Source organism: Arachis ipaensis, chromosome B5 (assembly GCF_059453495.1).
Source record: "Arachis ipaensis isolate K30076 ecotype BB chromosome B5, ASM5945349v1, whole genome shotgun sequence".
In the NCBI taxonomy this organism is placed as follows: Eukaryota; Viridiplantae; Streptophyta; class Magnoliopsida; order Fabales; family Fabaceae; genus Arachis; species Arachis ipaensis.
The window spans coordinates 152,811,773-152,883,861 of record NC_142440.1 but is presented as its reverse complement, the minus strand read 5'-3'; the positions used below and the strand labels follow the sequence as shown (position 1 = coordinate 152,883,861).

The following is a 72,089-nucleotide window of genomic DNA, read 5'->3' as shown; positions in this document are numbered from 1 at the left end:
AGATACTGATGCATTACTCAACTTACTTCACCGTGTCATATGTTGCTTTTGTTAATCTCGTTTAATGATGTGTATAGCCTCATAGGGCATAGGCTTTGTTATATGTTATTGTGTTTGTTTATGATTATTGAGTGAGAATTCATTGCTGCATTTCTTTATTTCTCTTTCAACCCTTCTATGGTTGTGTTTCTTTTTTTTCTTTTTTTTTCTAGTTTTTTTTCCCCCTCTCGGATGTGAATTCCCTCTCATGTATTTCTACCATTTGCTTCTAGTATCAAGTCCGAATAGTTTATTAGTTAAGATTACATCGAATTGTCCATGAAGGTTCGTGGTGCCCTGGAAACTCTAGTAAGTGCACTGACTCCCATTAATCATGGAAAAGGGTCAAGTAATGAAGTTCAGCCAGCCTTGATGAACACTGATTTACTTTCTAGAGAAGCAGACAGTATCTCTCTCCTTCTAAGTCTGTTGGTAAGAATTTCCTTCTAATCATAGGATGCATTTTCAATTATGTCGCAAGAATTTTGCTTGACTTCTAGGCTTATATTGCATATAGATAATCATTATATCGTTTTCGTCATTTTTCCTTTGGGGTACTTTGACAGGAAGAAGATGATTTCTATGTGCGGTACTATACTTTGCAACTGCTGACTGCCCTTCTCACTAATTCTCCACAGAGGTATTAGTATCATAGATTCTATTTGGATTAGTTCCTGAAATTGTTAAATCATTTTTCTCAGTAAAGACACTTGCTGGATTCCTCTTCAGGTTGCAGGAAGCTATATTGACCATCCCTCGTGGAATAACACGGCTAATGGATATGCTCATGGATCGCGAGGTACAAGACTTGAAAGCTCCGCAGTCTTCTCAGTAACTTTTTCAAACTTAATTGTTGTATTTTCTCATATGGCTACACAATATATACTTGTTTAACCCTTCGTATTTATGTTGGCTGGTAAAATTTCAATAACTATGTTGGTGATAATCTGGTACTCTGTAAAAGTATTTACCTATGGAAATTGGAATATTCTAATATGGGTTGCCTATTGATCCTCATTTTGAAAGAAAGCTTGAAATATAATAATGAAAGTTTACCTCCAGGTAATAAGGAACGAGGCCTTATTGCTTCTTACTCACTTGACGCGTGAAGCTGAGGTAAACTTTTTGTTCTACTAGTATTTTTTATATTTATTGTGTTGGATGATAGAGTGTTTGTCTTATTTAAATTTATTTAATGATTATAGGAGATTCAAAAGATTGTCGTCTTTGAAGGTGCATTTGAGAAGATTTTCAGTATCATAAGAGAGGAGGGAAATTCAGATGGTGGAGTTGTTGTACAGGTGATATATTAATACTGTCAGAAAGTTAAGTAAATTTGTTTTATGTGCTTCATGATGAAGCATACTAACCCATGGTTATGGTCTCTACTTGGAGCTTCCAAATTTAGATTTCCTCAAGTCTTTGTGCATACAAATATTTTTCTTTTGGGATAGATAATAGGAGTTTAGTTAAATGAGTCTTGCAGAGAGCTTACCTGTTTTGTTTTCTAATTATGATGAGCTAGTTTTGTTTACGAGTCAATATTATTATTATTATTATTATTATTATTATTATTATTTGGATAAAAAGTTATAAAACAATATGTTCCCAAGCTATTTTAAGACATTATGTCTTTCCATTACCAATTCCTTCAGATTTGTATAATTTATCACCTTTTGTTTATGCCAAGTGTTGAAAAGTGCTTTTTGTGATTTTTGGTCAAGTGAACTTCATTGGACTTTGAAGAGCTTATATCTAATAATTACAAATTCTGTGGATACGGTGCAGGACTGCCTTGAATTGTTGAACAACTTGCTTCGTAACAATGCATCCAATCAGGTTTGTTGACTCTGTTCGGTTTATTCAGTTCTAATCCTGTCCTGGTACTGACTTCAAATATGTATGGTTCAGGTACTGTTAAGAGAGACCATAGGACTTGATTCATTGATATCAATTTTGAAGCTGAGAGGAAGTGCTTTCTCTTTTACTCAACAGAAGGTTAGATTCTTTCAAATTTTTGCTTAATTTTTTTTTTAAGTGAACCCATATAGCTAACCTTTTTTATAAACACCATGCTAGTAGACAATCAATCTGCTCAGTGCATTAGAAACCATTAGACTGCTTATAAAGGGTTCTGACGCTGATACTGGGAAAGACATGAATAAACAGGCAAATAAGACAAATTTGGTTCAGGTTTGTCAAGAACTTAGTCTTGTGATGATTGCAGACAGTAGCAATCTGGTAATCTTATACATCCATTTTATGTTGACTTGATTTTGATTGTAGAAAAAGCTATTGGACCATCTGTTGATATTAAGTATTGAAAGCCAGTGGGCACCTGTTGCAGTTCGATGTGCGGTAAGATATGCTCCCTCAATTTAGCTATCAAAAACAGAAAGGTTTCTTCTTTATTTGCCTCTAGCAAAAAGTTGCTGTAATAAAGCTCTAGTTACATTTTATTGTATAGATAAAATGCAATGTCCTTTGTATCCTAAAGTGATAAAAAGAACTGGCAATCTTTGTTTGGTTGCATTGTTATATTTCATTCTGTAGAATAAACAACATCTAGATATGGTTGTTGTCAAGAACTATTGTCTCAAAATGGGGTCCTCAGGTTGATAGTGTTTTACTCTGATAGGCAATGCAATGTATTGGTGATCTGATTATTGGAGATTCAAAGAATCGTGATCTTCTTGCTAGCAAAATTCTTGGAGAGGAGCCACAAGTTGAGCCTGCTCTAAATTCTATACTTAGAATCATTTTGAGGACTTCTAGCATGCAAGAGTTCATTGCAGCGGATTATGTTTTCAAATGCTTCTGTGAGGTTGGCTATGCATATAGATTTTTAGTTAATAAAGTCTGATACACGTTTCTTTTCTTTACCTTTTTTTTAACATGTCTCATTTCTACTTCACTCTCCCCCCCCCCCCCCCTCTCTTCTATTTTGATTTACTTTATCTTTATCTAAATCAGAAAAACTCCGATGGGCAATCAATGCTGGCTTCTACTCTAATTCCACAGCCATATTCCATGAGTCATGCAACCCTTGAAGAAGATATCAATATGTCTTTTGGAAGGTTTGCTTTGTTGTTGATGCTTTAGGACCGCACTTAGTTTGTTTTTGGATTAACTTATGTTGAAAATTGCTTATAATCATTTTATCAAAATCTTACAGATAGATTCATTATATTTTGTAGATATGAAAACTAAATTTGTTTGATATAACAAAGCCTTGTTCATTTATAAATCCAGAATAGTCACAATTTGTTTGTATGCTTCTCTCAATCAGTTTAATACTGTTAATTGTTTCCATTTCAGCATGCTATTACATGGTCTCACTTTGGGTGAAAACAGTGGTGATCTTGAGGTATGTAATATTAATATTAGAAAATGATGATATTGGGTGGCAATTCAGTGAACTATAGTTTTTGGTTTTGATCTTGTACAATGGAAATTGATTTTCTTGATTTTTTTTACTTTCTGAGCAAAAACCATATGGATAACATTGTGTCAATAATGTAGATTTGTTGCAGAGCTGCAAGTGTTCTATCTCATATATTGAAGGACAATCTCCCTTGCAAGGAAAGGGTATGCAATAATTCCCTATCTCATTGTATGCTTAGCTTTATTCTAGTACTAATTGTGGTCGAGGTATGATCAGAGTCCATGTTCTCTATAAATGCTTTATTTTTAGCTCAATGACCAAAGATTTTATCATAACCAATGGTCTTGAGTCGAAATCTTGGAAGAAGAAATTTTATTTATTTATTTATTTATTATTTAAGAGAAAGGCCTCCGAGACCAAATCAAGTACCCCAATTCTCTTTATATATAGGTGTAGAAGATAACTGGATTGGTCAACTGGAAAATTAATTATACTAATAAACCAAAAGATGTATGATTTTTGAATAATCCCCTAATTGATTCCTAGTGATTTTGTATCGGACAAATTAGTCCCTTGTAAAAAAATTTGATAAATTGGTGCCGGATTTTTTAGAATATTAGCCAAATTAGTCCTTGATAAAATAATAGGACAAATTAGTCCCGAATAATTTTAAAAATAGACAAAGTCATCCTTAATTTTTCTAATTTGGGAATTAAATTGTCTGAACTTTTAAAAGACAAGGGACTAATTTGTCTATTTATTTTGTTAGGGACTAGCTAATTTGTCTATTTATTTTGTTAGGGACTAATTTGTCTAATATTAAAAAAAATCAGGGATCAATTTCTCGAATTCTTTTGTTAGGAACTAATTTATCCAATACAAAAATTGTTAGGGACCAATTTGGGTATTACTTGTAAATTTTTTTGTTTGTTATGCACGCCCTAACTTATAAAAAAGTGAGAAGTTAAAATAGTTTATTATATTACCATAGAGCTAATCATGCTGCTGCCACTAATATATCCTCTTTTATTTATTTAAGTCTTTGTCTTTTGTCTCTCTCTTTGCAGCTTCTCCTTCTAGTAGTTGAATAGAAGTTTTAATACCTTAGGCGGTAGTTTATTTTTCTTCAATGCTTTTACTATTATTTTTCTTCAATACTTTTACTATTCTGGTTGTGTAAAATTAAGAGCCAAAGACAATGCAGTTTTTTCCCTACAACGTCTTGTTGGGCTTTGTTTTTGCTGCTTATACACCTATTTCTGCTGTACCTTTTTTGGTTGTTAGATTATCCATAAAAACAGAAACTTTGGTTGTGTTTAGAGAAATCTTATGAGAAAAGTTGCAGGTTTTACGAATTGAAATAGAGCCACCCATGCAATCTTTAGGAGCTCCAGAGCCACTACTGCATCGAATGGTGAAATATTCTGCCCTTGCTTCTTCCATGAAAGGCAAAGATGGAAAGTCTAGTACATCAGAAAACTCTTATACAGAAGTCATTATCTTGAAATTACTGATTACCTGGCTAGCAGACTGTCCAAGTGCAGTACAGTGCTTCCTAGATGCTCGCCCCCACCTAACTTATCTTCTTGAGCTCGTATCAAATTTGTCAGAAACAGTGTGTATAAGGGGATTTGCAACAGTGGTCTTGGGTGAATGTGTTATCTATAATAAATCCACTGATAACGGAAAAGATGCATATGCCATTGTTGATGCAATAAGTCAGAAAGTTGGGCTCAGTTCATACTTCCTAAAATTTGACGAGATGAAGAAGAGCTTTGCTTTTGCCAGTGTGGAATCATCTATGACCCGTAAATCATTCGCTAGATCTTCAGCAGCCAGCATGGCAGATATTGAAGATGTAGATGAAAATGATTTGTCTGAAAAGAAATCTCCTGATCATCCAATTCTTTCTTCTGTCTTGGATTCTTACTTTGTGAATTTTGTCAAAAAACTGGAGGCAGATATTAGAGAGCAGATTGTGGATGTTTATAGCCAACCAAAAATCAAGGTGGCGGTAGTTCCAGCAGAATTAGAGCAGAAAAGTGGGGAAAGTGACGGCGAGTATGTAAAGAGGCTGAAAACTTTTGTTGAGAAGCAGTGCTCTGAGATACAGGTATTGTTTGTACTTATCTTTTCCTTCTATAATATCCTTAAAGTCCCGAGTTTGTTCCTTGTGTGCTAAAATCAACCGTCAAATGTAAGATAATTTTACTTGTGTGATTCTAACTGGCATTACCATTTTTCTTAAAGTGAGACTAGTGTTGGTTTAATGTTATGCATCTGATAAGATTATTTTGCAAAGTCTTTGCTAGGATGCGCTACGGTCAACTACATTACTACATGTTTAACAAGTTGTTAACTGAGATTGTTTCTGATGGTTTCGTCTCTGTAAATCCCTAATGATAAGAAATTAATACTGCAGGCTCAGAATCTTAATGTATCACTTAGTTGGATACTTGGATGAGGATTTAATGGTGGACTATTTTATTACGTGAATTTGATAGAGGGCATTACAAGAATAGGAAATACATAAACTATAGTTGCCAGTGTGGTCCAACAAACATCAATGTGAAATTCATCATTTGACTATTCTTAATATGTATCTGATGTTGTGGTTCTTTGTATGATCATTGATCATTATTCCAGGATCTCCTTGTTCGAAATGCCACTTTGGCTGAGGATCTGGCTAAGACTAGTGGAGGTAGCAGAAGTTTAGAGTCTGACCAAAGAGTAAGTGGGGCCTCAGAAAGAGTCCAAATGGAGAAACTCCGGAGAGAACTCCAAGAAGCATCTCAAAGGTTGGTGAACCTTCAGGCAGAAAAGGCTAAAGTTGAATCAGAGGCAGAAATGTACCGGAATTTAGCCGGAAAGACAGAAGCTGATCTAAGGAGTCTATCCGACGCCTACAATAGTCTTGAGCAATCCAACATTCAAATGGAGAATGAGTTGAAAGCACTTAGGAAAGGAGGGCCCTCAACATTCCCAGATGTGGAAGCAATAAAAGCCGAAGCAAGGGAAGAAGCTCAGAAGGAGAGTGAGGGAGAGCTGAATGATCTGCTTGTATGCCTTGGCCAAGAACAAAGCAAGGTGGAAAGACTTACTGCTAGATTGCTCGAGTTGGGGGAGGATGTTGATAAACTACTTGAAGGCATTGGCGACGAGGCAGGGGCCGGTGAAGAAGACGAAGATGATGATGATGATGATGATGATGCCGAATAATATATTTCAACTACGCCCTGCTAGCTTCGTGTTACACATTTCATGTTGAATTGTACAGTCTAACACAATTTGTTGAGAATGGAGCAGAAGATATATTCCATGGTTGAATCTGTTATGATTTCTTCAGGACCCTGTTTCTTGCTGGTGTTTTTGCAATATCATTCTCTTTATTTCTCCCTTTTTAGTATTGGCGAATCAAATTTGGAGAAATAATTTAAAGTTCAGTATTTGTATTCTGTTGATATTTTAGATGAGGACTCTCTTGTTATTGTATATCTATGAAAATTATGTTATTTATTATTTAGTCGTTTCTCCAGCCTTTCTTTTTCATATGGTTCAGAATGAAAAAACTTGTTAATACTTTTCCCTTTTTCCCTTTTGGGGGTTCTACTTTATTATGCAAAGAACTCCTTGTTTCTGTTTGATTTATCATTACTTGTTATGAGATTACTGTGTGTCATGATACAACTTCTTCCAAAAACTTAAGCCAATAGGAAGAGATAACATATGATTATATCTCTGACATTGTGATATTATGAGAAATAAATTCTTATAGATTGAATCAAAACAAGAAAAGATTCAAGTTCACAAATTGAATACAAAACTGACATAACAAAAATGGATAGTACTCTTAACAATTGTCAATGACATCTCTCAGTTATTACACAGTAGAACTGAATAATTATAATTAATAATGTTTAATGATGCTGATAAAACTCAGGCTCATTATTTGTTGTGGCCTCAGCATGATATAATGATATTCATGCACTTTCTAATTTATGTACACCTAATTAGGATCCTAGAGACCATGTAAATAAAAATGAGCATTTTGACTTGCATTAAAACTAGATCAGTGAAGGCCATAAAGAACCTTAAGAGGGTCTAATTGTCCACTGCAGTAGCTAGATGAAACAGTAGAGATCTCTTGATACCCTTTCCACTCTTCAGAAGGCTTCAAGACAATAGGGTTCTCAATGGCTGCAGAGTTCATACATATCATGAACTTGTAATCATCAACTCCTAAATCAGGTAGAGTCTTGCCTTTTCTGTCCCATGGATTCCATACAACTGCACCAATATAAGTATATATAACAAGGTGTTAAGTGAGCCATAACAAGATAATATGCACCAATTGATATTGTCAAATAGTTTTACACTGTCATATCGGTTCTTGTAATATGAAATTGGGTAAAGTATATTTTTTGTCTTTGAAATTTGTCAAATATTTCAAAAATACTTTCAAATTTTATTTTGTTTCAATTTGCATCAAACATATCCATGACAGCTAAATTTTCAAAAAATTTAGGACTAATCTAGTAATAATGCATGCAACTATCTCTAATTTACTTGTGTTGATGGTTGGTTCTTGTAAAATTGTTGCTGAATTGGTCCTAAGTTTTTTGAAAAATTAGCCGTCAAGGGTATATTTGATACAGATAAAAAACTTTTGGAATAAAATTGAAACAAAATAAAACTTAGGAGTATTTTTAAAACTTTTAGTAAACTTTAAGAACAAAAATATACTTTACCCTAAGAAATTTTACACAGATGGTGCATACAGATTAAATCCGTATTTAAAAATTTAAGATGACAAGTAATAAGTAGTTAAATGATGTAGAAATTTGTATGAACTTTTAACTATCAACAACCTGCATCAGGCATTGCATTCTTCTGAAGTACAAAAGTTCTCTTCTTCTCATGGTCTATGATTGCAATTTTTGAAGGGCTGCGCAAGTACACCCTGTCAATCTACAAGGTAACACAATTATTAGAAATTTATGAAATTCAAATCAATTAATTAAAAAAAAAAAAAAGAGATGTCTTTCTATACAAAAAATTTATGCTTATGATGTGAGTTGTAACCTCAAACCAATTGAATGAAAATATCAAAATTCAATTTAATATATTCATACCTCTCCATCAAATGTAATTGCATCTGCTTGTTCTGTGAACCTTGATCTGTTCATCAGATTGTCAAAGTAATCAAGTGTCTCCAATCCCTCAATTCTCACTTCACTGCAAAATTGCACCATTCATTTAACTTTTCTTAGTCACTTAATTAAGAAACATGTTACAAACTAATCAATTTGATTCATAGCAACAATCATTTCTATAAACTTTTGCATACCTGATATCTGATACTGATAAATAGTTGCATAGTGCAAATGTGAATGAGAATGCTTTGTTATCAGTGTTTCTGACTCTTGGGATCAGAATCAACTTTCCAGGACTGATACAGATGCGAAGCCGGAACTCAAAACTGCGAAAAATTTACATGTAAGCAGTCTATTTCGGCAAGCAATTCGCTACTTTTGTGATTAATTGACAAGTATTTTTTTTTAAGAGATAATTCAGTACTATGCTGTATGCAGAATTTGGATTGAATCAATGATTACCTGCGAGGCGTCTTCAAGTCAACTCCGGTTGACTTGAGTATCAAGTCAACTGATGATTGATTGTCTGATGGTGGTAAAGGTGAAGGGTCTCTATCCAATGACCACATTCTGTTTCTTGTGAATCCATATTGTTCAAGTGAACCAAGATCACCAAACTGAAAATTCGAAAACTTTAGGACTTAAAGAAGCAACTATAAAAGAAGTTAAGATTATGTTTCAAGTTTTGTATGATGAAAAAAGTGTTAAATAAACTAACCCTTAGAAAGCATGATGATATGCCTCCTCTGATTGCTTTAGGCTGTTTCCAATTTCCCTGATTAGTAGAAATAAATCCCCATAAATTACATTAAGTATGTTTATAAATTTCTCCTATTGAATGGAAAAACAAAAATTCAAACAAGCACATGGAACTTTCGAACCCTCATTTAAGAGAGTTGATCTTGGATTTGAGAAAGAACTTGAGTTTAACTTCAAGTACTAATTAATGATTGAATTTAATTTTGATGCATTGTCAGTAGAATTAACGTCACATCAATAAAAATAACTACCTTTCACACTGACTGCGTAAATAGTTATCCAAAAGAATGGATCTGATTACACGACTGTGTAAAACGCTTTACACGATCAGTACATCAAAATTAAACTCTTAATAATTATGTATTTTCAATGGAAAAATTAATGTTTATTGTTGTTAAGATTGCTGTAATGCATTGGATTTCAAAAGTGGAAAGAATCTTATTCTCAGACACACACCACTATGGTTGTTAGTAAAAGAAAGTAGGAGAATTTATTTATTTATTTATTTATTTTTCTTCTTTACCTTGCTGCTCATAAAAAGTAGCTCTTCCTTCCTTTCATTCTTCCAAGAAACAACTTGTCCTCCGTACAGAAGCACCTGAAAAACACATCAATTCACAACAATTGGTTTCTGCTGAAATTTGAAGTTGAAGCTTCTAACATCAGATCAATTTTGTTAAATCCATGGTAGCATCTTCAGAAAACAGAATAAGGAATAATAAAAAAGTAAAAAAAAAAACAATTGTTTGGATACAAAAATTCTAAAAATGATTATTAATTAAGTTCACACTTCCAAAGTATCAAAAAACTATTTCCAACTTAAAAACTTCTATATCTTATTTCAGAATTTGATAATAAAAATTGTTCCTAGAAAACTCATACAAGAGAATGTATTCAGGATTCATTTCAATATGCAGTTTACATATTTTATGATTAAATCATGAATAAGAAAACAGAAAAAGAAGAAGAAGAAAAACAACCTCAGCTGAAGAACCTTTAGGTTCAGTTAAAATAATTCTTGGCAATCCATGTTTGTCATGATATATGTTAAACGGCATCGAAGATGATGATGTTGGATGCAACAACCTTGTTCTTATTCTACTCTTCACTCTCGCTATGCTCCAATCCAGCTTCAACAAACCAAAACCATAAACATATATATATCAGAGAAACAGAAACACATGTTTATAGCTTTATACATACACATATATATATGTTACATGAAACTAGCGTAAGGTTGAACCAAGGTTTACCCTTTTGGCAACTCAAAAGGACCCTTTTAAAATTAATAAAAAAGAAACAATTTTGCTGCTGAATTCTTTGAAAAGAAAATAATGGGGTGGCTGTGTTTTAGTCAAAGACTAAGCTTGAATTGAAGTGTTCATGTCTTTGGTGCTCTAAGAGGGTGTTCAACAATGCAAGTTCATGTTGGAAAATGTGTATGGTATATATAAAGCATGTCATGGATATTAAAAAGAAAAAAGAAAATTGTGAATGGAAAAAGGGAGACCATGGTTAACGTTAGATTTGGACAATAATGCCCTACATTTATCAACCATAATTTTCATATATGATTTTTTTTTTCTTTCGGTGTCAAAATCACATGTATGGTTTATTTTTTCTTGCATGTATTTTTTTTGGTTATTTTATCGAAAATATTCCTTCTTTTTATCTTCAAGAAGCTTAATATATTTTTTTTATTAAAAATATAATTATTTATATATTTTTTTATTTGTCTAAATTTTTAGTTAAATAATTTTAATTATAATATAGTATCCAACATGATATCATAATATTAAAAAATAAAAAATATAAATTTCATATACTAAAAAAAAGATTTTTTAGATAAATATATCATGATGATATATAATTATATTATTTTTTAAAAAATTTTAATAATTAAAGGTTGTCTACATAAATAACCTTCAATAATTATACAAACAATAATCACCAAAACTAATAATTTATATTCCATTGTTTTTATCCAAGATACAAGAAAAATGGAAAACAACAATAAAGAAATGAATGCAAGGAATCTTTTTTGCCCTCATGCTCTAATAATGCCTATTATTATTATTAAGAACACATATAATATTTTAAAATTCCTTTTGTGAACTTGGATTCTTTTGTTCCTCATTATTATGTCTTTTTCAGAAGTTAACCATCAAAATGTTATCCTCTGGTTGGTCCAGCTTGTACACGTAAGCACTTCTATATGCTGTGCCATGTCACTTTACATGCAACTCTTTAGTATATTTTATTGAAAAATATTTAAGTAGATCGTTATACTAGTGTTTCAGTGATTTTTAATTGTTAATCTTAATTATAAAAAAAATATATAATATATATAATTAAAATTAATGATTTAAAATTATTAAAATATTAATATACCAGTATATTTAAAATTTTTTTATTTTATTATTATATATTAAAGTTTAATTGTGATCCAAAATGAATATATATATATAGGAATGAATGATGTTAATTACATGAAGTTTCAAAAGTTAAATTGATAGCATTATTGAAAATTGAGATCTATTGACGTGAATGGTGTAGATAAATTCTGCCTAGTGTTCGATATTTTCAAGGAATGAGTGCGGAAATTAGGCACTCTAAATAAATAAATAAAAAACATTAGTTGGTATTATTTGTTGACGTGACTAAGTTGAAAATTTCATGCACTGAGATAAAAAGTTACTTGCTAGGGTATCAAATTAAAGAAGAATTTCTTCTATAATTAAATTTATATGTTAGTTGTTTTCATTGATGTAGATGTGAAAATTTTTCTCCTTCCTTCAATTAAAGAAAAGAAAAACTAAGGATTAAAAAGGTCAATCTCGTAGGTCTATTTTTTTAATTTTATAATAGACGCTAATACTTTTTGAACAACTAATATGCATTTTTTAGATTTTTATTTTGTTAATTAAAAAATAATTTAAAATAATTAATTAATTATTAATAACTGTATTATTATATAGGTGTTAGGAATATTTGGTATATAAATGGTATTATTAAAAAAATATCAACAATCTTAAAAATATCTACAATTACTTGCAAAGCTTGATCACTCAAAGTACCATGGAACTATATATCCTTATGAACAACGTATTCTTCAATTACACTCATATATATATAAAATGATTCAACTTTGATATTTTTGAATCCTTTAATTTATTATCTTAATTATTAATTGACAAGCATTCTTCTTCTTTTGGGATATCTATTGGCGTGCATAAATTTTATTTGTTTTCATTATACCTAAGATTCTTTGTTGATAGGGTAAACTACCATTTCTATCCACAAATGTTGAAAATGCTGACATATCTACCCATAAAAAAAGGAAATTATCATTTGTACCCATGAAATATGGATTTCGCATAACAAAATTATCCAAACACTAAAAAATTACCTAAAATTCCTAAATTACCCTTATTTTCACCACCACACCACCTTCTTCACTCAATCACTTTTTTAACCCTAACCCTCTTCACCCAGCCACCACCTCTCTTTCCCTTTTTAATTTCAAATCCCACCACCACCCCCTTCACCCAGCCACTACCCCCTTTTCCTCCAAAACCCACACACAGAGACATTACACACACACCCCTACTCGAGGAAGAAGAAGAGAAGAGGAGGAAGAGGGAGACCGCACTGGCAACGTGGGGACTCGCTGCCGCTATCGCATCATCGTCGCCGTTGTTGAGGGAGCCCGAAAAGGAGATGCGAACCAAAACCAAGAAAGGGAGAGCTATCGCTGCTGTCGCGCCCTGTTGCTGCCGGCTCCGTCACGTCTGTCGCCGCCATTGATTGAGTCCATCGTTGTCGTTGTCGCTGGTCTGGAAAGAAGAGAGCGCGCAAGAGATCGGAGAAGGAGGAGAGGGCAACGGCATCGGTGGGTGTCACTGCCACCATCGTCGTCGACGCTGTTCAATGAGGGAGGAAGAACCGTTTTTTTTCTTTGCTTTTTCTATTGTTGTTGTTGTTGTTGCTGCTGCTGCTTTATGTGAAGAAGATGATGGTGGAGGTATAGTAGTGGTGGTGATGATGGTAGTGATAAAGGAGATGAGATGGTGGTGGGATTTAAGATTAGAAAGAAAAAGGAGGGTGGTGGCTGGGTGAAGAGGGTTAGGATTAGAAAGGTGATTGGGTGAAGGAGGTGGTATGGTGGTGAAGATAACGGTAATTTAAGAATTTTAGTTAATTTTTGAGTGTTTGGATAATTTTGTTATGCGAAATTCATATTTCATAGGTACAAATGGTAATTTCTTTTTTTTATGAATAGATATGTCAACATTTTCAACTTTCGTGGGTAGAATTAGTAGTTTACTCTTGTTGATATCTTCAATTTAATCTTCAGACTCATCGTTAATTAAATGTTGTTTTGTTTACTCTCCAATTTATACATTAATATTATCATTAATTAGCATATCACTACTAATAAATATTCAGTATATATGACTTATTTCAGTTATTTGTTTATATATCATACCGATAGATTAATTATTAATTCCATAAACTGGAATAATATATTTGCTTTTATAAATTTATGTTTTATTCTTCATCGTTCCTATTATGAAATTAATTTTTTTTAAATTTAAATTAATAAAAAAAAATATAATAGTTATATTCTAACACTCATTTTTAAACAAACGTCTCTTTTAGATTTATTTAATTTTTTATAATTTTCTTTTGCCTTTTATTTACTTTATATTTTTTTATTTTTAAAATTTATTAAATATCAAATTTTAAATTTTTTAAATATCAAATTTTAATATCATATCATAAAATTATTTCTTTTAAAAATTTAAACTAATAAAAAAAACAATTTCAATGATTATATCTACTCCATGTTGGTATTCTTGACCTTCGTCCGTAGACTATTTATACTTTTATTGTATTAAACAGATGATGATGATTGTCATCTTTATCTGTCTAAAATTTTGTGACCACATAAGGCATATTCCTAGCTATCTACATTTTCCGGCAAATATCATCTACAAAATTAGTCATGTATGTTTGTAAAAACAAAAAATTTATATCTATAGTCTATCATGTTTAATTAATTTTGTATATTTCTAATTGTAGTTTCTTTTAGCTTTAAATTAAAGTATGCGGATGATACATATATATTCATCATATTTTAAGCTGAAAATGAATTTTATCCGGATGAATGATATAAAAAAAAAAAAACAAATTTTACATCTTTTGATTATAAAAAAATTTATTATTTTACGTTACTAATTACCTCTTTTCTAAATATTTAAACGATTAAACTATTATATAAAAAAAGCAAATGATTTATATTTATCATTTGGCACCAAAGTGACAATTTTTTATTTTAACCCGTGAAAAAAATATATATAAATAAACAACAATACTAATAAATCAAGAAGATATCAGCTAAAAATCAGCCAAATATCTTTGGGTAAATTTAAGATCTCTACATGGATAGTGCTTATGCTAGGCATTAGAATATTTCTTCTACTAAATATTAGAATGTTTCTTTTTCATACTAAATGGATGTTCTTTTATATATTTTATAAATTTTTTTATATACTAAAAATTAAAATTGTTGGTAATTTTGTAATCCCTGTCTTTATTTTTTTAACATATCATTTAAAATTTTAATTTAGAATAAAAAATAATTAATATCAAATATTATAAATTAAAAATAAATTAAATTAATTAAATATAATTATAAATTAGTTAAATTATTTATTTTTTGACCGATCAGATTCCATATACTTTTCCATAAATGAAAGGGTGTAGAAATTAAAAGCTATAATTAAGGTAGACGTTGCTTTCTATCTACGCAGATATGGGTGGAGAGAAGAAAAATTAGAAAGGAACAAATTAAATGTGGGCCTAAAGGCTTAAGCATATCACCATCTTAAATACTCTTTCCTATTTGCTGCATAAACCCTTACATGATGGGAATAGAAAATGACATGCAACTTTATGATTATTTATTATTATTATGGACAAGTTTTTCCTACTTTATGTTTTTTGTCACATAATACTTATAATATTAGGAAGGGCGGTGGTATGAGGTCACACCAAATTAAAGCATATATATTGGAATGAATAACAGTTGCCTATGTTCCATAAAAGACCAATTTATCATGTTTCACAAAGTTTAATATAACTTGAGAAAAATTAAAAAAGGTTGATGATATGTATATCATACACTATATATATAGTCTTTTGATAACAACAATTACCTCTTCATGTTGGCAGACAAAGGGTGATTGTATCATTTATTTGGTGAGTGATTGATGAGATATTATAATTATTTTCTTAAAGTAAATTATAAGTAGTTTTGAAAAGTTAGTATGAGAATAAATGTCAATTATGTAACGTTTGAGAGGAGAAAAAACATGGGGAAAATAATGGTAAAACATTAACTTTGAGGTCAAAATCCTCTAAGAATTGGGTATATATATTTTATTTAGTGTTAGAAATATAATTATTTATGTTTTTTTATATTAGTTTAAATTTTAGAAGAAATAATTTTTTAAAATTTGATTATTTTTTAATTTAAAAGAAAAATTTTAGCAAAATTACATAAATTTTAAAAAAGACTACTCTTATACAAGAGAACGTAATAAATATATAATCATTCATATATTTTTTTTTACGAGCTTAAGCTTGCGAAAAAATTAAGCTAAATAAAAAGATATGCATGTTAAATAAATAGAGAATAACAATTTTAATTGATTCAATTTAGTTTTTTTAAATGTGACGTTAGACTATTTTTTCTTTTTGGGTGAAAGGGTAACAAAGAAAAAGAAAAGCAAAAAAATAGAAAAGACTAAACAAAATTACTATATCAATTTCTTGTCATCCTTTGGATTTGAAGAACTGGTTCTTGTATCATAGCAGAGAGTATCCGTTCAAGTTCTTTTCGGGACTTTGGTGGATATGGCGAGTAAGGAATAATGACATCTTTAATCCCATGAAACTTGGCCTCCGAAAAAAGTGATTTGTCTGGCATTAACTTCAGAAAAGGAGCTTAGGAATATTTTTAAATTACAACGTATGTCCTTTCCCTCTACTCTAAATGGTTTTTGGAATCCCCCATCTATTGGTACTTTTAAGATTAATTGTGATGCTAGTTATTTTGGTTCGGATGATAGTGTTGGTTTTGCTTGTATTATTAGAGATTGTAATGGGAGCTGGCAAAGGGAGTGTTTGGGAATGATTGAGAGTAATAGTATTCTTCAAGGAGAATTGTTTGCTATTTGGAGAGGATATCTCTTAGCTTGGGATGTGGGTCAACGAGATGTTATTTGTGAGACGGATTGTGTGGAAGCATTTAATCTTGTTACTCAAGATGGTTTTGGGTTTATTGATCAACTGGTGCTCAAAATAAGAGATATCATGCATTGGAATTGACGGGTTGACTTTCGGTTGATTATGAGAGATGCAAACACGGTGGCAGATACTATGACAAAGATGGCGATTAAGTTACAATTTTCGCATGTGGAGCTTCTTTCACCTTGGGAGGAGTTTAAGAGTAGTCTTGAACGGGACTGTCCCTCTATTTAGACAGTTCCTTATTTTGTTTGTTTTGTTTTTCTTTGTTTAATTTATTTCAGTCACCAAAAATTACTATATCAATTAAATCTCTTAAGCAAAGATCAGTATCTAAAATATGCAAAAAATCCATCTTTCCTCCAACAGAATTGGTTTTCATCCATTTAGAATACCAGAAAGAGTTTAACTTGGCCTAACATAACAAAAAAAATTTTTAACGAATACTATGTATTTAAGTTTTTTTATAAATTAAATTTAACTAAGTTAATCTAACATAACAAAAATTTTTTATAATTAGTATTATTGTAAGTTTTATTGTTTAACTTATAGAATTTAATTCATAAAAAAATTTGAATGTATAGCATTATTCTAACAAAACACTAATCTGAATTATTAGTGTATGTTCACTAAATAATTTAAATTTGTCTTATTTAACATTCATTAATTATAATAAATATTAAATAAGATAAATTTTAACTATTTTGTACTTTTTTTTTCTTTTGTTACCAAACATTTTGCTAATTAATTTGGTAGTCAATAATAAACAATAACATTTGAAAAACTAAACAAATAGTAAAACATAATCTTATTTAATATTTATTAATTATTATTAAAATTATTATATAATTTTATATATAATAAATATATAATTACAAATATTATGTATATAAAATTATAAATATATTTATGTTATATAAAATATAACTTTAGAATTCTCTTCCAGACATTATCGAACAATAAATAAATTTAGTGTCTTTCTCTATTTATAACCTAATCCTAGGAAGGCCTTAATTAATTGTTCCCTCATTAATTGGTAAAAAAACAACACATCCATTTCCCTTCTTATTATATATTATGCTCACACACACCTCTATTGAAGAGTCATGCATAATATAGCTAGCTAGGACTACTAATTTTATACATAACAACAAATTTCAATGGTTAAATTGGTCAATTAAAATTTAGAGCATCAAATTAAGTTTTACTAGACTATTTTACTATATATGCTAATTAAATTAATATATAGAGTAGTAATAATATTGTATCCTACTGATCTTCTGGATATTCTTTGAAAACCTTTCAGATAAATTACTAATTTCTCAAATATATATATATATATATATATATATATATATATATATATATATATTTGAGAAATTATATATTATTTATAAGAAAGCTCAAGGACATTTATATATTATTTAATAACTACAACTTAATTTGGCGTTTCAAACTACACCAAAACACACATACCGATTCATCTTGTTCAGAAGCTTCTGCATGGTAGTGAATAATGGAAATATTATTTGGATTATTCCAATGAGCATATTTATTATTTTTTCTACAAAACTTTATTTTTATCTTTTATAAATCATATACTTGAGGCTTTACAATTCCTTTTCAATTTCCATGGTTGGTTGGTATGTAACTATTGAATGTTTAGCCGTAAATTATTGAGTGCCTAATTAATATTTAATAGTAGTGAAATCTAAAGGAGCTCAAGATCAAGTCTTAAGCATTGAGCAATGTCGGAAATGGATCATTTCCAGTTTTTTTAACATTTGAGAGAATAAAGTATAATTTTTTACCTTTAATTCTATAAGTGAGACCAAAAATAAAGAGAAGAGAGAATAATAAAATGTGAGATTAAACACAGATAGCATCCAATTTTTTTACCACTAAAGAGGATCCACTCCCGAGCAATGTCCATACATTTGTCAAAGAGATAATATTATTGTAAAATTCAAAAATATACATATAGATATTTATTATTACTAAACTCAATATTTTGATGAATTTTGTTACAAAATAATGGATGCATTTTCATTTTTAAAGTATGAAAATTTGAATAAACTGTTAAATTCGTCTCTGAAAAGTCACTCATTCTTCAAATTGATTTTGAAAGATTTTTTTAATCAAATTTATCTTTTAAAGATTTTAAGTTAGTCACGTTAGTTTTTTCGTCACTTCTATTGTTAATAACGTTAAAAATTATTTATGTGACACGTTAAGTAACACCACATATATTACAATATATATACTTGACAGTCTTAATTAGTTACTAACATGATAAATTTATGCAATTAGATTAAATCAATCTTAAATTAATGAAATATATTTTGAGGTATTAAAATTTTTCAGTTTAAAATTGATTTGTTCTAATTTCATGAATTTATTATATTAACAGCTAATTAAAATAGTCAAGTGTATAATATGGTGTCACTTAATGTCTCATATCAACAAATTTTAATGTCATGAACAATAAAAATGACAAAGAATAATGTGATCAACTTAAATCTTTAAAGACAAAATTTAAGTAAGAAAATTTTTAGAAAACCAATATGAAAAATGAATAATTTTTTAAAAATAAATTTGTTTATTTACTCGTGAAAATTTAGATTTGTATTCGTATAAAACTTTTGTTTGTTAAATATGTAAATTAATCTGAAGTGCGTTGTTGCGTCCAATAGTGTGTTGTTTTAGACTTTTGGAGAATAGTTTGTATGTCATTATTTTATTTGTAGCTTCAGGATACTAATTGTGTCATTATCTCTCAAATCTCTCTTTCAAATATTTTAGTATAATGGAAGAACACGTGTCCTAATACTCTTTAACATCTCTTTTACTATGAGGGTTGCAAATCTAGAGTAATATAATTGAAAAATATTATATAATTTATCAATTATAAGTTAAATAAAAATTTAGTTTGTTGAGTTATTTATCTATTAAATTTTTTCTGTTAGCTTAAGTTTTAAAATAAATAAGCTTATAATATAGTATTAAAATTTTTATGATTAAAAAAAATCTAAAATTTGATTCTTGTTAAACTATAAAAAAATTTAATATAAAACAAATAAAAACTAAAGCGAGAAATAAATTTTATGCAAATTTTATTAAGAAAAATATTTCATTGTTATCATTTAAAATATATCTATGAGGAAAAGTTTGAATTTTCCCCTAAAATTATTAGTTATAAGTTTTTATTTTTTATTTTTATTTTTGTTTTTTATTTGCTATTAGTTATAAGTCTTAAGGATATATACTGCTATAAAAAGATGCATTTGATTTACTAGTCTTGTTTTTTTTCTTATTAATAATACTTTACATTCATGTAATTTTCGTAACCAAGTTAATCAAGTTATTTTTCATTCACGTGCTCCTTTCTTATTAACGTAAAGCTTCTTTCTTAACATAGAGCTTCTCTTTCTCAACATAAACTTTTTTTCATTCTTCTATCTCAACGTAAAGCTTCTCTTCCTCAACGTAAAGTTCTGGTGTTCTTTTCTACTATGATTTCTACAACATAAAACTTCGTATTCTCCTTCGATTTCTTCTTCATTTTCTTCTTTGACCTGTATTTTATTTATCTTCCTATTTTTCTTTGTTTTCTTCTTCGATTTGCATTGCATTATTTATCTTCTTCATTTTCTTCTTCGTTTTCAGATTTCAGATTTCTTCTTCGTTTTCAGATTTCAATAGCGTATCAAAACAATGAATGATTCAACTTCAAATCAATTAAATGAGAGTGATTTGGATTATTCTTCTGAATCAAGCGAACAAGATTTGATTATTCAATTTTGAATTGAATTGAATGGAATGCAATCACTAAATCCAGTTGTTTATGAACACAATTTTCTGTTCATTTGGTATTGTATATTGGTTTCGTGTTGATGGTATTTCTCGGTTCATTCTAGACACAGGTGTTCTGAATTTGAATTTATATAATGGACAATGTTCGGTTCATTTAGTATTGTACAGTAGTTTCACTTTGATAATATTTTCGGTTTATTCTGAACGCATGGTGTTTCTGAATTCGAATTTATATAATAGACAAATGTTCGGTTCATTTAGTATTACACAATAGTTTCGATTTAATAATATTTTTGGTTCATTTGCAGTTTAAGTGTGTTGTCGATGAATAATTTGTCCCAATAGTTAGAATAACTTTCAAGACAAATTGAATGGAATGGAATGAAATCTAATACAATTGAATAAAGTGATAATAAATAATTTCATTCTTTTTGGTTAAAAAAAGGCTCAATCATCAACAAAAACACATTAAATTTATTTTTAGACCCAAATGAACTTCAATTAAACTAAGGAATGAAGCGAAATTACTTAAAGAATAAAAAAATTAGTCAATATTTATTAGCAATATCAACTGAATCTCAATTAACATACAAATGAACCGAAATAAATTAAAAAGAGGAAGAAGAAGAAGACGAGGAGGAGGGAAGAAGAAGAAGAAGAAGAAAAAATAAATAAATAATTAAAAAGAGTTTTCATATTAGAGTGCAAAGAGTAACGTTGGGGATTTTGAGCGCGTGTACATACTCTTTTAACGAGAGTAATTTTTGTTGGTGTTGAACATATTTGATTAGACTTAAATGACAATAAAATTTGGATGTGTAGCTAATCCATTTCCTTATATATCAAGAGATTCAAGGCTTCATTAAACTAATTAGAAAAAGAAAAAATAAATAAATGTCAAATTATTTATAAAATATTTTTCTCTATCTTTCTTAAATTGATCTTTAAATTTTATAGTCATATTACACACACATGAAAAATCAACAATCAATAATTAATCATATATATATATATATATATATATATATATAATATATATATATATATATTATAATTAATTTAATAATTCACTCTTTGTTATGCGTAGAAAACATTTAAAAAAAAAAAAACTTCAGGGGAAGCAGACATACATCATGATGACGATGCTTTAATAGTATTTCAACATACATACATAAACATATAAACATATATATTTATTTCAAAGATGAAAGAAGAAATGTTTATATATAAATATGGGGTGGGAAAAAAATCAAAGCAAAAAGACAATAAGGATTCCTGTTTAGTGATTGAGTTATTGGGGTCTAAAAACTGTTCAAACATGGTGGCCAGAAATTAAAGCAGTGTTGCTCATTGTTTTTGATTAAACCCCACCCAAAAAAAAAAAAATGACGGAAAGTGAATAATTGACGAAGGTGATGATGCCTCTTGTTTTATACAAAAAGGATAATACATAAAATCAACAACTTTATTATGATTATAAAAGCAAAGATTCCAAATCAAAATGGAAGGTAGAGATAGCGTACAACTTAATGAAATGATGTATCTATAATATATTGTTTTTTTTTTTTTTTCATTTTCTTTTTAAAAAATCTTTTAAGGGTGTGATTAATTATGACCTTTCTCTGTTGTTATTAAGCCTTTTGAAGAATTTGAACGATAGTGCTACTTTACTTATATACTAGAGAATTTGCTTATTGTTTATTAAGATAGTTTTCATAAATTTTATATTTTTATTTTTTTTTTATATATATAGAAGATATGTATAGTATTGTGTTTAAGTTAGACTTTCATTTCTAGTGACATTAATTTAATTTGAATCATTCTAATAATTAGTTTATTCATCCATTTAAGTAAATATAAAGAGTTTAAATTTTGTTTTATATATACAATAATTATTAATTAATAATAAATTTTTTAAATAAAATTCAGATCCACATTAAATTCTTTATAATAATAATAATAATAATAATAATAATAAAAGTTTTATTTATGTTAAAGTTGTATCATTGATTTGGGACTTGATGACAACCCTTTCAAGTTTTTAGCAAGATATAAAAAATCTCCGCCTTTGAACTTGCTCAATAATAGTGTGAGTTCTTGATTAAAATACAAATATATAGAAGTTTACGTGACTCATAATATCTATCAAAATATGTGTATGATATAATATATACAAAATTCATTGCGTCTTCTCCCAAAGAAAACGTTAATTTTTGTCATGTCATTTTCTTTGGTGCATGCTTGTGCATGATCGACCATATCCTTTATATATGTCTGGGTAGGATTGGAAGAAGAAATTTGTTGTAGAATTATATGAGATTGTAAAAAATATAAATGTGATTAAAGTGATTAGTATTAAGAATTCGTATAGTGTTATATTAGAATTTTTATTCGTAATAATATTATAAAAATATAAATCTTTTAAAATTACGTCAGTTTTGACATTATAGATTATGATATAAAAAATTTATAGCATTAAATTATTTTTATAAAAAGATCGTAAGGGACAAAAGTCTCCGTCGATTAAGAAGATCAGAATTTTTGTAGATAAAATAATTAAACAATAAATTTTTTAATTATTATTTTCATATGAAAGAGTTTAATTTTTTTTACTAATAATTAATTTTAATATTCGTTATCTAAAATTTGAAATAATTTAATATATATACTTTTATATTTGATTATATAAAACCCCAAGTTTTCAAAAATTAAATAATTAACTATTTATGAGTTATTATATTTGTTGAATTTTGTTTTTAAAAAAATTATTTCTAACAAAAATAATTAAATAGAATTTTATTATTATTGAAGTTTAATTTAATTATAATTTATTCTAGTAAATTGAATTATTTATTAAAAATTATTTCGATAGATAAAATTTACATTGATTTTTATTACTATTACTATTATTATTATTAATATTAAAGTATTATCATTACTATTGTTATTATTATTATTACTACAAATAATTTTCTGGTATTTTCTTATAAACTGAAACGCGATATCGACCTAGAGGCTCAATATTAAATAGTAAATTTATAATAAAGGAAATCAGGTTCGTAACGCCTTACTTTTGGTACGATCATGACGTGCTAAAAGTTAGGGTGTTACAGATTAGGTGTTAAATCTGTTACACAAATAAAAATAATTAATTTTTATGCATGCTATTTAAAAATAATATTTTTTTCTCTCTGTTTATAAAAACATAATTAGATATTAACATAAAAAAATTATATTGATAGTTACAAAATTAATTCAAATTTATTTTTTAAAAAATAATTGAATCTTGATTCTAACTTTTAATCACAATATTAGTATTTTCTCTAAATTATATGTAATAAATATTTGAAAAAAAAATTGAAAATATAGATTAGAAAGATAAGTAATACAAATTTAAAACTAAATAAAAATATATATAATAATATTTTTTATTTAAATTATATTATATTGTTAATTTTATTTTTTGTAGAACAGAAAGGTAGAGAAAAATAGAGAATGAGAGAAAAGAGAAAGAAAGATAAAGAAAAAGAATGAGAGAAAGAGTTTGTTAATTTTAAAAGTTAAAAAAATTATTTTAATTATAATGAAAAAAATATCTAGTGACATATTTTAATTTGTCAGATTATAAATATAAAATATAAATTTTTAATTATATATAGAGTGAGAATGATAGATAGAAATAGAAAAAAGAGAGAGGTAGATAAGAGAATGTAAGAAGAACTATGAAGCACGGACACTTCGCTGAGTTGTCATGTCTGCGTGTCGGACACATTTCGAACACGACATTCATAGACACTCGTCCGACACACGTGTCTACCGTGTCCAACTGTGTCTTAATAAAAGATAAAAAATTCTTCGTCGGACACGCTTAGACACACCTAATTACCATCACGTGTCAGCGTGTCCAACTTTATTCTTAACATGTATATTGTTGAAATAAATTAAGAAATAGTATATATTATTATTTATTAAAACAAAATAATATTTTAAATACTTTATATAATTAAAATAAGATATTAAAATAATTAAAAATTTAATTTATATTTTAATATCAATAAAATATCAAAATATTATTACCATTTCTCTAAAAAATACTTCAGATTATATATATATATATATATATATATATATATATATATATATATATATATATATATATATATATATATATCCTCGTGTCCTATAAGAATTTAAAATTCGTGTGTCAGTGTATTCCGTGTCGTGTCGTGTCCTGTGTCCGTGTCAGTGTTCGTGTATTATAGAAGAAGAAGGTTTATTAATTTTATATTTTAATATCAATAAAATATCAAAATATTATTACCATTTCTCTAAAAAATACTTCAGATTATATATATATATATATATATATATATATATATATATATATATATATATATATATATATATATCCTCGTGTCCTATAAGAATTTAAAATTCGTGTGTCAGTGTATTCCGTGTCGTGTCGTGTCCTGTGTCCGTGTCAGTGTTCGTGTATTATAGAAGAAGAAGGTTTATTAATTTTAGAGAGAAATATTTTCTCTAAATTTTAATAAGAGAGTATCATGTGATACATTTTAGTTATTAAATTAATTAATAATGTATAATATAGCTATATTTAAATTTTAACATTTTAATTTTAATTTTAATTTAATTTAAATATAATTAAAATTTTTTATATTATTTATTTTAATTGTTAAATTTATAATTAATAATTGATAATGATATATAAGAAAAATAGAATGAATAAAGGAATGAGAGAAATAAAAAAAAGAGAGGATGAAAAATTTTTTTAATTTTAAAAAAAAAAATATTTTAATTATAATAAAAAAATGACATATAATATATTTTAATTATAAAATTAATAATATATAATAAATATTTGCCCTTTTATTTTATTTTTTTTGAGTATTGGATGTATAGTGTTTATTTAGTCTCCAAAGTAAAAGTCGGTTTTGAAGGCAATAGAGCTATTGGAAATCTGTTTCCAACGTTGTGGGCTATATGCTGTGAAGAAGAAAAAAACATGGCCCAAAAGGAATGACGGTATGCGAAAAAAAAAACATGTAATAAATCCATCCTGACCCAAAAAAAAAAAATCCACCAAATAACTTAAAAAATTGGGTATGTCCAAAAAAAAAAAAAAAAAAAGAGAAATTGGGATTGAGATATAGAGACTAGAAGATAAATAAGTATTTGTATTGTATTTTATGTAAAATTTATTGAAGTGAGTTATGTTTTAGTATTATGTTTAATTTAACATAAATTAATATAGAGATTAAATGGTTAATTTGAAATTTAAAAAGTTAAATGACAGTATTTTTTAAAAAAATGTTATTTAAGTTTCAGTCACCTTTTTTAAATATTTCAATTTTCTGTGTCTCTACTTTCTGAAGGTATTGAAGAGACTATAATTTTTGTGTCCCAAGACTAAAAATTTAGTTTCGGCCTCTAATAATCAAATACAATATTCAATTTCAATCTCGTAATCTTAGTCCTAATCCCAAAAAACAAACCCAACCTAAATGTCCTTAAACGCTGGTAAAAGGAATTAAATGCTTCCTCCATGCAAATTAGAATGTCAAAATACAACACATTTACAAGGAAAAAAAATAGTAATAAACCATAGTGTAGGCTAGCTAGCTAAGAAAAGCTTAAAAGTAAATTTGAGATTCTATTTTGTTGATAGCAAAAATTTACATATAATTATTTTTATATAAAATTGATAATTAAGAATTATTAGAGAATAATTTAATCAAATATATCAAATTATTTAATAATTTTTAACTATTAATTTTATATTAAGACAACTATAATTTAGTGCTTGCTGATGATTATAGAGAGACGTTATTTCTCTTTTTTTTTTGTCAGATTATTATCGCCTGTTATTTATGCTTTGTAGTATATTTTGTTTCTTTTTGGGATTTTAACCGAACTGGTTCAATTGATCTCATAAACTGTCTGATAAAAAATTAGTCAAAGAACTAGTCGAATTGATGGTTAATTGGTAAACCCTCTAAATTAGCCGGTTTATTTAAGGGTTTTCAGTTTGGTATCAACCTTTTCAAAATGGCGCCGTTTAACCTAAAAAAAAAAGCAGTAATCCCCCAAACGCAGTCCGCCAGTCCCATTCCTCTCTTTCTCTTTGAAAACTAAAATTTCATTTGGAGAACCCTACTCCCCAAAACACAGCCCCATAGCCCCGCAGTCCCGTAGCCATCGCAGCCACCGTTTCTCTTCGTAGTCATCGCCGAACTCTTCTCCTTCGAGGACAAGCGTCGCGTGTGAAAATTCTGTCGCCGTCCTCTTTATGTCTTCACCGACAGTTCTCACTCCTTTGTCGTCACCATCACACCCCTTTCTCCCTAGCTACTTAGTAAGCATTGTTCATGGTTTTTTTTTTTTTTTTTTTTTTTTTGCTGTACGAGCTAAGGGATTGCTGCATGCACAAGGTGGGATTCGAACCCCTGACACTTGCTTAAACGGAAGAGTGAATTGACCACTCGACCAACCCAAGTTGGTTAAATGATAATGATGTTGCTGATATATTGTTGGCTTGTTGCTGATTTTCTGATAATTACTGATGAGTGATGATTAGGTTAGAAATTATTGTAAAATTTTAAATTTTATTAGGTTAGAAATTATTGAATTTAAATATTTGAAATTATATATTAAATTTTTAATTAATATTTAATTAAATCGGTTGAATTTCGATTGAATTCTAATTGAATTATTAAACCAATAAATCAGTTATTTTACTGGTTAATTGATCAGTTCGGTTCTTGTAACCTTCCAACCCTAATAAATTCAGCCACCGTCCCATCGCCGAACTCTTTTCGTCTAGTAGAGGGTGCTGTTGCCGCCAACGAGAATAGACTGTAGGTGCCATTGTTGCCCGTGGAAAGTCTGTTCGCTTCTCCTCAATCCTCTTCTCGTCGACATCGCACGAAGGCTTGCTCGGAGTTGTTGGCGTCGCCGCCACGAAAGGCTGCTCCGTCGTCCCCTCTGCTTGCTTCTTCGAGTGACGTTACCGTTCTACTTGTTTCTCTACTACGATTCTATTTGCTTTACTCTGGTCTTTATCATTGTTTTTTATTTATTTATTTTTTTTATAATTTTATTTATTTTATTTTTAAAATTATAGGTTAAACTAAACTCAGATAAATTCGTAATCTTCATTAGTTCGGTTCTCGCAACCTTAATTTTTGTCTCCTTATTTATGATCTATTGTTTTTTTCTTACTAAAATTGGTTTTTGGTTAAAGCCTTTTTTCTTTATTTTTCTTCATTATAACCCGGTTGAATCTGGTTGGTCCCAAATTCAATTGGTTGGACCAAATCTCTGAACCTTTAGCTTGACTGGTTTGATGCCTGGTCCTGTTTTCAAAACCTTGTTGCTGATACAACCTCTGTGATGAAGGTCGAGGAGATCGCAGTACAAGAACAAGAAGTTGCTGCATTTCACCAAATAAACAAGAGGACGAAAAGTGTAGAGGAAAACGAAAACCCTGATATTGGTACACCTCACCACCAAACGAACCTAATTGCGTTAAATATAAATTGAAAAAGAAGAATAAGAAGACTATGGAAGTTGCAGAGAAAGAAGAAAATGCCGAGAATGAACCTAATGGCTCAGAATCAAAATTGAAAGATAAGAAGAAGAGATTGTTGAAGGAAGCAGAGAAGGCGGACAAGCGAGGTGTTTGCTATCTGAGTCGGATCCCCCCTCACATGGACCACGTCAAGCTTCGTCTCATTCTCTCTCAATTCGGAGATATACAACGCATCTTTCTTGCCCCTGAAGGTCTTCTTTAATTCATGTTTTCACTTGTTTTTCTCAATTTTTGAAATAATGAAATTAAAGCACTCTAATACTTGAAGCGTTTTTATTTTGATTTTGCAGATTCTACTGCTCCAGTCTCAACTAAACGGTCGCGGGGTGCACGAGACCAAGCCTTCTCAGAAGGGTATTTGTTTTCTTTTTGGCAAAATAGCAAAAGCCCCCTGCACTTATAGATTTTGGGAAGATATAAATAGCTCATAACATACTACGGCTCTTTGGTTTAAGAAAATGGTGAAGACCATACCAAACAGCCTTGAAAAGTAGCGTATTTTGACGAGCTTAGTTTTGTTGAGTTCAAATGTTTGTGTAGATAGTTTTCAAATTGTAGTGAGATTTTCTGTGCATCATTTGTGGTCTGAGCCTCTGGGGGAATTTCTTTTCTTTCACATGTACCTTTTTTCAGAACTGAAAATTGGTATATAAATGTTAGTTGTTTATGTTGATAGGAATTGATCATTGGTAGGAATTGATCATTGGATCTTTCTCTGTAACTGTGTAGGTGGGTTGAATTCAAGAATAAAAGTTTAGCAAAGAGGATTGCCAATATGTTGAATGGTGAACAGATAGGTACGCATGTATGAATTTGAGTTGTGCTGGCTCTTTGTTCTTGATTCTCAAATGGAAAATCATAATGACTTCTCATTGATTCTATAATATTAGATTCTTTACATCACATCCATTGCTATTATATGATATGGTGTTTAGTTTTACCTGTAATAGATAGTAGTGGAATTATTATATACTTTCTATGGAAATAGGAATTTTGTCCTATCAACCTTTTCAGTGATAAGCTTAATAAGGTGGAAAAAGAAAGGAGGTCAAGATTCAATTATACATATGCTTAGACCATGCTGAGATCAGAGTCCTTAGGTTTTTGGACTCTGTCTGGTGCTCAGTTCATGGTTTCTCAAAGGACTTTACTATTTCTAATTTATCTAGAAATTGGGCTTCTGTTATCCACTTTATGGAGGACATCTTATCCTCCTGCCTTTATAAGTCTCTTCTTCATAATTAAATTTCTTCAGTAAAAATATACAGGGAATAAATAGTATGCGATGTGTTTATTCTGGTGTTCACTTGTAGTAGCAGGACTATTCATTGAGCGGTTTGTTGCTCATAGATTTGGTTGTCAAGTTTCAATTTTCTGATTTGCATAACTTCATGTTCTTTGTCCAGGGGGAAAGAAGAGGTCATCATTCTACTATGACCTTTGGAATATTAAATACCTAAGTAAATTCAAGTGGGATGATCTCACTGAAGAACTAGGTAGGACTATACAATCCGTATCTTGTTTTCATTTTTTGGTTAACATATCTTGTTTTTATTTAGTAAAAGCTTAAACGAGTCTTGTTACAACAGCATTAAAGAAAGCTATTCGGGAGCAAAAGATAGCTTTAGAACTTTCTGCTGCCAAGAGAGAGAGGGACTTATATCTTTCCAAAGTCGATAAGTCACGTGCTTTGAATGCAATAGAGGAGAGGCTAAAGAAGGTACTCTATCCTGTCCAAAATCTATTGAATACAATTTTGAAGGTTGCATTTGGATAAAAATTTCATGTATTAATATGTCTGACAAGAAACTTATGTGCTGGTTAAAAACTGATTGGTGAACAATCTCACTAGCAAAAAAGAGGATAAAATAAAAGTAAAAAGAAATATGTTGCTGTCTCTAATTTTCCTTTAATAAAAGACTCACACCTCTGCCTTACTTAGTTTGTCCTATACATATTTCCTCTTGAATTGTTGCTATGACTGGTCAGAAAAATGAGCCAGCATAAAATATATGTTGAAATGGTTGTCCAATAGTTGGTGCTTTAAATTGAGCAAGCAATGAAGTTTACAACTGGAACTAATTTGAAAGTGTCATGCTGCATAGTAAGAAAAATAAGGAAACCGACTAACCAGGTGTGTCCTCTCCTTTTTGAAAGGAGAGTGAAAATGGAATTGTTGGCTGTATGTTGGCTAAAACCTATTGGTCACTTAGATTTTCCCAATATGTGATGTCATGTATGTTTCACTCATTTGGCTTGTAACTAAAGTTCCTTGCAAGTTCTGATATTTACTACTTGCCTTTAGTGCTATGCCTATGATGATCAAAGTATTTTCAAACAATTTTCAGACAATTTATGATTTTTAGTTAATTCAAATTCGGATGGATTAAAATATTTTACAAGTATGGAATTCCAATGCTTGTATCTCTGTTATTCACACTATACTATTTTTTGGATCCGTTACATTGCTTTGAATTTTGGCTTTTATAACTTATCTTTACGTGGACTATTTAACTCCATAAAACTAGGATAGATTTACATGCTGGCTATGATTTTCATTTGTAATGTAAGATCATATTTTGGATTATTGATGTATCTGGTTAGTTTTCTTATCCTTCATCTGTATTTGTGAAGTACAATGTACTTGTGGAAGTTTGTTATCTTCTTTGCCATACACGCCATGATCTATAATTTCAAAGGGTAATACTATGGTGAAGAGTGTTTTCGAATGAAGAGGGAAGATAGTTCTTTTTACAAGAGTAAAGGTCAAAAACAAAATAAAGATCATGTGCAATGCACATGTCCTCTATTAATTTAGTGAGAATCTTTACTCTTGGCCCAATTCTCCTATTCACCAAAGAAATTTTCAATTTCAAATTCACATTATGATTATATATGGAGGTTTATTTCTGATGCCATTTCAATTGGTCTCATCAGAAGCAGAAGATTCAACAGGATTCTGGACAAGTCGCAAAAGTGATTCGCCATTTCCCCCAAACGAAGCCAATAACTGCTACTGCTAAAGAAAGTAAACCTGGACTCTCTGATGATATACTGGATGCTGTAAGAATCAATGTGATTTTGATTTATAACTAAATAATTCATGTTTTGGTGTATCTCTTTCATTTATTTAGGCCGTAGCTTAATGTCTACTACACCCTTTACAGGTATTTGGTGGTTCGTAATCCATGTATTGATACTTCAATATCAGGAGTTCAGAACCCAAAGAATAGCACTGCCAATTTTGTAACATGCATATAGCAATTTTCTGTATTCAACTTTTTTTTGGGTAATATCTAGAAGATATTGTTCTTTGTGATTGAAGGTTTTTGACGTGGAAAATTGAAGTAATCTAGAAATATAATAGTGTATTTTTGTATGCAGTGAATTTTGTTATATTGCTATACGCCTTCTAACTGTTAGTTTTAGCCTTGTAGGCTCCAATTATATTAACCCAAGTTCGATATTTGGATTAATTGTAGGTGAAAATTCAGGTGCAGTCAATTTCATGTAAAGTAACGTTGATAACTGAGAGCCGTTAAATAAAAATTTAGTCAAATCATTTAACGGCTCTCAACTATCAATTTCACATGAAGTTGAGTACACATGAATTTTTACCTCAATTGTAACAATTGAATTTGTGTCATGATTCACATTTTACATGTATACTTCAATTTTACCCTCAATTAATAAACATATCAAATTTGCTTGCTAACATTTGCCGAATAAATTATCAGTAGCTTCTAAATTTCTAAATTTGTTAATAATAAAAAAATATTTTAAAACGTGACTACAGTATAGACACCAAAAAAAAAAAAACGTGACTACAATATCAAACTATTAAATATATATTTTCACAATGATTTTAGAAACCAGATTTTAATGTGATGTTTTATAAGTATAAATAAAAAAAAAAGTTTAGAGAACCAATTACATATTCAATACCTTGAGCAACTTTTTAAATTTTGAAAAAAATTCTAGTAAAAACAAAAAAAATACCTAAAGAACCAATCTAATCTAATGTTCATACACATTCACAGAACGCGCTGGAAAAAAAAACGCACAAACTCTTGTTTCTCTCTAGCCACGTCCGTGTCCTATCTAGCGTCGGCATTTGCTGCCACACCCAGTGTCATCCATTCCCAAAATGTGACTACAATATCAAACTATTAAATATTATTTTCACAACGGTTTTAGAAATCATATTTTAATGTGATGTTTATAAGTATAAATTTAAAAAAAAAAAGAGAAAGTCTAGAAAGTTAATTACATGTTCAGCCAACTTGAACACCTTTTTAAATTTTGAAAAAAATTTCAATAAAAATAAAAAAAAAATCCTAAAAAGCCAATCTAATTTAATGCTCACACACATTCATAGTACGCACTGGAAAAAAGAACCACACAAACCCTTGTCTCTCACTCTAGCCACGTCTGTGCCTTACTCAGTGCCGCCATCTGCTGCCGCACGTAGTGCCATCCATTCCTAAAACCAGTGCTGCCGACCCTGCCACTGACCACCACCACGTTCATGTAGCACCCTCCCTTCGCGAACGTAGTGCCATTGACCACTGCCGCGTAGCACCGCCGCAGGATCCCCTCGCGAACGCATCACATCCGCCACCGAGGAGACCGCCACATGTCCACTACTGTTGTCGTGTTGAGGTCACGTCGCTTCTTCTTAGTTTTGGATACTCCTTTTTACTAATTTTGGATGTTTTTCCTGCTAAATTTTGGATCTTTTTTTATCTTGTTTTGGATGTTTCTTTTGTGCTTTAGTGGATGTTTCTTTTTTGCATTGGGAGATGTTTTTTTATCTTATATTTTGGATTTTTCTTTTGTGCTTTTAGTGGATATTTCTTTTTGGCTCGTTCGGATCTTTCTTTTCTGCATTGGGGGATGTTTCTTTTGTAGGGACTTGTGAATGGCTCAGTTCGCAGGTCAAGTGGTTAGCCGTGATCGACATCAAGTGTCCGGTGGTTCAACGAAAGGTGCGGCATGGAACGCCGTGCGTGTCACGATGGGAGAAGTCGCTCTACGGATTGGTTTTTCCACTGGCGTGTGTAATCCTAATTTTTAAAACTTAAAAAACAGAATGATTTTGAAAAGCTGTTCAAGTTGGCAGGTACCCTAGTTGGTTACTTAGAGGCATCGATAAAAAAAAGAATACTTTATATATACAACTTAGTAATTTTATGTCAAGTCGACGATTTTAAAACAAGGTCAGGAGCGTTAAGGTTGCATTTGTGACAGTTTTCCACATAGAGCAAAAGTTTGGTTTTGGACAGGGAGGAGTTTGTTGCGTTCGTAGTAGAGACTGCATAAGCAAAAACTTGCTGTTTTGTAATACTATTTTTAATGAAACAATCCTCTCTAATGAGTTTGTATAGATTTATAACATTCACTTTCAGTTTAAGAAAACTATTATAGGCTCTAAATTGGTTGAAAAATGATTCTAGTGAGTTATTGATAAATAAAATTTTTTTCAATGATCATGATTAAAGGCCTTAGAAAAGAATGTGAATTTCGTCCTACTTGCATAATGATATTGACTATGTTTATGTCTGGCATTTTGGCAAGGATGACGATTTCATCACGCTTGCTCAATACTATGGACGATGTGTGGATATGATTGTATTGTTTCGTTCACATTCTTTCCCGATGTAAGGTATGGTTAGACACTTACACCTGGATCAGTTGACCTCTATGAGATCGTGACAAGATATCTTTCCTCCTATGGTAGACTTCTGGTAGGGCTAGTAAAACGGAACAAATTTACTGGGCCGGTATGCCAAAATCGGCAAAAAAGTGGGCCGAATGAGATTTTACACTTGCAGATTTTGGTGGCGTAGGCAGATTGGCTCAACAAGCTTGCTATATTATTTTTTAAGGACATTCTAATAATTAACCTCAATCATATAAATGTTTAAATAGGAGAAAATTAGGATTTCAGTTTCATTGCTTAACCACACTCTTTTTCGGACACACAACCTCACTCACGGTAGGACTGGATACCCTCAATTTTTTTTTCAGTTGAGAGAGAAAAGTACGATCTTTAACCCTTTAGTGTTTTCTCTCTCATATTTTCTCTTGATCCCACATATAAAATATTTGGTGAGAGATCAAATTTACTCTCAAGTGAAAAAAAATTGAGAAGATCTAATCCTACTCACAGTCCTGTGCCCTTACTCACGCTCTCATTCAGCCATTGTCATGCTCTCTTCCATGGAGGTCGGCCACTCCGGATCTCCCATACGGCTCCCGCTCTCCAGCTGTCGCAGTTCTCCGGCGATGTGGTCTGCTCTGTCGGATCTCCTTCGTGTCTCTCTTTGCTCCGTCTCTCTCACTCTAGGATTTCTTCTCTTTGGCGACGTCTCCCCTTTTCATTTGTCAAGCATGCACCAGATCTCCCCTTCGTAACCTCGCCATCAAAATTAAATTCTCCACCCTAAAGTCACAGCCCATTGCTCAAAGTCACAGAGTTGCAAATTCGTCGTTGCAAATTCACCGTTGCAGATGCGCTTCCTTTTCTGCAACAATGTCACACCTCTTCCTTTGCGGCGACATCAAAGCAATTGCAAATTCACCATCAATTTTTTCTGCTCTTGCTTCCTCATCCTCTTTTGTTTTGCTTCTTGTTTCTGTTGCGTTTTGCTAATTGATTATACTAAAAAAATTTGATTGTGCAAGAAATTTTAAATTGAGTAAAATACTAAAATAGTACTCGAAAGCTTACAACGTTGACAAAAATAATTCAAAAAGATACTAACAATTTCTGAAAGATTTAAAACTGCGACAGAAAGTAGATATTAAAAATATATTTTAAAAAGATTTTAGAGATCATATTTTAATACGATTTTTTGCAAATATCATTAAAAAAAGTTATTTTCATCCTTAAAATTTGGTAAATTTATATCAAGTGAATTTTTAAAAGAAATTTTAATTGTGAATGACCAAATTTTTTTTAAAAAAATAAAAAATCTAGAGATTAAATTTTACTTTAAATTTTTTTTTGTGCATTTTATAAATATTTATTCAAATGTTATTATAAAAATTCAAAATAGATAGATAAGTTATTTATTAATAAATACGAAAATTTTTTTGTCACTTATAAAAAAATAAATATTTGATCATTATTTTTGTCATACTTTTAAATCATTAAGAAACTATTTTGTCGATAATATTTTTTAAGAGTCTTTTTATCAACATCTAAATTTTTCAGATACTAATAGTTAACTCTTTTTCATTATGTGTTCTGATGATGGGTTTCGATTGTACAAAAAAAATTAATCATACCAAACTGTTCGCTGTTAATTACCAAACTTCATAAATGATCCATGTGACTATTTATTTTGTCAACAAACACTTTCCATGCGGGAGAAAATGCTGTTAAATAAAATGGATTTTTTTAATTTTTATAAAAAGAACACTTTATTTACAACATGTGTAAATGTTGCTCACCATGTGTAAAGAAACTATATAGAAAGTCATATGTACACATAAAATATTTGATGAAATAGTGTTATGGCCCAGCTCAGCTAACACAACGATCGACTTGGCCTACAGACAATTCGGTTTATGCAATCGGATTGGCGCACACAACCCGTCTGGTTTTGCGCCCAGACACGCGTCTCTGCTGCCAGCATGACAGCTATGGGGAAAGAAGCATTTTGGAAGGAGGTCTCCCCCTGTGGCCCACCCTACTCACAGGGTATATAAGGAGAGGGTCCTACCCCTTCCCCAAGATACGTCACTACACCTTTATTTACTGTCACTTGCATATTTTTTGACTTGGGCGTCGAAATGTCCTTGCAGATGGCTCTCCCCATACTTCATAAAGAACTTGGGGGGTCGTTTGCTCGCACATTGCTCATGCCAGACCCAAATCCAGGTCTACCCCCATCAACACCCAAGAATCAACCTCGACCCGTTTGGGACCCCGAGTAACCGAACAAATAGAAAATTAGTGTAAAATAGTTTTAGATTATTTTATTTTATATTTTTAATTATTGTTTTTCTTTTGTATTAATTAATTACTACTAAAATAATTGAATAATATTAAATGTACTGAATATGTAATTATAAATAAATACAATAATGACGAAATTTAGCGTGGATAATGGAGAGTCACGATCACCCAATATTTTTTTTTAAAAAATTAGTAATAAAATTACATAGAACATAATTAGACTTCAGTTGGTTAAAGTCCTATATAACCATCCTAAATACACTCTGTTCAATTTTAGTTCTTTCATTTAGTTACTATTTTTTCTTCGAATTGCTTGGACTAATATTAATGGGCTAATTAGAATGATTATGAGATTTATTTAGATTCATACGCAATAATTAGAATACCAATACAATATTAATATAGATAGATAACAATGAGTATATGCCGGAGGAGCTTAAGTTGATCATATGATTTTATTTGTGAAATATATAAATGGATGAATGTTGGTATCACTACAACATTTCTTAGTTATTGCAACATATATTACAAGTAACACTTGAAAAGTGTTGTCTAAACCAATTAAAGACAACACTTAATATTTATTACATAAAAATAAAGCTGTTGCAACTCTTTTTTAACAACACATCATAACTGTTGCTTTTGATAAATTAAAAGTACAAATAAAAAGTGTTGTTTTTGTAAATTAAATAAGCAACATTTATGATATTTATATATTACATTTTATAAGTGTTATTCTTAAATTTTTAATAAACTTCTTATTATAAATATTGCTAAAAATAAATTAAATTTTTTTCCTTAAAATTTTGACCTACCTTCTAAATATTTTAACAAAAGATATTTTTTCTTCTTTTAACTTAATACAAAATACATCTTTATAATTTATATATTATTTACTGATTTACTGATTCAAATCCTTATAGTTCAAAACAAAATTGGAAGTCCTAATTTCAATTAGAAACTCTAACTCCAACAATTAGAAACGAAAAAAGAAGAAAGAAGAAAGAAGAAAGGGGGGAATCCGAGGGAGAAGGGAGATCGGAAAGGGAGGAGGGACCGTGCTGCGTCCTGCCGCCGCACCACCATCACCGGAGAGAGAGAGATCTGGGGAAAGCAGAGGAGAGCAGAGAAGAAGATCGCGCCGGCATGCTGTGCCTCACCGCCGCCATCGCGTCGTTGTCGGACCGTGGAGAGAGAGAGAGAGAGCGCGTTCGCGGAGGGAGCCATGGGAGAGAGTGACGAGCGCAAGCCAGGACTGGGAGGGAGAAGGCACCGTCGTGCATCCTCGTTGCCATCGCTGGAGATCTGGTCGTCGCCGCCGATCGTCCTTGAGCCGCGTCGGAAACAGAACTGCGAACGGAAGGGAGCGCGAACCATAGCCACGGACGGAGAAGAAAGAGCGCGCGCGGAGGAGGTGAAGCCGTCGTTGTCACCGTCGCGTGTGGAGTCGCCGCCGCGCCTGGTCTCCGTTGCTGCTGAGCTTCAACCGCCGCCGTTCCTGCCGCCGTCAAGCCTCAGTTAGCACCGCCGAAGCTCCTGCCACCACTGTCGTTGAGGAAGCTCACCGGAGTTGCTGTAGGCTGCCGCCGCTCTGTCTGGTTCTGTTTTGAGTTGCGCAGCCGTGTTCGTGGCCGCCGGGGACAGTGTTGTGGCTGCCAGGAGTACCAAGGATTTAGAATTGGAAGTGATGGGAACTTACAACGAGTAGGCCTCTTCATAAATATTGAACCAAGAACTGGACATTTGGTTAGTGATCTGCAGCGAACCACTTTAAAAATTTGTGCTGATTGTTCTGAGGTCAATTGTTATGCTATTGAGACTTACCCCCGCTTAAGGAAAACTTGGTTTCGCCTTTCCATTCTTGAAACTCATTTCAGTTTACTCCATAGAACCTTTTCATCTGCTGCTTCGTGAGTTTCTTACTTCAACAATATTATCTCTTAATATCAACTGGTAACAAACACATTGATTTTCGAGTTGAAATCACAGGTTGTTTTATCCTGCATTGAAGGCAGTCCAGCTGCTCGTGCTGGTATTCATCAAGGGGATGAGTTGGTTGAGATAAATGGTATCAAACAAATATCTGATTCGCATTCTTTTCTTTTTGATGAAGCTATTCATTTAAAGAAGCCAGAATTAGCAAGCTTATTGCTTAGATGTTCCCTTATATAGAATCCTGGGGTTGTTTCTTTATGCTGCTAAACATTTTCTTTCTGATACGACATTTCATCAAATTTTGGCTTGTCTAAGTCTATTTTGGGGATTAAACTATGGGTCTGAAGAGAAACAACTGATTTTTTATTAATAAATGTTGATTATGCAGGGGAGAGGCTTGATGGCCTTGATAGTGAAGCTGCAGCACAGAGGCTTCGAGGGAATGCTGGAACCACTGTTACTGTAAAGGTTCGTTAACTATCAACATTCTATTTATTTTCTAAATATAATCATTCTTTTTTCCTGCTAATAATCCTTGCCAAATGCTTTGAAGCACCCTAGGACCCCTCTAACTAATCCAATTAGTGACCGATTTAGCTACCGATGACAAAGCCAATCTAGTTGGTCGCTAAAATCGGTCACTATTTTCCAATTCGGGATCGATGGCTGTAAGGTTTCGTAATTTCTCCTTTCATTCTGGTCTTGGTCGCACTGTTTGAAATGTTCTTTCCTTCTTAATATTGCAATCTTCATCAGCTTAATTAGATTTTACTCTACTATTTTGATCTGATGCTTGCTACGTTGCTAGATTGTGATTCAACAAGTAATTTAAGTATAGCTTTCAACAAGTAATTAGACTTTTTATATGTAGTTGAAGCTTCTGGTGTAGAATCATATCACAAACACTGATTGTGATATAAACACAAGCATGCACACTGCATTATGTGCTGAACTAGGAAGATGATTGCAACAGGGATTGGTTATGAATTTATTAGACAATTAGACATGATCACATCACATGAATATTATTTCCAAGAATCTAGCATTTGAATGCCATATATCTGGTTCCCTTTAACATTTCAGTTGAATTATAAGTTCACCTCCACAAGTTCCATTTCATATTCACTGTATAATCTAATATACAAACACCAAACGTGTAATGTACTAATAGGAGCTTCGGAAGAGACTCTAATGCTTGCTGAACCTATGGCTGGTAGTTGTGCCTGCTCATACAAATTTGGTCTTTATGTGATGTGCTGCTGCTTGTTTCAAATAATATTATGTAGATAAATGTTATTTAAAAGTAGTTTGCCTCCTTGGCTTGCACAGCACAACTGATCCTATTACTGGATTCATATCCAAAGAGTTGCCAAGTGAATAGTGGCTATTTTATGTGCTGCTCCAAGGAAGCCTTTCAATATTATCATATTTGCAACAGTTTATTCTTTTAGTTTTCTAATCAGTGAAACAAGTTTTTAACGTTATCATTTCAATTTAAGAACATCCCCCCGCCCCTCCTTTCCCAAAATTTCAAGAAATTTATAAATATACATTTTTTTTATATTGTTGTATGATGCAACCAGTGAAAAATGAGTCAAGTTTGTTAATATTGCAATTTGAATTCTGAAGCTTATGATGAGAATTTTGTATCAACTTTATTGAGGTGAAGTTTGGCACGTTTTTTGTTTCTTCAGAGTACTGACCAGAAAGCTTTGAAGAAGATATTGGTAGCTGCACATGACAAGTCTCAAAAGAAGGTGAGATTTCCATTATTTCTTTAAAAAACAAATCAAATATAAATGTTGAGAGAGATTATGTCGGAGAGCAAAGTTAACTTGTGATGCCAGTATAATGAGTTATTCTTTCTTTTCCAATTTTCTGTGTTATTGAACTTAATCAAACCTGTCTCTTTTCAAATTTTACTGACTGTTTGTGTGTACACTTCTTTGATAGGTTGATAAAGCTATAGAGGACATACAAAAAGATGAAGGCAGGGATACAAAGTGAAGGAAGGCAAGCATGTGTTTCCACACATGTCAGAATTGTGGATTTGATTAAGCAGACATTGAAGCTGTTAACTCCCTTTGTTCTTCATGTTTATTGCATGCAGCTGTGTGAATCAGACATTGAAGCAGTAGAGGAAATTAACTTTTCAGTTTCTGAAGTGAAGAGCAACTACAAGGTAAGATTTTCCCTTTCTCTTGTTTATTTGATGACCTAGTAATGGCTTTAGTGTCTAATGGTGAAAAACTGAAAGTCTATCATGTTTATATTGTTATGGTCTTAATTCTTATCCTCTTAACTATTTCTATATTTCTCTATTTTTTTTGGCTCTTCCTAAAATTGCTGCATTTGATTTTGATGGGTGTCTTGCAAAAACTGCTGTGAATAAGTATGCTTGAATCTGAAGTCTAAGATCTGCTATTTTATTTATTGATGCTGTTGGATTTAATATCTTTTATAAATTACAACCTTTTAAGGTTTGTTTAAGGTCTTCTCTAACCAATATATCCAACGGGATTGGCTTTAGAATTAGTGTGGTGATGAAGATATGAGTAGTCCGCAGAAAGTTCCTATAAGTTTAATAAATCTGCTTCTTGTTGTTACATTAGAGAAGGTTTAAAAAAAAAACACTGCACGAGTCCATGGTAATTTCTGTTCTTGTAGCTTCCCTTGTCCAATACAGATTATAGTATCTTATTAATTAAAGTTTTGAAGCTGCATGATATAGTGAACTCAATCATTCATGTTTGCTTTCCACTGGATAATGACATTTTTATCTGGGAGTTAAGGCTACGCGATGGGGATGCCTTGGCCCTTGGGTTATTTCTCTTAACTGGAAAAAGATTCACAATATTAAGTTTTCAACTTATATCTTAAATTATGTACTATTATAAATTCTCAGCGTTGATTACACTTGTTGTGGGTAGGAACCCTTTGTCAACATCTATTTGAGAAGCTTTGAAAGTAGTCCTAGGTATTACACACTCTTTAACTTCTTTACTACAATGTTAGCCCTTAGCACAACCTGTTGAGTGATATATTAATCTAACGTTATTTGCTTGCATCAGATGTTAGAAACCACCCCGTGCTAATTCATTGTAAACGAGGGAAAGTAATTTGATAATTATGGTCTCAAATGAGGTCAACAGGACTTCTCCGGGAGATATTTTTAAGTTCACAACTATTTGAAACATGTACTATTTGTTGTAATTTGTGTTTGAGCGGCATGTTTTAATTTGTTTTGCTAATTTTAAACATGTTTTAATTTGCTTCTCCTCTCGTATAAAGATCCTAAAGTATGAGCTGGTAATTTGCTTTTATATCTATAGTATTTAATATCATAAAGAAATTTTTATTATAATTTTTCAGTTTTAATACTATACTTTTTTGTTGTGTATTATTTGCAGATTTAGCATATGGGACAAGTCAAGCATGGATATAAAATATGCAAGTAAATTGATATTTTTTTGATAAATATTACTTACTATTTTGTTATGACAATTATTGTTAGACAAGAATTTTTTTATTTTGTTGAGAATTATTGATGAACATGTATTTGAAATACTAATTAAACCTTTTAATATCTATTTTAATTAGAATTTTATTATTAGTTATTTTGTCTCTTTTATAAATTTTATTACTAGTTATTTTGTCTCTTATTTATTAAATAATTTATTTTTGTGTATTTTTATTAAAAAAGTAACATTTATTTTTACCAAAAGAGGCAACCCTTCTATTAGTTGCATATTTTGAATATTAGACAACACTTGTATGGTTACATATTTAAAAGAAAAAACAACACTTGCATAGGTTGCATATTCAAAAGAAAAGGTAACACTTGTATAGGTTGCATATCCAAAAGAAAAGGCAATGCTTTAAAATGTTGCATATTCATAACTAATAGGCAACACTTCAAAGTATTGCGAATTCAAACTTATAAGCAACACGAAAAAGGGTTGCATTTTATTGCAAATAGGCAACACTTTTTAGAGTGGCCAAAATATAAGAGAAAAGACAACACTGAAAAAGTGTTGTCTCAAACACACCTTTGAAGTGTTGTTGTTTTTCAACCAAAGACAACACTTACCAAGTGTTGCTTTCAAAAGCGTTGCTTTTGAAACAAAAAAGTGTTGCCTTGATCTAAGGCAACGGCTGCATATGCAACGCCGCCCAAAAACGTTGCCTTAGGTCCAAAAGTATTGTCATAGATCAAAAACAACCTTTTATCAGCTTTTAGGCAACACTTTTTAAATGTTGCCTCAACCTGAAAATGTTGTAGTGTATTTGAAAACACACTTTCTGTTTAATTTCTTACACGCGATAGATTTATATTAGTTGTCAAGAGAATTAAATTATGATCATATTTTAACCATAAAAAACTCAAATAAAAAAATATACATTATTATCTCATCTTATTATATACACTAACCATAAAATTTACGACTCAATAATTTATCATTTAAAATTTAAAATAAATCACTCAATTATTTATAAATTTATAAGAATGTCAAAATAAAATACTCAACCAGTTTTATCAATGACAAAAATCAATAATTAATAAGAATCCACCACACTACAGAAAATTCTAACGATAATATCATATTATTAATTATTTAGTAAATGTCATTTCCGGTCCCTAATCATTTGTTCGATGGACTTCCCACCCCCTAAGAAATCTAAACATCCAAATCAGTCCTTATCTACTTTGATATATGTACGGTCCAGTCCCTGTCTAGTTTGAGTAAATGCCCTTTCTAGTCCCTAACCAGGGACTGAAACGTACATATATCAAAGTAGATAGGGGCCGATTTGGGTGTTTAGATTTCTTAGGGGGTGAAAAGTCTATCGGACAAATGGTTAAAGATCGGAAATGACATTTACTCTTAATTATTTAACATGCATCAATAATTCAATATCAATGAAAACATTAACAACTTAACAATTGGAACCAAGAACTAATTTGTTCATGTTTTGCAAATTGCAATTTGACAGACTATAAATGAAAAATTTAAGAAATTAAAATAATTCAGGCAAGTAATAATGTGAAGGATTAAAATAAAAACTTTGCTGATTTTTATTCCTCTAAATTATAGTCCCAATCTTATAAGCTACTGATTGAACATTTTCATTCATTCAATTTTAATTATATTAGTAAAATTTAAAATGTATTCCCCTATATAATAATTTAAATCATCGAAACAAAAACACAAACTAATAACATCATAAAATTATTCAACATAAATCAATTATATACCCACAAAAATCTTTCAAATATCTTCTACTACGAAATATTCCAATAATATTTAAATACAACAAATATATGAACAATTAATCAAGAATTTTAGATATATATATATATATACAAGTGGACAGTACAATATAAAAAGCCAAACAAACCCCAACCATAATGTCCACGGTCCTCTGAAAGAAGACACATCTTGAAGTATTTCACGTGTTTGGGCAATTATTATTATCACATCCCAAATTTTTGGCAATATATTTTCATATCATACATTAATTTGATAATAATAGCAATATATAGTAATATGTACCTTTTTGTGTTTTTTTCTTCAATCTGGTGTATTCACCAGCCTGTATGTATAGTGAAAATCACAATGTTTTGGGACCTAGCTACATATATAGCTTTACATCAATTATTAATTTATTGTGTACGATTTTGCCTTTCTCTTAGAAAAGACAAATAGAAAAGACATAAAAAAATCTTAAAATATTATAAAAGAAAATGCTTGTATGGAGACACACAAATTAAAATCATCATTAAGCATTGTCAGAAGTTTGTTAATGTTAGGAGAAAAAAATTTAAAGTTATTTTATTTAACTCAGCATTTTATGTATATAATATTTATAATTACATATATATTTATTATATTTATAATTATTTAATTATTTTAACTGTAATTAATAAATATAAAACAAAATAAACAATAATTAAAAAAATACAAAATAAAATAATTTAAAACTGTATGTGTTTTCGATTAATTTTCTATTATCTTCTAAATAGTTTTGAAATTTTTATTATAATATAGACTATATAAAGCAGCACTTTCCACTTAATACTATAAAAATGAATTTTTATATTATATATTGTTATTTAATTATTTCTCATGGAATTCATCACTCATAATGTGGAAAGTGGATGCCAAAATAGGACTACTGTATATATAATGCCACATACATACATATCAATAGAATAACAAAACCAACCTTATCTATCTAAATTAAAACCGCCTCACATAATAAACTACAAGAAATTAAACCATATACACTATGGCCATCTTTCTCTATGTATCAATAATTGCATCATCATTTTGCTACATATATTATTTCTTCCATAGGAGATTATCTTGCAAGAGTCCTCTCCTAATAGATTGGCCTATCCTTGGCATGTTACCAAAATTGTTGTGGAACTTGTATCGGATACATGATTTCATAACCGATATTTTGAAACAACATGGGAGAACCGGTGAATTCATGGGACCTTGGTTCACCAACATGAACTATTTGGTCACTAGTGACCCCATGAATGTTCATCATATAAAGAGCAAGAGTTTTGACAACTATGTCAAGGGCTCCGAATTCCGCGAGATTTTCCAAGTCTTTGGACTTGGAATTTTCACGACGGATTCAGAGACCTGGAGGTACCATAGATCCTTGCTTCTCTCGTTGTTCAAGAATAGAAAATTCGAGATGTTTCTAGAGAAGACAACCAAGAAGAAGGTGGAATGTAGCTTAATTCCCACATTGGAAGATGTGAGACAACATGAGATTGAGGTTGATCTACAAGATGTCTTCAATAGGTTCACATTTGATAATATTTGTTCTATTGTTTTAGGGTATGATCCTAATTGTCTTTCTATTGAGTTCCCTCAAGTTGCATGTGAGAAGGCTTTTAATGAAGCTGAAGAGTCCATATTCTATAGGCATGTTGTTCCAAAGAGTGTTTGGAAGCTTCTAGAATGTCTTCAAATAGGTCAAGAGAAAAAGATGAGTGAAGCTTGCAAGGTGTTTGACCAATTTATTTATTCATGCACAGCATCAAAGAGAGAAGAGCTAAGAAAGTACAACAAAAGTCAAAGAGATGAAGCTCAAGTTGACTTGCTTAGTGTTTTGATGATGATGAGAGAAGAAGAAGAAGAGAAGGGTCAGGGTCAAAGTCAAAGTCAAAGTCAAACATTATTAGTCAATGATGACAAGTTTTTAAGAGACTCAGCTTTTAATCTTTTTGTGGCTGGAAGAGATACCATAACTTCAGCTCTTACTTGGTTCTTTTGGCTTGTTGCTACAAACCCATTAGTTGAAACCAAAATTCTTGATGAAATCAAAGAAAATTTTGGATCAAATAATGATGAAATGAAGCACAAAGTTTTAGGCATAGAAGAGGTGAAAAAGCTAGTTTATCTTCATGGTGCTCTTTGTGAATCTTTGAGGCTATTTCCTCCTATTCCTTTTGAGAGGAAACAACCAATCAAAAGTGACATACTCCCAAGTGGACACCATGTTAATCCAAATACAATGATCTTACTTTCTTTGTACGCAATGGGAAGATATGAAGAGATATGGGGAAAAGATTGCCTGGAGTTCAAGCCAGAGAGATGGATATCTGAAAAAGGAGGAATAATTCATGTGCCTTCTTACAAGTTTATTAGTTTTAATGCGGGGCCAAGAACTTGCTTGGGAAAAGACTTGTCTTTTATGCAAATTAAGATGGTGGCAGCATCCATTTTGTGCAATTATCATATTCATGTGGTGGAAGGTCATCAAGCTATTCCAAATCATTCAATTGTGCTTCTAATGAAGGATGGTTTGAAGGTTAGGATAACCAAAAGAGAAGGTTTTTAGTTATTTCAAATGTATGAAGTGTGGTAAAGCTCTAATACACACAAGTAGATGGATCACTTAATAATTTTATAAAATATGTAAGTGTGTGTATATATACATATATTTGGTGTGAAGAAATAATGGAAATTGTTAGAGAATCAATATAATCAATTTAGATCAATTAGCATCGTCTATATTTATATAGCATATCTGTACATTAATTGTAGGATTCTATGTCTTTATTACTTTGATTCATTTAGCACCTATAAATACCCCTTGTATATTGTACCTCAATACACAACTGAATAATACACTTTACATATTATTCTCTCAGTCTCTTGTTTCTAACATGGTATCAAGAGCTTAAGTTTTTTTTTTTTTTTCAATGAATATTAGTTCATAGCCCCATTGTTTTTCCTTTCCGACAGTATTCTTTGGCCTCATTTTTCGTTCTCTTTTCGACGCTTTGGTTCGTCACCCCCATAACCATCTTGTTCGTCTTGTCTCCGTGATTCCAACGCAACCAGAACCGCCGCCATCCGCCACCAGACGCGCCGCCGAAAGACGCTGTCACGACCAGGTTGCTCTTCCTTCCAGCTTCCACCCGTGCCTCTTTGCTCGCCTTTTTCGACCTGTTTCCGACGCTTTGGTTCGTCACCTCCGGCACCGTTGTGATCCTCTCGTCGTCAGCTTTCCAACGCCGCTGAGATAGCCGCCATACGCCCCCGGACGCGCCGCCACGCGCCGCTGGAAGCTCGCTGTCCACCTCCATTGATCCTCCCCCGAGATGCTTCAGTAGCCATTGGATCTTGCTGTTGATCCCACGACCCTGAAGCCGCCACGTGTCACGCCACCAGCCTTCCCTGTGACCCGCGCACCCGCTCCTGACCCGACCCGGCCCGCGCGTTGACCCGACCGCCACCTCGACGCCAGCTCGTCCTCCTCATCCTCTCACGGGCTGCCACGTGTCTCCGTTGCCCTGACGTGGCGCTGACGTCACTGCTGACGTGGCTGACAAGCGGGACCATCCCTAAGGTTTTTTAGTGACCTCTTTCCGATTCCGCGCTTCGTTTTCTCATTTTCTGCTTCGAAATTGCAGTTTTCTCTCCTCTCTTTGATTTGTGTGACTATTGTTATGGAAAAGTCGGATGTTTTTGTTGCCACAGACAGAAAGGATACATTCTGTCGAAACTGCAACCGTTTTGGGCACCTTTTCTCCGTCTGCCCCTCTGTTGAATGTCGGACATGCCACCAGAAAGGGCATATTAGCTACCATTGTTCACAGTTGCTCTGCTGTTATTGCAAGCTCTCGGGACATTTGATTACTACCTGTCCTACTCGTCCACCACGTCCTGCGCCTGCTTCTACTGTTGCTGCTACTACTGAACCTAGCCCCTCTGCACCTTTCAACCCGTCTCCTGTCTCTCTATCTGATATTGCATCTCTTCTACGGCGTCTTCTCTCTGTTTCTGGTAATACTCCTGCTGCTTTATCAACCCCTCCAGGTGATTCTAAATGGTACTTTGACTCGGGTTGCTTTAATCACATGTCTCCGTTGCGTAATATTTTCTCGTCCATGTCTACAACTATAAATGGACCTTCTGTCAATACTGCAAATGGCTCCCTCTTGCACGCAACACACAAGGGTTCTATATCCCAGTCATCTCTTAATCTTCCAGATACTTACTACATTCCCAAATTACACTTCAATCTTATTTCTGTTGGTCAACTTGTTGATTTGGGTTTTGACATCACCTTTTCTATTTCTGGTTGTCGTGTACAGGATCCTCGGACGGGACGAATCATCGGGACTGGACGTAAGGTCGGAAGGTTGTTTGAACTCGAAAGTCTTCATATTTCTCCTGTACCAAATCTCTGTGCTGCTTCTTCTCCCTCTACCCTTCACTTATGGCATCAACGTCTTGCCCACACCTCCTTAGGAAAACTGCGTCCTCTTGTGTCTCAAGGTGTTTTAGGTCAGGTTCCAAATGAATCTTTTGATTGCATTTCTTGCCAAACTGCCAAACAACCTGCTTTATCTTTTCACAATAATTCATCTCTTGCTTGCTCTCCTTTTGATATCATTCACTCTGATGTTTGGGGCCCCGCTCCCACTGCCTCTATGGGCGGAGCTCGATACTTTGTCGTTTTCATTGATGATTATTCCCGTTTTACTTGGGTTTATTTGATGACTAATCGCCATGAGTTACCTCAGATCTATATCATCTTTGCTACTATGATTAAAACACAGTTTTCCAAGGTCATTATGGTTTTCCGACGTGATAATGCTATGGAATACCGTGATTCCAAACTCTTAGCCTTTCTTGCAGAACAGGGTACTCTGTTTGAGTTTTCTTGTCCTGGTACGTCTCAACAAAATGGTAGAGCTGAACGCAAACACCGTCACATTCTTGACTCCGTCCGTGCAATGCTCCTTTCTTCTTCGTGTCCTAAGCGTACTTGGGGTGAAGCTGTTCTTACTGCTGTTCATGTTATCAATAGACTCCCTTCTTCTATTCTTGGTAATGTTACTCCCTTTGAGCGTCTTTATCATACCCCCCAGATTATAGTTCTCTTCGAGTTTTTGGTTGTGTATGTTTTGTTCTTCTTCAGCCTCATGAACATAGTAAACTTGAACCTTGGGCTCGTATGTGTTGTTTTCTTGGTTATGGCACTAAACACAAGGGTTATCGTTGTTGGGATCCTCTCTCTAAACGTATTCGTATATCTCGTCATGTTGTCTTCTGGGAGCACCACATGTTTTCTCGGTTCTCATCCTTTGAGTCGATTCCTACTACTCAGTCACCTTTGTTCACTAACCCCAATGTTGATCTTTTTCCTAGTGATGATTCTACAGGTTCTATCTCGAGTGACCCTCCACAGCCTTCTGTTCCTCCGCCTTCTCCATCTCCCAATGATTCCAGACTGGACGATGATCCTGCTCCTACCGTCATGCCTCCTCCTCCCGCTCGTTCTTCTAGGGTAAGGAATCCACCTCCTCATCTTCTTGATTACCATTGCTTTTCTACTATTCTTCATCAACATGAACCTAAGACATTCAGAGAAGCCTCCTCAAATCCAAATTGGGAACAAGCAATGCAAGAAGAATTACAGGCACTTGAAAAGGCACACACTTGGGATCTGGTTGATCCTCCTTCTGATCAGGAAGTTGTGGGTAGTAGATGGGTCTACAAGATCAAGACTCGCTCTGATGGCTCTATTGACCGTTATAAGGCCTGTTTGGTTGCTCAAGGTTGTACGCAAGAGTATGGTATTGATTATGAAGAGACTTTTGCCCCTGTCGCTCGTCTTACGTCTGTTAGAGCTCTTCTTGCCATCGCCGCGGTTAAAAAATGGTCTCTCAGTCAGATGGATGTGAAGAATGCATTTCTTAATGGGGATTTGAAAAAGACAGTCTATATGAAACCACCTCCGGGATATCCTTGTCCTTCTAATAAGGTTTGTCTCCTTCGCAAGGCACTTTATGGACTTAAGCAAGCTCCTCGTGAATGGTTTGACAAGTTCAGCACTACCATATGCAGTCTTGGTTTTACTTCTAGCCCTCATGAGAATGCACTCTTCATTCGTAAAAGCGAACGTGGAGTTGTTCTTCTACTTCTGTATGTTGATGACATGATAATTACTGGGGATGATGTTGATGGTATCTCTGATCTCAAGGCCTCACTTCACCGTACCTTTGAGATGAAAGATCTTGGTTCTCTCAGCTATTTTCTTGGTCTTGAGGTCATCTCCACCGATGATGGCATCTATCTCTCTCAGGCTAAGTATGCTTCAGATCTTCTTGCTCGCGCTGGGATTACAGATAGTCGCACTGAGTCTACTCCTCTTGAGCCTAATGTTCGATTTACCCCTATGGATGGCACTGTTTTGGATAATCCGACACTTTATCGCCAGTTAGTTGGAGGTCTCGTCTACTTGACTATCACCCGACCAGACATTGCCTATCCGGTTCATGTCCTCAGCCAGTTCTTGTCAGCTCCTCGTACTACTCACCATGCGGCAGTTCTTCGCATTCTTCGGTATGTCAAAGGCACTCTATTTCATGGCCTTTATTTTTCTGCCCATTCCTCTTTGACCCTTCAGGCATATTCTGATGCTGATTGGGCTGGTGATCCCACTGATCGTCGTTCTACTACTGGTTACTGTTTGTTTCTTGGCGACGCTCTCATCTCTTGGCGTGCTAAGAAGCAAACATTCACTGCTCGCTCAAGCACAGAAGCTGAGTACCGTGCCCTCGCTAACACCACTGCTGAGGTTATCTCGGTTCGTTAGCTTCTCGAAGATCTGGGTGCTCCTCAGTCGTCTCCTACTGATGTTTTTTGTGATAACCGCAGTGCTATTCAGATTGCCCATAATGATGTGTTTCTTGAACGCACCAAACACATTGAGATTGATTGTCACTTTGTTCGACAACGTATTCTTATTGATGCTGTTTGTCTCATTGCCGTTGGGACACTGGATCAGACTGCTGATATCTTCACGAAAGCTCATCACCCGACTCGCTTTCGGACTTTGTTATTCAAACTCAAGTTGGTATCCTTAGTTCCCACTTGAGTTTGAGGGGGGATGTTAGAGAATCAATATAATCAATTTAGATCAATTAGCATCGTCTATATTTATATAGCATATCTGTACATTAATTGTAGGATTCTATGTCTTTATTACTTTGATTTATTTAGCACCTATAAATATCCCTTGTATATTGTACCTCAATACACAATTGAATAATACACTTTACATATTATTCTCTCAGTCTCTTGTTTCTAACAGAAATAAATGTTTCTTATTGTTTCAAGAATTATTTTATTTTATAAATAAATCTTACATTATTTTTCAGAGAATCAGATTTTACTTTGTTTAGTAATTCGTGATAGAAATATACAATTGGAACTAATTTGAAAGTGTCATGTTGGATAGTAAGAAAAATAAGGAAACCGACTAACCAGGTGTGTCCTCTCCTTTTTGAAAGGAGAGTGAAAATGGAATTGTTGGCTGTATGTTGGCTAAAACCTATTGGTCACTTAGATTTTCCCAATTTGTGATGTCACGTATGTTTTACTCATTTGGCTTGTAATTAAAGTTCCTTGCAAGTTCTGATATTTACTACTTGCTTAAGTTGCCTTTAGTGCTATGCAGGCGAACCTAGACAATATTTAATAGGGCCAATATTTTTTTTTAGTTTTTTATTTTAATTAAAAATAATAATTTAGGTTTAGAATTAATTTTTTATAAGATGATTGAATATATCGTATATTAAAATAATTAAACACAAATATCTCAAAGCTAATTTTAAATATTGTAAATATAAGTTACATATTTGCTTTTAGAATCTTCAAATATTATTCTATTTTTTTTAGACGTTTTCTACAAAATTATTAAAAAAATATATTATGTTTCATGTAAATAATTTAAGTCACAACCATAACTTATGCAATGAAAAAATTAATAATATTATTATTAGAGCTGAAATAAGTTAAAATTTGTAATTTACATACACAATTGAACTCGACATTTTTTTCTTGATTCAAAGTCATCTATTATTGAGAATTTACATAGATAATAAGATAAACTTTATTCAACTTAACTGAACTCAATTTATTTTATTTTTTGTAAATCAATAATATCAATGTCACAAACAATTAATAATAAAAAAAAATTAAAAATAATACAAGGATAGCATTATAATTACATGATCATCATCTTTAATTTTTTTTAAAACCTAAATTAATATTATAAGATTATAAACTAGATAAATAAATAAATATATAAATTATTAAAAAAACAAATAAAAAAATAACTTATAAAAAAAATGAGAGATGATAATGAAAGACCAAAGACTACTTATTATTTTCTAAGTTGTAATAATAATAAAAATATCGAATGATGTTTTGTTTTCTAATTGAAAAAAAGAGGAAAGAATGGAAGAAGTAATTTGTTGGCTTGTTGTTGCTGTCCTTTCAAATTCTTTATTTCTAATATAAGTTAAGATTTTTTTTAACTAAATATATGATCTATAACCTAAATAACACAACTTTTCAATTATTCTTTGCTGCATTGAATGAGAATTAGGATAACCATTCATTTTTTTAAAGAAGGGAAGACTAGACATTATTTTGAGGGGTGGGAGACATTCTTTTATTTTTTATTATATTTGTAAACAAATTTTTTTCTTTTGGGAGGGCACTGTCTCTCCTATTTTATACGTAGCTTCGCTCATGGTGCCATGCCGGCGGATTTTAGCCTGCACCTGGCAGAAAAAGGTGAAGCATTCACCTCTCACTGCTGACACAGGTAAGTGTATAGGTGTTCTGTTTTTTGATAAATTTCAGTGTGACCATTAGACTATTAGTGTATTGTTTAATAAGATAGATAAAAAATATTAATTGGAATGTTGTCCTTTATTGAACAAATGGGCATATGGAAGAAAAAAAGAAGGTACCGTATGGGTTGGGCTCGATTATATAGCTTTGGGCTAGTGCATTGTACATGACCCTAAGAAAGAAAAAAAAGAAGGTAAAGTTGTGCTGTGCAATGTCTCATATCTAAACGTGAAATCCGTTTCTCAAACCCTAACACTGGCTAAAGAAATGGATGACATTCTTGACTTGAAGCACATAGATACATGTTCATAGTTATTGAAGCATTCAAATTTCGAAAAAATAAAGTTAGTGACCTGTTTATTGGCCTCTTTCCAACTTGTGAAAACACCAAGATGATGTCCCTTGGTTACAGCAAAGAAGAGGAAACGTTTAAGACTTTCATCCATCTTATTCTATCCTTGTACAACTCACTCGATGTATAGTGGAGTGAAACTAAAAAAATGTAATTCTCAGAGGTGGAACTACAAATATATATTCAACATAAGAAATCTAAAGGCTTTTTTTTTTCATTTTAAATAGGGCCTTGCATATTTTTAGTATGTGGCCTTCAAACACAATTAACTATAGGTTGTTAATAATTGAAGACCCAATACACTTTTAAAAAAAAATTCTAATACATTTTTTATTGGCCTAAAATTCAACACAAACTTTTCTTATTTATGAAATAAATCCCACGTCTGAGGGAATAAATAATTCTTCTATAAACCTATAAACAAGTTTCCTGGTAACAAAGCAGGGAAATTTTTGCCACGCCACTAAAATCTGTGCTACGTGTTAACAATGGAAGTGTGACAACATCGAGGTGAATGCTTCACCTTATCCTGCCAGGTGCAGGTTAAAACTCACCGTGCTATGCCTATGAAAGTATTTTCAAACAAATTTCAGACAATTTATGCTTTTTAATTAATTCAAATTCAGATGAATTAAAATATTTTATAAGTATGGAATTCCAATGCTTGTATCTCTGTAATTCAGAGTAAACTATTTTTTGGATCCGTTGGATTGCTTTGAATTTTGGCTTTTATAACTTATCTTTACGGGGACTATTTAGCTCCATAAAACTAGGATAGATTTACATGTTGGCTATGATTTTCATTTGTAATGTAAGATCATATTTTGGATTATTGATGTAGCTAGTTAGTTTTCTTATCCTTCATCTGTATTTGTGAAGTACAATGTATTTGTGGAAGTTTGCTATTTTCTTTGCCATACACGCCATGATCTATAATTTCAAAGGGTAATACTATGGTGAAGAGTGTTTTCGAATGAAGAGTTATAAGAGCAAAGGTCAAAAACAAAATAAGGATCATGTGCAATGCACATGTCCTCTATTAATTTGGTGAGAATCTTTACTCTTGGCCCAATTCTCCTCTTCACCAAAGAAATTTACAATTTCAAATTCACATCAATACATCATTATTATATATGGAGGTTTATTTCTGATGCCATTTCAATTGGTCTCAACAGAAGCAGAAGATTCAACAAGACTCTAGACAAGTCGCAAAAGTGATTCACCATTTCCCCCAAACGAAGCCAATAACTGCTAATGCTAAAGAAAGTAAACCTAGACTCTCTGATGATATATTAGATGCTGTAAGAATTAATGTGATTTTGATTTATATCTAAATAATTCATGTTTTGGTGTCTCTTTCGTTTATTTAGGCGTAGCTTAATGTCTATTACACCATTTACAGGTATTTGGTGGTTCGTAATCCATGTATTGATACTTCAACATCAGGAGTTCAGAACCCAAAGAATAGTACTGTCAATTTTGTAACATGCATATAGCAATTTTCTGTATTCAACTTTTTTTTGGGTAATATTTAGAAGATATTGTTCTTAGTGATTGAAGGTTTTTGACGTGGAAAATTAAAGTAATCTAGAAATATAATAGTGTGTTTTCGTATGCAGTGAATTTTGTTATATTGCTATACGCCTTCTAACTGTTAGTTTTAGTCTTGTAGGGTCCAACTATATTGACCGAAGTTTGATATTTGGATTTTGGATTAATTATTATATTGAATTTTGTTGTGTTATGATTCACATTTTACATGTGTATTTCAATTTTATCCTCAATTAATAAACATATTAAATTTGTTAGTTAACATTTGACCAATAAATTATCAGTAGCTTCTAAATTTGTTAATAATAAAAAAATATTTTAAAATGTGACTACAATATAGATACTAAAAAAAAAGCATAACTACAGTGTAAAACTATTAAATATATATTTTTACAACGGTTTTAGAAATCAGATTTTAATGTGATATTTTATAAGTATAAATAAAAAAAGAAAAAGTCTAGAGAATAAACTACATGTCCAATAACTTGAACAACTTTTTAAATGTTGAAAAAAATTCTAACAAAAATAAAAAATACCTAAAGAATCAATCTAATCTAATATACTCACAGACATTCATAGTAGGTACGGAGAAAAAGAAGCGCACAAACTCTTGTTTCTTTCGCATTGAAAAAAAGAAGTGCACAAACTCTTGTTTCTCTCTCTAGCTACGTCTGTGCCCTATCCAGCGCTGGCATCCGCCATCGCACGCTAGGGGTGAATGTGGATCGGATTGAATATGGCCAAAATTTCGATCTGATCCGTACTAAAATCATTGGATCAGATCCAATATTTGTAATTTTTTAGCTTAGATCTGATCTGCACATTTGCGGATCGGATCGGATATCGGATATATCCGCAAAATATAAGAATACTTTTTAAAAACTTATTTTTATTTAAAAAAACATCAATAAAATCTCTTTTTCTACTCTTTTAAACATGTTTACTTTTAAAACGTGACTACAGTATCAAACTATTAAATATTATATTTTCACAATGGTTTTAGAAATCAGATTTTAATGTGATGTTTTATAAGTATAAATAAAAAAGAGAAAATCTAGAAAATTAATTATATGTTCAGCCAACTTAAACAACTTTTTTAATTTTGAAAAAAATTCCAATAAAAATAAAAAACACCAAAAAATCCAATCTAATTTAACGCTTACACACATTCACAGTATGCATTGAAAAAAAGAACCGCACAAACCCTTGTCTCTCTTTAATTACGTCTATGCCCCACCTAGTGCCGCTGTCCGCTGCCACACGTAGTGCTATCCATTCCTAAAACCAATGCTGTCGTCCTTACTGCTGACCACCGCCGCAGACATGTGTCCCCTCCATTAGCCAACGCAGCGGTGCGTAGCACCGCAGTAAGATCCCCTCGCGAACGCATTACATCTGCCACCGAGGAGACCGCCACACGTCCACTACTATTGTCGTGTTGAGATCGCGTCGCTTCTTCTTCTTCTTGGTTTTGGACGTTGTTTTTACTAAATTTGAATGTTTCTTCTGCTAAAATTTGGATTTTTTAAATCTTGTTTTGGATGTTTCTTTTGTACTTTAGCGGATGTTTCTTTTCTGCATTGGGAGAAGTTTTTTTTATCTTATATTTTAGATTTTTCTTTTGTGCTTTTAATGGATGTTTCTTTTTGGCTCGTTCGGATGTTTCTTTTCTATATTGGGGGATGTTTCTTTTCTAGGGTCTTGTGAATTGAATGGCTCAGTTCGCAGGTCAGGTGGTTAGCTGCGATCGACGTCAAGTGTCCAGTGGTGCGACGAAAGGTGCTGCATGGAGAGTCGCGCCTGTCACAGTGGGAGAAGTTGCTCTACGGATTGGTTTTTTCATTGGCGCGTGTAATCCTAATTTTAAAATTAAAAAAAAACAATGATTTTAAAAAGTTGTTCAAGTTGGCTGGTATCTTAGTTCGTTACCTAGCAGGATTGATAAAAAAAGATACGTTATATTTACAACTTAGTGATTTTATGTCAAGTAGACGATTTTACAAGGTCAGGAGTGTTAAAGTTGCATTTGTGACAAATTTATGCATAGAGCAAAAATTTGGTTTTGGGTAGGGAGGAGTTGATCGCGTTCATATTAGAGACTGCATAAGCAAAAACTTGCTTGTTGTTTTGTAATCCTGTTTTTAATGAAACATGTCTCTTCAATGAGTTTGTATAGATTTGTAACATTCACTTTGAATTTAAGAAAACTATCATAAGCTCTAAATTGGTTGGAAAAGGATTCTAGTGACTTATTGATAGATAAAAAGTTTTTCAATGATCATGATTAAAGACTCTAGAAAAGAATGTGAGTTTCGTCCTACTTGCATAATGATATTGGTTATGTTTATGCCTGGCATTTTGGCAAGGATGACAATTTCATCACACTTGCTCAATACTATCGACGATGTGTGGATATGATTGTTTTGTCTCGGTCACATTATTTCCCAATGTAAAGTATGATTAGACACTTACTCCTAGATCAGTTGATCACTATGAAATTGTGACAAGACACTTTCTCTCCTATGGTAGAATTCTGGTAGGACTGGCAAAACAGATCAAATTTATCGAGCCGGTCTGCCAAAACCATCAAAAAAGTGGGCCGAGTGGGATTTTAAACTCGCAGGTTTTGGTGGGGCGAGGCAGGTTGGCTCAGCAAGCTTGCTATATTATTTTTTTAAGGACATTCTAATAGTTAAACCCAATCATATAAATGTCTAAATTAAATGGGAGAAAATTAGGATTTCAGTTTCACAGTCTCACAGTTTCGCTGCCTAACCACACTCTCTCTTGGGCACACAACCTCACTCACGGTAGAAATGGATTCCCTCAATTTTTTTTCAATTGAAGGAGAAAAGTGCGATTTTTAACCCTTCAATATTTTTTCTCTCATATTTTCTCTTGATCCCACATATAAAATATTTGGCGAGAGATTAAGTTTACTCTCAAGTGAAAAAAAAAATTGGAGATGATCCAATCCCACTCATAGCCCTGTGCCCTTACTCATGCTTTCATTCAACCATTGTCGTGCTCTCTTCTATGGCGGTCGGCCACTCCGGATCTCCCTTACAACTCTGACTCTCCAACTATCACAGTTCTCCGGCGACGTGGTCTGCTCTATCAGATCTCCCTCGTGTCTCTCTTTACTCCGTCTCTCTTTGTCTCCATCTCGCTCACTCTAGGATTTTTTCTCTGTGGCGACGTCTTTCCTTCTCGTTTGTCAAGCACGCACCAGATCTCCCCTTCGTAACCTCGCCGTTAGAATTAGATTCGTTGCCCAAAATTAAAGTCACAACCCATTGTTGAAAGTCACAGAGTTACAAATTCGTCATCGCAAATTCACCATTGCAGTTGCGCCTCCTTTTTTGCAACGATGTCACGCCTCTTCTTCTGCGGCGACATCAAAGCAATCACAGATTCACCATCGATTTTTTCTGCTCCTGCTTCTCCTCATCCTCATTTGTTTTGCTTCTTTCTTCTGTTGTATTTTACTCATTGATTATACTAAAAAAATTTGATTGTGAAAGAAATTTCAAATTGGGTAAAATACTAAAATAGTACTCGAAAGTTTACAACACTGACAAAAATAATCCAAAAAAATGTTAACGATTCTTGAAAGATTTAAAGTTGTGATAGAAAGAAGTAGATATTAAATATATATTTTAAAAAAGATTTTAGAGATCATATTTTAATACGATTTTTTGTAAGTATCATTAAAAAAACAATTATTTTCATCTTTTAATTTTATATCAAGTGAATTTTATAAAAAAAATTTAATTGTAAATGACCAAATTTTTTTTAAAAAACAAAAAATCTAGGGATTAAATTTTGCTTTGAATTTTTTTGTGTATTTTTTAAATATTTATTCAAATGTTATCACAAAAATTCAAAATAAATAAGTAAGTTGTTTATTAAACATTAAATTTTTTTTATCATTTATAAAAAAATAATATTTAACCGTTATTTTTATCATATTTCAAATTATTAAAAAACTATTTTATTGATATCTTTCAAAAAAATTTTTGTTAACGTCTAAATTTTTTAGATATCGAATTGGTAATTAACTCTTCTAATTATCTGTTCTGATGATGGGTTTCGATTGTGCAAAAGAAGTTAATCACACCAAACTGTTCGCTGTTAATTACCAAACTTCATAAATGATCCATGTGACTATGTGAGTATGTGACTATTTGTCAACAAACACTTTCCATGCGGGAGAAAATACTGTTAAATAAAAAGGAATTTTTCTTTTATATATAAAAAGCACACTTTATTTACAACATGTGTAGATTTTTCTCACCATGTATAAAGAAACTATATAGAAAGTCATGTACACATAAATATTTGATGGAATAGAAAATTAGTGTAAAATAGTTTAAGATTATTTTATTATATATTTTTTAATTATCGTTTTTTTGTATTAATTAATTACTACTAAAATAATTGAATAATACTAAACGTACTGAATATGTAATTATAAATATATGCAATAATGACGAAATTTATAGCGTGGATAATAGAGTCATGATCCCCAATATTTTTTTTTTTAATTTAGTAATAAAATTACATAGAACATAATTAAATTTCAGTTGGTTAAAGTCCTATATAATCATCCTAAATACACTGTTCAATTTTAGTTCTTTCATTTAGTTACTATTTTTTTTTTCAAATTGCTTGGACTAATATTAATGGACTATAGATAACAATGAGTATATGCAGGAGGAGCTTAAGTTTAATTATCATATGATTTTAGTTGTGAAATATATAAATGTATGAATGTTGGAATTTGAAAATACACTTTCTGTCTAATTTCTTACACGTGATAGATTTATTAGTTGTCAAGAGAATTAAATAAAAATATAATTTTTTTCTTATAATATATATATATATATATATATATATATATATATATATATATATATATATATATATAATATGATCATATTTTAATCATTAAAAAATTTAAATAAAAAATATATATTATTATCTCATCTTATTATCTATTATATTTATCTAATTTTAGAGCCAAAATGTGCCACATGTCACTTTCTTATTGTAATTGAAATTAAATCTTTTTCTTCAAAATTAAGGAATTTTCTTCTCTTCCTTACTAATTTTACAAGTAAAATGTGCCACATGTCACTCTCTCATTGTAATTGAAATTAAATCATTCCCTTCAAAATTGAAGAATTCTTTCCTCCTCCTTACTAATTTTATAACTAAAATGTGTCACATGTCACTCTTTCATTGCAATTGAAATCAAATCTTTCCCTCCAAAATTAAAGAGTTCTTCCCTGCTCCATCTTTCTTTCTCTATTTCTCTCATTCCTTCAACAATTATATCTATTTTATATATCATTATCAATATCAATGATCAATTACTAATTTGACAATTAAAATGTGTAACATAACATTCTTTAATTGCATTAAAATTAAAATTAAAATATTAAAATTAAAATTGAAATATACCTTATTATGTATCATATATTACTATCTAATTTAATAATCAAATGTGTCACATGACAATCTCTTATTAAAGTTGAGAGAAAATATTTTTATCAAAATTAATAAACTTCCTTCCTAAATTTTCTTATATACATCTCTCCATTTTTCTATTGCTTTCTACTTTTTTCACTCTATATATAATTTATATTTTACATTAATAATTTAACAAATCAAAATATGTCATCTGATATTTTTTTATAATTAAAATAAAAAATTTTCTTTCAAAATTAACAAACTCTCACTCTCACTTTCGTTCTTTATCTTTATCTTTCTCTCTCTTTTCTCTCATTCTCTATTTTTCTATCTTTCTCTTCTACAGAAAATAAAATTAACAAAATAATATAATTTAAATAAAAATATTATTATTATTGTTATTATATACATAATTTTTTAGTTTTTTATTTAGTTTTAAATTTTTATCATTTATCTTTTTAATTTATATTTTTATTTTTTTCAAATATTTATTACATATAATTTTGAGAGAATACTAATATTATAATTAAAAGTTAGAATCAAGATTTAATTATTTAAAAAAAATAATTTTGAATTGATTTTATAACTATCAGTATAATTTTTTATGCTAATATCTAATTATATTTTTATATACATAGAGAGAAAAAATATTATTTTTAAATAGTAAGTATAAAAATGAATTATTTCTATACAGACTTAATAGTTAACACCTAATTAAATGTAAAAAGTATACACGTTAAATTATTTTAAATTTTAGATAATAATAAATGTTAAAATTAATTATTATTAAAAAGTTAGATATTTTCATATAAAAATAATAACTAAAAATTTTATTATTTAATTTTTTATCTACAGATACCTTAGTCTTCTTAGTTAAAGACTTTTGTCAATCTATGACTTTTTTTTGTAAAAGTAATTTGATTTTATAAATTTTTTATGCCATACATAATCTATACTATTAAAATAAAATAGACCGTAATTTTATTAAATTTATATTCCCATAATATTATTACGGATAAAAATACTAGTATACACTAATTATAGAATTTACGACTCAATAATCTATAGTAGCATCTAAAATTCAAAGTGAATCACTCAATCATTTATAAATTTATAAGAATGTCAAAATAAAATACTCAACCAGTTTTATCAAAGACAAAAATCAATAATTAATAAGAATCCACCACTAACAATAATATCATATTATTAATTATTTAACATGCATCAATATCAATGAAAACATTAACAACTTAACAATTGGAACCAAGAACTAATTTGTTCATGTTTTGCAAATTGCAATTTGACAGACTATAATAATAAAATAACAATTAAAAAAATTAACGTGAAAATTTTAAGAAATTAAAATAATCCAGGCATGTAATAATTTGAAGGATTAAAATAAAAACTTTGCTGATTTGTATTCCTCTAAACTATAGTCCCAATCTTATAAGCTACTGGTTGAAATTTTTCGTTCATTCAATTTTAATTATATTAGTAAAATTTAAAATGTACTCCCCTATATAATAATTTAAATCATCGAAACAAAAACAAACTAACATCATAAAATTATTCAACATAAATCAATAATATATACCCACAAAAATCTTTTATGGTGCACCATCAAGACACATCATTGAACTCGATCAAATATCTTTTACTACGAAAATTCCAATAATATTTAAATACAACAAATATATGAACAATTAACCAAGAATATTAGATATATATATATACAAGTGGACAATATAAAAAGCCAAACAAACCAGAATCATAATGTCCACGGTCGTCTGAAAGAAGACGCATCTTGAAGTATTTCACGTGTTTGGGCAATTATTATTATCACATCCCAAATTTTTGGCAATAGATTTTTATATCATACATTAATTTGATAATAATAATTAACAATATATATTAATATGTACCTTTTCTGTAGTTGTGGACACTACTTGACTGGATGTATAGTGAAAATCACAATATTTTGGGACCTAGCTACATATATAGCTTTACAGGATTTTTTATTTTTATAAATTAAATAAATATAATAATTACTAAAATAAATAATTTTAAAAATATTTATCAAAATAAATATCTCTTATCTTGTTTACACTATAAACAAGATAAAACAGATGTATGCGACACGTATTTATCTTGTCTACAGTATAAACGAGATATATGTACTTTTTTTAAATAAAAATAATAAAAAATATTAATAATATCAATAATCCAAACTTTTAGCATGCAATTAGTACATAAAAAAATTGGTAGAAGAGATTAAAATGGATATGTTTGATCAATTTTAGTCCATTTTAAATGATAGGAATTAATACGTTTATTTGAAAATTATTAAACTCTCCACTATTAACACGGTTACCTCTCTTCTAATTACTCGCTATTTAAAAATTTAAAATATAATTTAAATACACGTAATTTATTTAACGACCAAGTTAATGCATGTCACTACTCTATTAGTATATATAATATGAAATCTTTTTTACTTAAATTATATTTCAAATTTGTATGTACAACAAATAAAATTTATATGTACTCTTGTACAATAAACGAAAAAAAAAGTAGATAAACATGGAATAAACAAATATATTAATAATGTATAGTTAAAAATATATTTGTAATGGCCATTATTAATAGTGTGGTGAAAATATATTTGTAATCACCCATTATTAATAGTGTGCTGGAAATATATATATTTGTAACTACCCATTACTCTTTACATGTTATTTATTTAACGGATAGTTACAAATATATTTCCATCACACTATTAACAATGGGCAGTTAGTCACCAAAAAATTAACAATGGGCAGTCCACTATTGATAATGGATAGTTACAAATATATTTCCAACACACCACTAATATTGGATAATTATAAATATATTTTTAACTATACATTATTAATATATTTGTTTCTTCCATATTCACCTACTTTTTTTGTTTGTTGTACAGGAGTACATATAAATTTTATTTGTTGCATGGAGTACATAAAAATTTAAAATATAATTTAAGTAAAAAAGATTTCATATTATATACCAATAGAATAGTGATCTACATTAACTGAGTCATTAACTAAATCACGTATATTTAAATTATATTTTAAATTTTTAACCCAGTGGATGATTAGAAAAGAGATAACAGTGTTAATAGTGGGCAGTTTAATAGTTTTCAAGTAAACGTGTTAATCCCTGTCATTTAAAATGGACTAAAATTGATCAAATATATTCATTTTAATCTCTTCTACCAACCTTTTTATGTACTAATTGCACGCCAAAAGTTTGGATTATTGATATTATTAATATTTTTTATTATTTTTAATTTTTTTTTAAAAAAAGTACATATATCTCGTTTATAGTGTAAATGAGATAAATACGGATTGCATACATATGTTTTATCTCGTTTACACTGTAAACGAGATAAGAAAGAGGTATTTATTTCGGTAAATATTTTTAAAATTATTTATTTTAATAATAATTATATTTATTTAATTTATAAAAATAAAAAATCCTAGCTTTACATCAATTATTAATTTATTGTGTACAATTTTGCCTTTCTCTTAGAAAAGACATTAAAAAATCTTAAAATATTATAAAAGAAAATGCTTGTATATATGGAGACACACAAATTAAATTATAATCATCATTAATCATTGTCAAAGTTTGTTAATGTTAGGAGAAAAAAATTTAAAATTATTTTATTTAACTCAGCATTTTATTTATATAATATTTATAATTACATATTTATTATATTTATAATTATTTAATTATTTCAACTGTAATTAATAAATATAAAATAAAATAAACAACAATTAAAAAAATACAAAATAATTAAATAATTTAAAACTGTATGTTTTCGATTAATTTTCTATTCTCTTCTAAACAGTTTTGAAATTTTTGTTACAATATAGAATATATAAAGCAGCACTTTCCACTTAATACTATAAAAATGAATTTTTGATATATTATATATTATTATTTAATTATTTCTCATGGAATAATTCATCACTCATAATGTGGAAAGTGGATGCCAAAATAGCACTACTGTATATATAATGCCATACATACTTATTAATAGAATAAGAAAACCAACCTTATGTATCTAAAACCGCCTCACATAAACTACAAGAAATTAAACCATATACACTATGGCCATCTTTCTCTATGTAGCAATAATTGTATCATCATTTTGCTACATATATTATTTCTTCCATAGGAGATTATGTAAGACTCCTCTCCTAATTGATTGGCCTATCCTTGGCATGTTACCAAAAGTGTTGTGGAACTTGTATCGGATACATGATTTCGCAACCGATATTTTGAAACAACATGGGAGAACCGGTGAATTCATGGGACCTTGGTTCACCAACATGAACTATTTGGTCACTAGTGACCCCATGAATGTTCATCATATAATGAGCAAGAGTTTTGACAACTATGTCAAGGGCTCCGAATTCCGCGAGATTTTCCAAGTCTTTGGACTTGGAATTTTCACGGCGGATTCGGAGACCTGGAGGTACCATAGATCCTTGCTTCTCTCGTTGTTTAAGAATAGAAGATTCGAGATGTTTCTAGAGAAGACAATCAAGAAGAAGGTGGAATGTAGCTTAATTCCCACATTGGAAGATGTGAGACAACATGAGATTGAGGTGGATCTACAAGACATCTTCAATCGCTTCACATTCGACAACATTTGCAACATTGTTTTAGGGTATGATCCTAATTGTCTTTCTATTGAGTTCCCTCAAGTTGCATGTGAGAAGGCTTTTAATGAAGCTGAAGAGTCCTTATTCTATAGGCATGCTGTTCCAAAGAGTGTTTGGAAGCTTCTAGAATGGCTTCAATTAGGTCAAGAGAGAAAGATGAGTGAAGCTTGCAAGGTGTTTGACCAATTCATATACTCTTGCATAGCATCAAAGAGAGAAGAGATAAGCAAGTACAACAAAAGTAGTCAAATAGATGAAGCTCAAGTTGACTTGCTTAGTGCTTTGATGATGATGAGAGAACAAGAAGAACAAGAAAAGGGTCAAAGTCAAACATTATTAGTCAATGATGACAAGTTTTTAAGAGACTCAGCTTTTAATCTTTTTGTGGCTGGAAGAGATACCATAACTTCAGCTCTTACTTGGTTCTTTTGGCTTGTTGCTACAAACCCATTAGTTGAAACCAAAATTCTTGATGAAATCAAAGAAAATTTTGGATCAAATAATGATGAAATGAAGCACAAAGTTTTAGGCATAGAAGAGGTGAAAAAGCTAGTTTATCTTCATGGTGCTCTTTGTGAATCTTTGAGGCTATTTCCTCCTATTCCTTTTGAGAGGAAACAACCAATCAAAAGTGACATACTCCCAAGTGGACATCATGTGAATCCAAATACAACGATCTTACTTTCTTTGTATGCAATGGGAAGATATGAAGAGATATGGGGAAAAGATTGCTTGGAGTTCAAGCCAGAGAGATGGATATCTGAAAAAGGAGGAATAATTCATGTGCCTTCTTACAAGTTTATTAGTTTTAATGCGGGGCCAAGAACTTGCTTGGGAAAAGACTTGTCTTTTATGCAAATTAAGATGGTGGCAGCATCCATTTTGTGCAATTATCATATACATGTGGTGGAAGGTCATCAAGCTATCCCAAGTCATTCAATTGTGCTTCTAATGAAGGATGGTTTGAAGGTTAGGATAACCAAAAGAGAAGGCTTTTAATTATTTCAAATGTATGAAGTGTGGTACAGCTATAATACACACAAGTAGATGGATCACTTAATAATTTTAGAAAATATGTAAGTGTGTGTATATATACATATATTTGGTGTGAAGAAATAATGGAAATAAATGTTTCTTATTGTTTCAAGAATTATTTTATTTTATAAATAAATCTTACATTATTTATCAGAGAATCAGATTTTATTTTGTTTAGTATTCGTGATAGAAATATATAATTGTGTTTTTTTTTATATTAACTTAAGTTTCTAAGATAAGTGGTTCATGATATAATATAGTATTAAATTAAAGTTTGTCCCTATAATTTAAAAACTTAGAGGTTGATCCTTATTAACAAAAAAAATTTTAGTATAACACAAATATAAAAAAGTTTATGTAAATTTTGAATTTAAATTTTTTAAAGTGAGAAGATTAATAAAGTAAAGGGTTAATTACTATACATTTGTAATTAAATTCTATCATATGTGAGTCTCATTATCTTAATTTAAAAGTGATTAAATTTTTACTTTATCACTTTATTAATTTGTTCGTTCACTCTAGAGGAGTTTGATCCACAAATTTCATCCAAACTCAAAATAAAATAAATTGGAAGTTAGGACTGAATTAGTTTTAATTTAAAACTTTAAAAAATATTAAGGATATAAAAACATTTTATATTCTAAAGCGGCTAGGAATGAACGCGGATCGAATTGGATATGACAAAAATTTCGATTCAATTCGCACTAAAATAATCGGATCGGGTCGGATCCTGGATATATCTGCAAACATAAAAATATTTTAAAAAGCTTATTGTTATTAAAAAATATCAATAAGTCTATTTTTCTACTTTTTTTAAACATGTTTACTCTTAAAATATTATTAAACACTTCTTAAATAATAAAAATTAAATAATACAACATATATAATAATTATTAGATAAAATAAAATATAAAAAAAATATTTACTTATTTATTTATTTATTTTTGCGAATTTATAGATATATAAATACCTACATAAAATCTGCATTCGATCCTATTAATGTGCGGATCAGATAATATCCATAATTTTTTGAATCAAATTCGAATAAATATCGTAAATATACATATTGGATCTTATCCATAAATATCCCTAACAAACTTGTCATATGGCTACATTTACTAAACTTAAAGATGAGCTAACTTAGGAGAAATAAGGGAAGGTTGTAGGCAGCTGTTTTTTTTTTTTTTTTTTTAATTTTTTATCTCTTTGATTGTTTTTTATTATTTCATTAAAAAAGTATCATTACTAAACGTGTAAAAATTTGATAATAAAAAAGAGTACACTGCCTAAATATTTTTAAGGGAATTTAGACTAACACATAATAATTGCTCTCCTTGTGGTTCCATATAACACAGTAGATGGGGCATGGGTCTTCTGGCACTTAAAAAAAAATAGTTTAAGTATTGAAGTTCTAAAAATGTTTTGTATATGCAATTAGTCAATAATAAATTTTTAAATAAAATTTAAATTTGCCATTATATATGTGTATAATAACTCATAATTAATTAATGTGTTAGATTTTTAAATAAAATTTAAATTTATAATAAATTAATTCTTGATTTGTCAATTAAAAATATTATAAAAAATATATTTTTTGAGATTTTAATAGAGTTCAACTTTTTGACCAATAATGATAAACATGGGACCGGAGGGTAGGCAAACAAAGTAACAGGCAAGAGTTCACGTGAATCTGGGCAACAATAATTCATCAATAACTTGGCAAAGTACTTGAAGAGCTTTTTGTATCAATGAATTGATAAACATATTTCTGATTCTATTTTTATATATATTTCTATCATAGTATTAGAATATGATTAAGAAAAGGTTTACAAAAGGTCAATTGAATCTAAATGCATTTAATTTTTTGCACAATCTTCTTAATCTTTTAAGTATATTATGATGTTGATTGGGTTGGTGATTTTATTGATTGTCATTTTATTATTAGTTACTGTTTATTTTTTGGTAACTCTTTTAACTCCTGACCTGTTAAGACACAAATTTTTTATAGTTCAAACAAATACTAAAGCAGAATATCGTATTTTGGCTGATACTGCTGCTAAAGTCCTTGTAATTCGTAAGTTTCTTGAAGATTTAATTTGGGGCTATTCAATCTTTTTTTTTATTAATTTTTATTGAAGCGCTATTCAAATTGTCCATAATGATATTTTTCATAAGTGAACTAAACATATTGAAAATTACTGTTATTTTGTACAACAACAACTTCTCATTGGTGTTATTCGTCTAATTGTTGTTGGAACTATAACTCAGATAGATGATATATTTATCAAGACTTATCATTTTATTCGTTTAAAATTTAGTGTCCAAACTTAGAATGGTCTTCTTAGTTTTCACTTGAGTTTGAAAGTGTATATTAGAATATGATTAGTGAATTAGGTATAAATTAATAAAATTGTTAATATTAATAAATAATTAGTAAAGTAGTTAATAGAGTTGTTAAGATAATTAGTAGGATTGTTAAGAATATTATTAAAAATATTTGTATAAATAACTTTATTGTATCAATGAATTGTATAAGATTTTGTATATAAAATAAAATAAAAAAGTATTTGATGTAATTGTCTTGAAATGAAATTACTAATATTCGTATTTTCTTATTTACTGAGTGTAAATCTTGATTATAAATAATAATTCAGTTCTTAAAATGAAATTAACTATATTTATTTACTATCAAATGTAAATCATAATTTTAAATAACGAAATAGATAATTAGTATTTGCACAAATTAATATAAATTGTGTTTACACGGTAGGTAATTTATGGTTTAACTCAATCATAGTTTTTGAGCAAAATAAATAAGAAAAAAGCATAATTTTCGTGGTTTACAATCATGATTTTGATTCAGGAAAAAATGAAAACAACTAAAATTTTCTGGTTGTATACAATAATTATTGTTGGAACACAGTTAACAAAAGGCCGTCACGTGGGGACAGATTGATCTTAAATCTTGGTTGTAAATCACTATTAATTAAAGACAGTTATTCAATTATAATTAGGGCTGCACATGGATCGAATCGGATCGGATATAATCTAAAATTCTATCCGATCCGCACTGCACTCATCGGATCGTATCGGATACGATATCCGTATATTTTTAGGCTAGATCCAATACGATCCGATCCACAAGTATGCGGATAAGATCGGATCGGATATTAGATATATCCGCATAATTTAAAAAAAAAACTATTTTAAGATTCTATTTGGCTGTTTTTACAAAAAAATATCCAGAGAATTTATTTTTTATCTGTTTAAGCCTATTTACTCCTAAAATATTATCAATAATAGTTCTCTTGAATAACAAAAATAAAATAATAACACAAGATTTAAGTTTAATTATTTTAAGTTGAAGTACAATATAAAAAATTAATAATAAAATAGCATAAAATTCATAAAATAACACACTAATATTTATATATATACATCTCTATCACGCAGTTAGCGATAAATATCGTTTGTGACTTTGTGGACTCGATGAATTGCCTAGTAAACACATCATCTTTATATGGACCACCTCTACAATAATTGATAGTGATTAGTAAAAGAATAAAAAAAAATTGACACATATATATATATATGACATGCGAGAATATATATATATATATAAGAACACAAAACATACAACCAACTCACCAAACACACTTATTTTTGTTGATTTTATGATGATAACCGCAATCTTTTGCTATGTAGCAATAATTGCATCAATATTTTGCTACTTATTATATTATTTTTTCCATAGGAGATTATCTTGCAAGACTCCTCTCCTAATAGATTGGCCTGTCCTTGGAATGTTACCACAATTATTGTGGAATTTGTATCGGATCCATGATTTCTTAACCGATATTTTGAGACAACATGGGAGAACCGGTGAATTCATGGGACCTTGGTTCACCAAAATGAACTATATGATCACTAGTGACCCCATGAATGTTCATCACATAATGAGCAAGAGTTTTGATAACTATGTCAAGGGCCCTGAATTTCGCGAGATTTTCCAAGTCTTTGGGGATGGTATTTTCGCCACGGATTCTGAGAGATGGAGATACCACAGGCTGTTGCTCCACTCTGTTTTCAAGAATAGAAGCTTCGAGATGTTTCTAGAGAAAACGATTCAAAAGAAAGTGGCAAATGATTTGATTCCAGTACTAGAACATGTGGTACACCAACATGTTGAGGTGGATCTACAAGATGTGTTCAATCGCTTCACATTCGACAACATTTGCAACATCATTTTAGGGTATGATCCTCATTGTCTTGCTATTGATCTCCCTCAAGTTATTGCATATGAGAAGGCTTTTAATGAAGCTGAAGAATCCATATTCTATAGACATGTAGTGCCTAAAGGTGTTTGGAAGCTACAAAAATTGCTTCAAATTGGTCAAGAGAGAAAGATGACACAAGCTTGCAAAATATTTGACCAATTCTTATATTCATGCATAGCAACTAAGCGCAAAGAGTTAAGTAAGTCTACAAAAATTGATGAGTCTCATGATCATGTTGACTTGCTCACCTCTTTAATGAGAGAAGAAGATCAATTACATGATGATAAATTCTTAAGAGACTTAGCTTTTAATCTTTTTGTAGCCGGAAGAGATACTATAACTTCAGCTCTTACTTGGTTCTTTTGGCTTGTTGCTACAAACCCATTAGTAGAAGCTAAGATTCTTGATGAGATCAAACAAAATTTTGGGTTCAATAATGATGATGAAATGAAGCACAAAGTTTTAGGCATAGAGGAGGTGAAAAAGCTAGTTTATCTCCATGGTGCTTTTTGTGAGTCTTTGAGACTTTTTCCTCCTATTCCTTTTGAGAGGAAGCAACCAATCAAAAGTGACATACTCCCAAGTGGACATCATGTTAATCCAAGTACAATGATCTTACTTTCTTTGTTTGCAATGGGAAGGTTTGAAGAGATATGGGGAAAAGATTGCTTGGAGTTCAAGCCAGAGAGATGGATCTCTAATAGAGGTAGTGTTGTTCATGTGCCATCTTATAAGTTCATTAGTTTTAATGCGGGTCCTAGAACTTGTTTGGGAAAGGACATATCTTTTATTCAATTGAAGATGGTGGCAGCTTCTATTTTGTGCAATTATCATATTCATGTGGTGGAAGGTCATCAAGCTATTCCTAGTCTTTCAATTGTACTTCTAATGAAGCATGGTTTGAAAGTTAGGATAACTAGAAGACAGTGCAAGTAATTAGATGAATATAAGTTTTACTTTGTGATGTTTAATTTTAAGAGTTGTAAAAGCTGCTACATTGTTACTATATAAATGTGTTAATTAGATAATAATTTCGAAAATCCTTACATATTTATAGAGTATCTATCTAGTTCATGTTTGGAGAATATGTAGGATAATTTATTCTGAATTTCTATTTAATTTCTCATGAATTCACAACATGTTCAAAAGTTCTAGAGAGTAATCACAGTTAGTATTCAGAGCACAAATTAAAACAACAAAAAATTGAGTTCATATACTGTACCTGGAGTTTATTAATTTGATATGAAATATAACGAAAATATTTAATAACAAAAAAAATTAACTACAAATAATCAGAATTTCTGAATTTATTTTATTTAAAATTTATTAATTATTACAATAATTAATATATTCTAAATAAGACCACTTCTTTTTTTTTTCCTCTAACATTACCATATATATAATCGAAAGTCAAATTAGGTGGGCTAACATACCAGACCAAAAAGCCAAGAAGGGAAGTGAGCATTAGATGATGTTTTTTTTTTGCTTTATGTTACTAGAAATTAATTAAATATTGAAGGGATAGGATGCTTTTCAATTTCTCTTTGTTTTTTTCCCTTTAAAATATATAGCTGCCTTGCTTTCGTGTTTTTGAGTTTTTTTAATATATATATATTAATTTATTATAGATTAGAATTCAATTTAAGAATTTATAGTTAGCTAATAAATTATTATATATACAAGGTGAAATTTAAACTCTCAATACTATATTAATTCAAAGTTGGTTTTAATATATATATTTTTTTGGTTAAATAGATTGAAGAACTCTCAATTTTAAGTATCACAACACACCCAGAGACACTATACACTCACCCACACAATATTAGAGAGTTTTTTTAATACTTGGTGTATTCATCAAAGTTTGAATCTAAATACAACATATTAAGAGACATATATAGGCAGTATTTGGATAGTGTCTTTGAAACACAAATACATAGACACAAATACACAGTAAGACATAAATACAAAATATACATTTTTTTTAGATTACCATTTGACAGAGAATCTGAGCTAAATCTCAGCTGCCTTTTATTAAATTAATTGATAATTGAAAATTTTGAAAATCAATACTGGGTCTGCAGAAATGGGCCTGCTGGGCTTGTAGAAAAAAATCTGGTGCCTCTGTTCCAGCAGCAGCAAGGAGGAGAGAAGGCGTGCAAGCCACTCCAATCTCCCAAATGGAACAGTGTATGTTTTACCAATTTGAAATGAGCAGTTCAATTGAGACAAGATAAACTCTTCATCTTTCAATAGGTTGAAAATGGTTACTTTTGTAGTTATTCATGATTTCCTTAATATTTATTTTGGATGAATTTTCTCTGTTTGCATGCTTTGAAATGAAAATCCTTCAATAATGTATAAAACTAATATACTAATGATGATCTTATGCTATTTTGTGAACCGTGAGAGTTTTTGAGCTATTGGATCGCTTGCAACTCAAAAGGGGATTTCAATATGGCATGCACCTTGGATTGAAGCCTCATCATAACGGGACACTTGCAGTGGAAAGAGTTGCACTATTGGCCAAGCCATTA

The 72,089-nt window shown here is 30.7% G+C and overlaps 4 protein-coding genes and 3 pseudogenes across 6 annotated transcripts in view; 6 read left to right on the top strand and 1 right to left on the bottom strand.

The window, feature by feature from the left end:
• The window catches only part of GC6 (golgin Putative 6), an 8,545-nt gene extending 1,586 nt beyond the window's left edge, over window positions 1-6,959 (top strand). For both annotated transcript variants that reach the window (XM_088487868.1, XM_088487869.1), the window contains 15 exons: window positions 325-471; window positions 606-679; window positions 769-838; window positions 1,102-1,155; window positions 1,245-1,340; window positions 1,828-1,878; window positions 1,951-2,037; window positions 2,122-2,232; window positions 2,326-2,397; window positions 2,678-2,863; window positions 3,013-3,116; window positions 3,358-3,406; window positions 3,562-3,627; window positions 4,770-5,537; window positions 6,071-6,959. In XM_088487868.1, the coding sequence (XP_088343994.1) occupies window positions 325-471; window positions 606-679; window positions 769-838; window positions 1,102-1,155; window positions 1,245-1,340; window positions 1,828-1,878; window positions 1,951-2,037; window positions 2,122-2,232; window positions 2,326-2,397; window positions 2,678-2,863; window positions 3,013-3,116; window positions 3,358-3,406; window positions 3,562-3,627; window positions 4,770-5,537; window positions 6,071-6,643 (2,508 nt within the window). In that variant the 3' untranslated portion in view covers window positions 6,644-6,959. The remainder of the gene's footprint in view (window positions 1-324; window positions 472-605; window positions 680-768; window positions 839-1,101; window positions 1,156-1,244; window positions 1,341-1,827; window positions 1,879-1,950; window positions 2,038-2,121; window positions 2,233-2,325; window positions 2,398-2,677; window positions 2,864-3,012; window positions 3,117-3,357; window positions 3,407-3,561; window positions 3,628-4,769; window positions 5,538-6,070) is intronic.
• A 276-nt stretch (window positions 6,960-7,235) lies between these two features.
• LOC107644548 (putative glucose-6-phosphate 1-epimerase) lies at window positions 7,236-10,859 on the bottom strand. Its single transcript, XM_016348432.3, has 9 exons — window positions 10,590-10,859; window positions 10,317-10,466; window positions 9,860-9,934; window positions 9,296-9,352; window positions 9,040-9,194; window positions 8,772-8,903; window positions 8,557-8,659; window positions 8,293-8,392; window positions 7,236-7,711 (listed from the first exon to the last, which is right to left on the bottom strand). Exons 2-9 carry the CDS (start codon window positions 10,392-10,394, stop codon window positions 7,494-7,496), a joined length of 918 nt encoding a protein of 305 aa, XP_016203918.1. The 5' UTR covers window positions 10,395-10,466; window positions 10,590-10,859; the 3' UTR covers window positions 7,236-7,493.
• Window positions 10,860-27,191: 16,332 nt separating this feature from the next.
• LOC107644547 (pre-rRNA-processing protein ESF2) lies at window positions 27,192-31,545 on the top strand. Its single transcript, XM_088489118.1, has 8 exons — window positions 27,192-27,501; window positions 27,880-28,263; window positions 28,363-28,426; window positions 28,802-28,869; window positions 29,479-29,568; window positions 29,662-29,792; window positions 31,010-31,135; window positions 31,240-31,545. The coding sequence occupies exons 2-8, from the start codon at window positions 28,044-28,046 to the stop codon at window positions 31,255-31,257; spliced, it is 717 nt and encodes a 238-aa protein (XP_088345244.1). The 5' UTR covers window positions 27,192-27,501; window positions 27,880-28,043; the 3' UTR covers window positions 31,258-31,545.
• A 5,718-nt stretch (window positions 31,546-37,263) lies between these two features.
• On the top strand, window positions 37,264-41,590 carry LOC110272156 (uncharacterized). The gene is made up of 7 exons (XM_088487474.1): window positions 37,264-37,375; window positions 37,519-37,784; window positions 38,028-38,106; window positions 38,362-38,441; window positions 39,668-39,730; window positions 39,927-40,155; window positions 41,384-41,590. The coding sequence occupies exons 1-6, from the start codon at window positions 37,264-37,266 to the stop codon at window positions 39,978-39,980; spliced, it is 654 nt and encodes a 217-aa protein (XP_088343600.1). The 3' UTR covers window positions 39,981-40,155; window positions 41,384-41,590.
• A 2,621-nt stretch (window positions 41,591-44,211) lies between these two features.
• On the top strand, window positions 44,212-45,907 carry LOC107641373 (alkane hydroxylase MAH1 pseudogene; annotated as a pseudogene).
• A 17,729-nt stretch (window positions 45,908-63,636) lies between these two features.
• LOC107642166 (alkane hydroxylase MAH1 pseudogene) lies at window positions 63,637-65,357 on the top strand (annotated as a pseudogene).
• A 3,547-nt stretch (window positions 65,358-68,904) lies between these two features.
• On the top strand, window positions 68,905-70,595 carry LOC107644546 (alkane hydroxylase MAH1 pseudogene; annotated as a pseudogene). Its single transcript, XR_015883157.1, has one exon. The product of XR_015883157.1 is annotated as an alkane hydroxylase MAH1 pseudogene (transcript).
• The last annotated feature ends 1,494 nt before the right edge of the window (window positions 70,596-72,089 follow it).

What these genes read in the sequence shown, in the direction of transcription:
- LOC107644548 (XM_016348432.3), bottom strand. Translation starts at nt 10,394, where the DNA reads ATGCCGTTTAACATATATCATGACAAACATGGATTGCCAAGAATTATT. An exon ending in CTAAAGGTTCTTCAGCTGAG is followed by an intron (nt 9,935 to 10,316) that starts GTTGTTTTTCTT and finishes TGTGTTTTTCAG; the next exon opens with GTGCTTCTGTACGGAGGACA. An exon ending in GACTTGAAGACGCCTCGCAG is followed by an intron (nt 8,904 to 9,039) that starts GTAATCATTGAT and finishes AATTTTTCGCAG; the next exon opens with TTTTGAGTTCCGGCTTCGCA.
- LOC107644547 (XM_088489118.1), top strand. Translation starts at nt 28,044, where the DNA reads ATGGAAGTTGCAGAGAAAGAAGAAAATGCCGAGAATGAACCTAATGGC. An exon ending in CATCTTTCTTGCCCCTGAAG is followed by an intron (nt 28,264 to 28,362) that starts GTCTTCTTTAAT and finishes TTGATTTTGCAG; the next exon opens with ATTCTACTGCTCCAGTCTCA. An exon ending in TGATCTCACTGAAGAACTAG is followed by an intron (nt 29,569 to 29,661) that starts GTAGGACTATAC and finishes TTGTTACAACAG; the next exon opens with CATTAAAGAAAGCTATTCGG.
- LOC110272156 (XM_088487474.1), top strand. Translation starts at nt 37,264, where the DNA reads ATGGGAGAGAGTGACGAGCGCAAGCCAGGACTGGGAGGGAGAAGGCAC. An exon ending in TGAGTTGGTTGAGATAAATG is followed by an intron (nt 38,107 to 38,361) that starts GTATCAAACAAA and finishes TTGATTATGCAG; the next exon opens with GGGAGAGGCTTGATGGCCTT. An exon ending in GAACCACTGTTACTGTAAAG is followed by an intron (nt 38,442 to 39,667) that starts GTTCGTTAACTA and finishes TTGTTTCTTCAG; the next exon opens with AGTACTGACCAGAAAGCTTT.